Consider the following 72089-nt stretch of genomic DNA (forward strand, 5'->3'; position numbering starts at 1 on the left):
GTCAGCAGTTGAAGGTGTACCATGTAGACAGTAACTGAAACAAGACCCCTTTAATTAGATCAGAGAAGTAATGCAGACATGGTCATGCATCATAATCGCAGGTTGGTCTTTAAAACACCCAAATAGTTTCATCCTGTTTAGAATTCAAGACTTTCTAGGTAACAGATGCACTCACCCTGTGCTGAAGAGTGTACACAAAGGGCAACATCCAGATTGTCACACACTGGAATCTCCCTAGAGAAAGCTGGAAGAGGCTTGTACGTAACTCAGAGCATCATTGTTAAGAAAGAACACCAGCAAGAGGCTTCAGTTGTGCGCTGCTAGGAATTACTAAGCAGAGGAAAAAAAGGTTCCACTGAAGAAACTCTGTTCAAAGTAATGCAAATACTTTGGGACCCCCTTGCAATAATGGCGCACGACAGGAGTTAACTGGGATTCAAGAGTATGCGTGGGGGCAGACTGCTGCCCCATAAATAATTTTAAACAGTCCCTAGAAAACTTTGGATATCTGGGTCAGGAACATACAGAAAAAAGGATAAAGGGCATTTCAACGATGAGAGAAAAAGTTAATTAATTTAAAGTGTTGAGTAAAGCACCAGGTATCTTTTCCTTTCACTTTAGAGAATATACAGTGGCCTTGTTTTCACAAAATGCTACATACTCCTTGCTGGAAAGCAGAGGAAACCGATTTCTATGTACACAGTAAGAACTCTACAGAGATGGCCCGCGAGTTCTGTGGAGAAAGGGGTGTTACAGTCAAGGCTTCAGGTATTCCACAGCAGGCGGTGTCTACGTTTGTGTAGCGAGATCCTGGATTTCACAGTACGCAGGGCTGGCAAACTGGAAATTCTCTGGCAGCTTCATGTAGTTTTAAAAAATAAGTGCAGTAGGCCTCCATTTTATTAACTGTGATAAAAAGCATATATGCAAAAATATTTTTATATTGATAGCACATTACTGCATTATAAAAGCTGCCCAAGTGAAGCTGAAGATTCTGGCAGCTGGTGCTTTTGGCACTTGGGAGATGTGGAAAGCAGCATAGAGATCTGTGAAATACAACAGTGACTGATGTTTCTGCTACAGTGATCGGCATTAATATAGTTAGCAGTGTTCATATTTAAACTTCTCTATGAAGTTTCTGAGTCAATATCCCACTAAGAGGAGATATTCAGATCTCTTAAAGCTACTAGATTAGGCTGCGTGCAGACTCAGGAAGACTTCCCTATTAGTTTACACTTTTCGCATGTTTCAAAGTCCTCTTTCAATCACAAAGGCTGGAAACTCTTTTTTCCTCCTCTTTTAAAGAGCCTGGATTTAGAAACGCAATTCTGTCACAGGAGTTGGAAACTGTAATCACAAATCTGCAGAATATGCTGGGCCCTGCTTATACTAGAAATCTCCTCCAAGTCCCAGATTGAAACAGGATATTAACTGTTTTGAGATGGCCAAACGGTTTCATTTAAGTTACAAGACATGCATTAGCAATGGGAGGAGAGTCCTTTGGACATTTCCACTTGGGAATCCTGTTTTCAGTAAAATTCTGTGATGCACAAACACAAAAGCTCAGCTGCCTACATCCACAATTATTAAAATGACACGAGTTGAGCGAACCGTCGCCCTGAAGCGTAAGTGATGGGTTTGCTTATGCAGCCTGCATAAAACTGCAAGTGCCATATAGTTATATCTAGAGATATAGGTGCGGGTATATCTATAGATATTTATCTCTTGTGCAGAACGTCCTCCTTCCGTGCTGGAAATTCAATGCCAGCACGTGCCTCCATATTTGAGCTTGCACCTGTTGACAGCAATGTACCATAAAGGGAGTACAGTACCTGGACAATGGAAGGCAAGAAAAGGAAGACAAGTTGCTGCCAACGGTTGCGAGGGTCAGCAGCAGGCAGTATTCTAGCAGGTGCCTGGGAAACCCATGAAGACCACTTAGCATGCATTGTTATATCCATAAATACTTCTTGCAGGCACTGTGTGTGAAGGCACAGCCAAAAAAGACAACGGCAAAGACAAGCTGAAATACAAAGGCATGAATTCAACTGCACCTTAGATGAAAATTGTGACTATGCCTCAAAAAAGCAGAAAAGTGATACAACCTGACGTTAAAGGCCGAGATGCAAGGTTTTCTTTCAAGCCCACGAAGGCTAAAAACACAGTGGTGCGAGTCTGCTCTGCTTAAGCGGTTCTCGGATTTTAAAGAGCACCACAGTCAGGCTATGTCTCTAGACTTGCTTGTCACAGGCTATTAAATAGAAGCAGATGAAGACAGCAGGTTGCAATCAGCATGTTTCAGGGCAAGCAAATGCTTTCCACTACAGTTCAGGCTGTTACAAGAAAGAAGCCCGTGCATTCCCTGTTAGGATGCTTGTCCGCTATGAAAAGCTGCCATGAGCGTATACATTCCCAGCCCCACAGAATTCTCAGATGGGTCCGTTTCAAGTGAAGCCACCTTACAACCACAGGCATTAGAGGACAAATGTCGCCTGCCTTCACAGTGGCCATGGAGACTGTCTAGTCCAAGCTCCATAGGAGCACCGAGCATAACGTTTTGGCACCTGAAAAAGATGGATCCCACCATGGCCAAGTCATAGAAGCTCCAGAAGCCAAAGAAGGGGGCCTTGGCTTCTACTCTGTACATGGCAAGGTACCTAAGGGCTCTGAAGACAAGGCTAAACATTATGCCTGAAGTCCAATTAAACTACCGTTTCAGATATCAGAATTAATCTGAATAAAAAGCTATGGTTTATAAGCAGCACAGCACATCTAAGGCACATGTATGCATGCAAGCCACCATCACTGTATTAAGACATTGCCGATTTGTCCTTAAGAAGCAATGGCTGCTAGTACAGAACAAACATATAGGCTTTTTTCAGCACTACTCCTCCTCCCCAATACTGAAAATACTATATACTGCTGACAGCATAATGTGCAACATATATAGCTTGATTGGAAAGCATGGGGCAGAACTTTAAAAAATGTACAGGATTCCGTTTAGAACTCCAAAGTTCAACAAATGCCCTATTTTAGGGTGAAAACAATTATAAATCTGATAATGATGCACAGCATCCATGAGTGATTTTTCCTTAATTTTGAAATAGTGTCATTAACTACGACATATATTGTAGGTTTACATTTCTAAAGAGAAATAACAGAATTGAATAGTTTTTTTTCCTATCACAAGTGATAACCAGTGTTTGATATCTTCTATTTTTCTTCCAAGAAATATCAGTCTATCAACAGTTTTAAAATAAAATGTTTTCTGTAACAATAGAACTTTAAATAAAAATATGATTTTGATTCAGATACTTTTGAGAAGACATGGATGCTTTTCCAAGATCTTCTGACAAAGTAATTATTAAAACAGAGACCAGATGAGGCCTTAAAAAGACAATATACTATATTTCAGACAAGATTGCACCTCAGTTTTTCAAATAATATCATAATTGCAACATTACTTCATCATTTCTTCTTTTAACATGCTGACAATTTCCAGCTAGCCCACGTGTGAAGTTTTTTTTTTTGTATTCTATCTTAAAGAAATAAAAGTCAGTAATTTATTCAGCACATACTGTATATGTCTTTTTACCTCCAATTGACTAGATCATTAATAAGTTAAAAAAAAAAATCCTCTCTGACCATAATCATTATCCTCATGAGGGATAAGTGATTCTTCAGAGCTTAAGTGTTGCTAGTTCTGTTAAAAAATATACCATGGTATGATTTCTTAATGTGTTGCTACTTTCGCAATTGGACCCTATGCAGTTATGCCTTCAAACTCTTCCGTCTGTTCCACAAGGTGGTTCTGTGAGCTTTAGGACCTCTGACTGAAGACAAACTGATATAAAACCCCCAAACGGAGTTGTCTTCTGTTTAATCCGCCTCCCCCATTGTATGTCAGGGGTCTGGTAGATCCGATGTATCCACTATGACTTTAATAAAAATAGTATCATCTTTAATATACGTTCCATTCTCTAGAACAGTTTGAGCCACAAAGACCGGGCAGCCAGACGCAATGTTCATTTCTCCAGTTGGCTTCTTGAAACTGCTGCTGTTTGGATCTGGCTTGAAAGCATCTCCTAAGTGGCGCCGAGACGGTCCCTGATCCATTAACATGAGAGTCACTTTCTGTTTAAACGGCCAAGGAAGCAACGCATCGTATTCTCCACGCATTATGACAAAAAACAGCGACAAGTGCGTCCCCTTTCCCATGCCATCTCCATTGAGGTAAACTCTGGCACACATCTTGTAGCCAAAGTATCCAGTATAAAAGGGTTGGCTGTACAAGGACAGAGTCTTCCCCATGACTGCCTCTTGCTTCCGACGTTTATAATCTCGAATTTTCCAAATTAATACTCCGTTGTAACTGGCAGTTTCTAAAACTTGGAATCGGAGGTCCATGTCAGCCAGCCGAATATCGTGAACGCTCAGCATCTGATCATGTCTGCTCAGCTGTGTCTCTAGCAGGCCTGTTAGAATACGGAAAGGACGAGGGTGAAAAAAGTATGTTTTTCTAAAGACTGTAAAAATCAATTACCAACGCTACTATTGTATATGAAAACATTTTCCTCCCCAAGAACCAAAGGGCATTCAGTCACCGATGAAGCAATTTCCACAGACAACAGCCAGCTCGTATCTAAATTAACTGGGATTTTTACAAACATGGGTGTTAATCACACATGCACTAAAAGTCAAATATTCAAATCATCTGACATAAATTTTTTCTGGTCACTAAGCAATGTAACTACGGAGGCTTCCATTTTTTGAGAGGAGACTTGGTAGCATTACCTGTAGATTGCTATTAGCAGTGAAGACCTTGGAAGTGGTCAGACAATCCCTCTGAAATTCAGAAGCACCGCTCATCACTCAAAATACTCTTCTCAGACACTACTTGTCTCAGAAGTGTAGTGCTGTTACCTTGTCTCAGGTTCATCATAAAAGAACACAAAATGCAAGCTTAGCTCTGCATTATATGGTCACTTACTTAGTTTGGAGGGAGGGCTCGTTTTAACGTCCCCTTTCCCTCACATGAAAACATTACTCTCTGTCTTTGCACACTGGCAAAATTGGCCAACATACAATACTGAGAAGCAGATGAATTTGTAGGACAGATTTGTTTTATACAGATCTATTTAACCATTAAGTTCTTTGTCCCAATCATTTAAACACTTACATATGATCTACACTACCTTGCTAAACTCCAGTTTTCACTTTATTCAGCAAGCACAACAATAATCTTATTCTTAAGGGGATCTCACGGTTTTCTTTGGATCAAATATACCTCTGCAACAGATATCAGGACAGGTGGTGTTAGGGGGAAAAGCATACTGTTGATCCATTCATGGGGGAGAAAACTAATAAAAGAAAACTTGTCAATGCACTGAGACTGTACTTAAAGAAGCTGGTGAATGCTATTAACCATCAAAGATCAGTTGAGAAACTATTTATAATGACCTAACATTGTAATCAAGACACGGGTCAAGAAAACAAAGTAAGAGACAAAAATCAAGCCTAAGAAACAGCATGGAAGCAATGCCACATCATCAACAAGGGGATTATGCAGTTTCCTATTCAAAAATCAGGAGAAACAGCACTATTGATGCTTCCACATAAAAATCACAATGGGAGTGCCATTCAAAGGACATAATTTTTCTGTCCAAGTACTTCATTCCATTGTGCTTACACTTACTTGTATTTCGAGCTCCTTGCCCTGCAGTTTTATCAACACTTTCCAGCTCAGTCACTCTGTTCTGGAGGGATTCTACACTGCTCTTCATGCTGTCAGCCTCCTCCCAGTTCTGGCGGAAGGGACGGATTTCTTTGTCCAGTTCTTTCAGCTTCTCTGCTTGACTGTCTATCACTCGCTTTATAAAACAGTAAGTCACGAGTTAAAATAACAAGACGACATTAATTTGTGCAAATTAAACAAGGCTTATATATCGATAATAAGATGCTTTTCCCAATATAAACAAGTTTCACTTATGTCAAATATTTTAGTAACACAAATCTTGAAAATTTAGATGAATAGCCCAAGTATTTATAAAGCACTTACAAAAAAATCTTTAGTGCTGCATAGGTACTAATATTAGAGCACTATCAGAATTATCAACTCTATGTTTTTTAAAAAAAGGAACTGTTAGTATGCTCTGGTCTAAATTTTTTTTAGAAAAAAACTTTCAATGCAAGAACAATCATCTGAATGTCTCTATATTGATATTATGGGCTGGTATTTGTTGGGTTTTGTGTCAGAGTACTTAAGCAATAAAGTACGGGCACAAGAACTTACCCTGGCAGAACCAAGTGGCTGCTCATGTGCGTGCGTTTATCACTGAGTAACAGCAAAATAACTTACCCCTCCATAAAAACATCAGTGCTCTTGCACACATGGAGCAGGAGTACATATATGTGCAGATACAGCAGCATGAGCAAGCTCCAAGTTCATATAAATCAGTTATCAAAGCCTAATTTATTATGTGCCCATAACCATAGCAGAAGCCCTCAAGAATGTAAGCAAAACTACCACTTCTAACCCCATAAGCACTTTTAAAATTCCCACCCTTACTTCCTAAATTGAATAACCCTCCTGAAGGTGCTTGCTGGCTGTCTCTTTAGGAAAAAATTTTAAAAAAACCAGCTGATTTTGGAAAGGCATGAAATATAATGCTCAAGAAAAAAAAAAACCATAGGAAGGCTGGTATTCTCCGAAAACGTGACATTGCAAGCACCTCAGTATATTACAAATATAAAGGAGAACATAGTTCCCAGTCTACCTCAAATCTGATGCAAGAAATACATAGCACTTTATGTTATAACAGCTAATTTGGACTAGCAGGAATTTTAGCCAGAACCCCATAATCAGTTGTGAAGTTCAAATGATAACACAAGTATTTGAGACAAGAAACTACTTTTGCTACCACCTACAGTCAATTCCAAATCTAACTTTATAGTTCATTATCATACAGTGCCAACATGTGTAAAAATAATTTTTCACTTCTTAAAAAAAGTAGCAGTTGAGTACAAAACAAGAAAATAAAGTTATTTTGCATTTGCCTTCTGGTTAGCCAAGTGGATTCAATGTTCCCCACAGATGGGGAAAACCCTTCTGCCTCATGCAACCTTCATTTCCCCTTTTAGGCATTTGCTTTTAATCATGTGGTTTCAGTTATACCGAAAGTCTGTAACAATTAATTGAAGGCTGTCAATTTGATAAGTCAGTTAGCAAAATCACGTTCTAGGAGTGTTTTATTTTGTTGTTAGATTACTCAGTGGTTTTGAGAAACATTTTTCAAGATTAACTATTTCTATATTGGAGTTTTAAAACCAGCTTACGTATCTCACTTGCAAAATTGCAACTTTGTGAAGGAAAGCTGTGTACTGAATCATAAATGCAGGGACATCATCCCACTAACTAGATTAAGCAACTTCAGCTACCAACCCAGTCACACCCTCTCACTGGGACTGACAATAATCAGAAAATAAAATAGGGAAGGGCTGTTCGCTATACATATAAAAAGGAAACACATCATGGAATGGCCTGAATGAATCTTGTAAGAGCAGAGCCACAAGCTTTGGCCATTAGTTCACAGTTAACATGCAAAAGTAAACTTGAGGTGTGCCCGAGTCTGATCTTTTTTCCTCTGCTCCCAGAGAACATGAACTCTCCAAGGCAAGAACAGTAACATGGTCATGAGTTTGCACAGTCCCTCACACAGAGATGCTCTGATTTCCAATTGGGACCCCTTGGCACTTACACAGTATCAAACAAAATGAATAAATGCATTTTAAAATGAATTGGGAAAGTGGTAAACACGCAGAACAATTCTAAGTTATTCTTCTTTTGGGGGAAGTTTACTAAAAGTTGTTATGAGGAAACAACTCCTCTCCATCAGCCTGTGTCCAACATTCTACCTTTGTACATGCACAACCAATCCTGTGTTTTAGTTGCTTCTACTACACACTGGCAAATGTGTAGTATTTTATCTCCTGTACCTCTTTATGAGAATTCAAGAGATACAGAATAATCAGAAACAGACTCGTATTCTGTTTTTAAAAAGCACTGGGATCTCTATATTTTTACCCTACAGGGAGTCAACTTCCCTCACTGCTGGGAGATACTGATGTACTAAATCTGAATTTAATACAGCACTGGAGAATTTCACCGTCTCTAATTATTCCATTAGAAAGCACACAGATGTCTCACACTGTACTCATAAATTTTCAAGTACATATCAATTTTCTGCATGCACTTTTCATTCCAGCAACTGACCTCTCCAGATCATTAATCCAGAGTTATACGTCTGGCAAATCATTGAGGGCTCTCCTTGATGTTGATTTTCATCTAGGTTTTGTTTGGCATTTCTAATAAACAACTTCCAGAATTTTAGCACTATTATTACTAAAAGAATTTAGAAAATGTCATGAGGAACTGAAGAAAATTATAATCACAGTTTTCTCTCTTTCAGATGCTCCTAATGGACCTTTCCATTGCAACTGATGGAGCAAAACTGAAAAGCTAAAGAATGTACTAGAAGAGGAACGAAAGGTACTACTTACTGGGAAAACAAAAACCACATCCTCCTCCTTTGAAGGAGTGTATTACCAATCAAATAATTTTATATTCATAAGGTCATTGTCTCTTTTGTCTTTAAGCACCTCATGTCCACACTCAGCTTAAGACTTGGATTACTTATGGTATAGGGGAGAACTTTGTAGAGTAGGGTAGACGGTTGGACTCGATGATCCCAAGGGTCTCTTCCAACCTAGACGATTCTATGATTCTACTAATATGCTTCCATATACTCTTAACAGATACTGGATGTGGAAGTCCCTTTCCACAAGACAGCAGTCGAAAAAGTCTCACGTACTCTCTCGGTAAAAACACTTACCCTAGAGACCAGAATATAGAAAATTAAATCTCAAACATCTCAAGGTTGAGGTCCCTGCCAGTGCTCAGACATCTTTGATGCATTTGCACGAGCTGTGTTAAATGCCTCGTGGCCAGATCTGAATTGGTGAGTTCTACGCTGGAAGTATCTGTGGCTCTTGTATCGCCACGGCTGCCCAATGCAACCCAGAAAAAGATGGGTTCACAACAGGTTCCTACTAGGAGTTCCTTCAACTCCTAGTAGGCAATAGAAGGAGGCTAATCATATTGTCCAGGGAAAACCAAAATGAGGTATGTTTCCAGGATGCCCTTAACAACCTGACCGAACCAGGAAGTTCCAGTAAGTGGAAGGAATCAGGTTGAAATAGCTGTAAAACACAATTTGGCTTAAAATAACTAAACTAAAATAGCTGGTGAGAAGTAATGAGGAGAAAGGAAAAAAAAAAAAAAAAGAGAGAGAGAAAGAAAGAAAGAAAAACAAAAAAAAAAAAGAAAAACACATCCTCTCCAGTACTTATTATCACCAAAAAGCCACCTGTTGCAATCTGCTCACCACATTGTTTGGTGATTATTTTTTTTTCTAAACATAAACCATTTGAAATTTCATTTTGCTAACACTTACAGCTTGAGGAAATCACAGATATTGCAACCTGTCATCTAGACAATCATGAAAAACTCTGTTCTATGTTTTTTTCCATTTCCCCTCTCATCACTGGTTATTGAGACAGCACGTGTAAAAACCCCAGGCTCACAAATTAACTTACCTCCTGGTAGATTCAATCAGCCATATCAATACATACAAGGATTAGCTTCCCAGTGTCAGAATGCAATATTGTAAGCATGCAGCCATATCCCAAACTATCATCAAACCAAGCAACAGTGACTAAGGCAGGCTAAACTCGTTACAACACGGGCTGAACGTGGAAAGAAATAAGTGCTATAAGGAGAAACGTTGCCAAACTTAAAGGTTCTCTTATAAATCAACAATGAGGGACTCAAGGCTCTGAGCTCTTGAATGTGCGACCCTTCGAATTTTAGCCGTACTCTAGTTTGGATACTTATATCTTTCTTGAGTATCAGTATTTGCAGTTTAATACATGAAGTGAATAGTAAGTGAAAAAGGTAACCTTATTTACATTCCTTTAAGCCGGATGCTAAAGCAGGTTATCTGATATTCTAGCAGCAGACATACTAAAATAATATGGAAACGATACCTTCACAATAGCTCGCTAAATATCTCCTGAAGTTTCCCTAATTGCTGTTAGTATCATGGCAAGCTAACACAAATTCCTAGCATACACATTCCAAGTCCACTCTGAATGCAAAGCAAAGAATTCCAGCTTGGGCTAAGCATCACGCTAGTGCATCCAGAGGATTTCTAGTTTGACGCTGGCTCGTGGCCAGGCGATTCAGACCACAGAGTAAGAAACTCAGACTTACTGGCAATGCAATAATTAGATACATATTCCTCAGAAGGAGGACAACAGAAACAGGGATTTTTAAAAGTGTATTCAAATGCATTGTACTAAGTTTGGATTAATTCCAATTAATTCCACACTAGACTGATGTCACTCATGATTAATATTTTTTAAAATACCAGCAAGTAGAAAAGAAATATACATTATACATATGACAGTTTCAAGGTGCTAATCTTGTCCTCCACTTTGACAGTAATTCCTCAAGCAGTTATTTTTCATAGAGAACAAAAAAATAATTATGAATATTCTTCAGATAAAATCTGTCATTTTGTTTTCAGTCTTTTCCCTTTTTAAACAGGGGGTTTGTTTTAACATGGGCTAGGCAACTGCAGTGTTTTAGTGAAAGTATCTTACTCCAACAAACACAACAAACCAGCTACTGACCAGAAGAATAAAAAAATAAAAAAAAAAAATCAGAATAAGGTTTATAATAAGGTAAACTCTCTCCCCCGCCCCTTTTAATTAGAACACCTCACTTCACAACTGCAAAGGCACAGAACAGAAGCTACTACCATTTCTGCTTTAATGGGGAGATTCTAAATTTCTTACCTGTAAGTGAAGTATTTTAGATTCATTATTCCGCAGCATTTCCTTCTGTCTTTCAATTTCTATTTCAAAGCTACAAATCTGATTATGTAAAGTTTGAATACTCTTGTTCTTTTCCAAACTCTCATTCTGGAGCAAGGCCACCTGGAAAAAATTCTACAATTACTCCTGCCAAAGTTTATTAAAAAAAAAATAAATCTATAACTTTGTTAGTTTTAAACTATCTTACACACATGAAAGGGATGAGATCCTAGTAAAATCTCTCTCCGTGTCTTTCAAATAAATAAAGAAACCCCAACCTTCTGATTGCTACTTTTGCACTTCCACAGTGTGGTAATGGTACAACTTTGGCTAATGAAAGTGCGGATACACAAACAGCAAAAAAAGCATAATCTAAGCATAATCTTTACTTTATTCCATTTATTTAATAGCTTGGTTTCCTGGTTTCCACTAACTGACTTGGGAGTTGCTTGGAGTTTGGAAGAAACAACCTATTTAACTCTAGACCAGTGTTCAGGACTTGAGCCCTGCACAGAAGGGATACCAGAGAAAAGCTGGTTGGGAAAGGGAAACATTAATCTTCCCCCACCTATTCCAATTTATCCTGATCTATAGCACATTTAAGGAAAAACATCATCTGCATGGCTTGGCTTCACAGAATGTGATGGTGATGAAAACTCCTGAAATGAGTGAATACAAAAGGGATCCATGCATTTGAAGGAAAATCCAATGGTGCCTACTAGTAGAAGAGACTAACGAGCTACAGGTTGCAGATTATATTCTCTCTCTGTATTGACATTTTATGAATTCATTCATTAGTGACTCATTCTGATTTTAAAACATGAGCCTTGTTAGAAGAATATCATATATTCTATCTCCTTGGGGATGAAAGTAATACAGTAAATATTGTCTGTCACACTATTTCGTGCTCTGTTCATTAACGTGGTTTGGGGAAGGCTGTTGCTTTGTGGTGGTGGGTTGCTTTTTTTTTAAAAAAAAAAAAAATTCTCATTTTTCCCCAGGCAAAAACAGAAAACAAACGACACAAAATGACATTTGGACATGCCCTGATTAGTTCCACAGATAAATCTTTATATGGATAAGAAGCAGCACCATTTTTGACCTAGGAAAATCTTGATAAACGTTCCACATTAAGACCAATTATTTGGATGCTTCATGTTCCCCAAAAAAATCTACACCTCCACCCCCAATACAAATGCCAGTTTGAGGTCAAGCCGATTTTACCTTTTGTGGGTACCACTGTAGAATTCCACCACCCTAACTGCCCTCTAATCAGACACAGTCGAATTACTTATGTGTCACTGCATTCCTAGCCTGAAGAAGCTAAACTGTTTAAAAAGGTAAAGAATTCCCATCTCTATGCTAGCCTAAACTGGATAAAGGACTGCCAAAGTCTGTAAGGCAGGTTCATCAGACAGGGGCCCAAAAATGTAGGAATACCGTAATATATGTGCATATCTACTTTTCAATATAGGATAGCATGTATGCATATACACACAAACATTAGTTCCGCGTTTTAAATATGGAAAAGCTGGCAGAAAAGGCTCAAGAGAAATGAGACTAAGCTAATTTTGCCAGTGCAGAGAGAGAAACAATCTCGAGGCTGAAGTAATGCATGCCTAGGTACTAGAGAAAATTTGCAAGAACAAATTTAAATTTAAACTAGTACCCCCGCCTCCTACATATTTCAGATCTGCTGGGTAGCTACTTTAATTTTTTGCATACTCCTTTTCCTTAATGAATCAGAGTTCTTTAGTTAACTGTGATCTTTACATTCCCCTTTTCTCATTGTTTCCTCCTCAGGCCTCCCAATCATAAGGCAGTTGCACTCTGTGTCACTACCATTACATTTCCATTTTTGTACAAGTTACAAAACGTGGGCTTGTCTCGTACTGAGATTTTCCACGCACTTCTACAGAACACAAGAAAAACAATTATGTCCAGCAGCCCTTAATCATACAGAACTGTCATTGCTAAGTCAGTAATTGTAGTTTGGTGGTAATTTGTGAATAAGAAATCTTTAACACTAAATATAGTTTCCTAACTGCATTTGGCATAAGTCTTTAGAACTTGAGTTAAAAAGCAGGGTAAAGGAAACACAGCAGTCTTTCAAGTTAAGCTATTGCTTATTACTGATTAGTAAAAAAGAATGGAAGAAACCCTCTTACGCCACAAAGAGCTGGATTAAAACAGACAGGTTGCATACTTAAGTCGCATTTTAAAAAAGAAAAATGATTTTATACCAGATTTCTTTAAGAATGTGACGAAGCCACAAAATTATGTTCAAGTCATGATTTCCAACATCACAAAACCTGTGGGAGTTCAGTCTGCAAAGTCTATCCCATCACAGAGTGAACAAAACACCAAATTTTAAATTCGCCCCACAAAGTTTTGATTCAAGATTTTACATCTGACCTCCTCTTACTACTCTTTGCCAACAGCACTGTTTAAATACCAAACTCATAACTTAGCACAGGCCTTGCAGCTCTGAAGACTTTCAGTTTGCATACTCCACAAGCACTGTTAAAGAACATGGTGACCAGGAGAAGGCAACTTCTCTTCTCCCCTCCATACCTATCACAGTGAGTGCCCCAAACGAAATCTCGACCCTACAGAAACCAACAAAATTCCCACTGACTTCAGGGGAGCCAAGATTTCTCTGACATTTATCAGCTAAGTTAACTTTGCACCGTTATTCTTCACTGCATCAAGTAATTAATTTTTTTTTTTCTCAGAGAAGAGAACATCAATGAAGTTACAAATCATTTTGTTACCCTTCTCTAGAATAAAGTCACTGACATATGATATGTGGTTAGCTATTCTGGTAACTTAGCATGGTCTTGGGATTTCCAGTGATTCAACTCTTTATTATGAATAGGAAGAAGTCTACAAAGCAGGAAGTGAAAAGGAAAAAAAAAAAATGGACAAACAATGATAAGCAGTTATGTCCTAAATGAAGTTAAAACAAAAATTGAACATAAAATAGAAGTAAAGTGTGTATTTTCTTAGATCTATAAGAGACAAACACAGAACTGCTTGGCATTTTTTAAATGACAAAGCACCTCTCAGGACACTGACAAAAGGCAGAACATGGTCTACTCTGGAAGTCACAGAGAACATGTTTTCTTCCTATGATGTAAAATAAATCGTATAGTTTTAATCTTAATGAAAATCTTAATCTTAATCTTTTAATCTTAATGAAAAAAAAACTAAGGATATGAATTTGTATCTGTTAAAACCAAAAAACGTACAGTTCGTACATTAACAAAGAGATTGAAGTGCAAAAGCAAACTGAAGTATTGTTATTGATCATCAAACTAGGACTTATTAATGTAATAAAAATTCTGTGTAAAAAAACTACACTAGACCTCTCTCAGGTTCAATGGTTTCCTCACAGAGCTTCAAGTCCAGGGACAAAACTGTATTTTGCTGTTCCTGTTAATTTCTGCTTTAAAACTATGCTCCCTGTGGCTGCAGGACCTTGCTGGAAACCCACGCATGAGAGATCACTGTAGGCCAAGAAGGGAACACGCTTTCTAGACAGGGTTTGCTAAACTTGAGCTAGCACTCTGCTGTGCCATGACAGAAGTCAGAAGCCACACATACCATAACTGCCATTGAGCTCACGCTGGCATTTTATTTAACTCATTCTAGAAAAATCTGAATGGGCTCCTGACTCTTCTGGCTGCATTTGTAGAATGCCTTAGTAATTCTGGGATTATTTCTTTTCCCCTCAAAAAAAGCAGAAGTATTATTTAATGGCTACGTAAAACTTCTTCAAAAAGGTTAAAGAAAACAGTTTGTTCTGAAGTTTCGCATTTTTTAATCAAAACCTTAAATTTTATTTGCAGAACAGATGGTTAAGTCATTCAAATGATTCACAGGATTGTAGCTGACACTGATATGATTTCCAGCATCTCCCAAATCCCAAACATTCTAAACCAGGAGTCCCAAGGAAGCACTGCAACATGAACTTCATTCTGGTCTAGCACTAAAGCAGAAATCACCATGCTCATGAGTTACAATATGTCTAATTTAATTAACCTTTGCAGGCCATTAAGCTTGGAAAACAAGAACAAAAATAAATAAAATAAATAACCAGTTTATTACATGGTATTTCTAATAATGTTATCTCTGGAAAAATACTGAGGTGGCAAAAATACAGCTCACAGCGCTGCCATAGCTTTCTGAACCCTCCCTTTCGTATGCAGGCAGCTTAGAGAGGAAATTTAATACTGGACTGTTTATCTATGTGAAGAAAGTGTTTAATTAAGTTACCAATGAGGAAAATTATATATGGAGTTGCGAAGCCAAGTTTCTCACAGCATTTCATTATAACAAAGGTACCAGATATGCTAAATGGCTTGATTACTTTTGGAGCCTATTAGTGCTTTAGCTGTACTGTTGAACAGCTGTTAAACAGAAAAAAGCGCTTCTTCCAGTAGTTTTATATGAATTAAAGAAATCAATGAAAATTAGAAGTGAGTAGAAGATATACCTTATTTTCTAGAGCATTGCTCCACTCTTTCAATAAGTTAACATGCTGCACTGCTGAGCTGGCTTCATGTGCTTTAATTTGTTGGTTTGTTCCCTGTGACAACAAAGAATTTATACATTTTAGCCAATTCCACTTCTTTTAAACCTACAAAGAAAGAGTATATCAAGACATCGAACCAACACTACATATTTTGGTTCACGGATGCATGTTGCAGAACTGTAGAGAGAAGGGAGGTCTACTTGGGAATTTACAAAAGTCAGGAATACATTTAATATAGCAAGTGTTTTATACAACTGCCATATATCTCCATCCAGTGTGTTTGATACGTCAGAGACAATAAAGATGAACAAGATTTACAAAATGAATTATATTTTAGAGTCTTCTGTGTAGCTTTACACTAAATAAAGCACAATAAAACTCTTGAGTCATACAAAACCTAAAACGTCCAATTCCCCAAACCGCAATTTAAAACTTCTGTTGTATTTCATGTACAGCTTCATAAGCACTAAATTTTCCCTCAGATGAATATTAAAGACAAATATTTAAGATAAATTTATCATCGCTGTAAACTGCCAGCTTTATAAACTACTTTGAGAGATATCACAATGCCTAGTTTGTCATCCTAAGATGTTACCATGATTGCTCTACGATATTCAGATAGGCTGCCTCTGCACAACCTATAAATGCTGTTACAAATAACCACTATATAAAAAGTTTACAGAACACACATAGATCGTATACAGAGTACATAAAATGCAGACCATATTACTTTCTTTGTTTGTATTGTGTTCCGTTACACCTACCTCAGTAAGTGTTTTGCAATGCAGAGTATATTAGCTTTGATGGTAGATACGCTGCAAAGCAACTGAAAGGGTTTCAATGATCCTCAAGGTATGTACTCTATATAAAATACTAAAAATATATATGTGGATATATGTACATATATGCACACATATACATACATAAAATGAATGGCAATACATACGACATAACAGTGGGCAGGGTTACAGCATTGATCAGTTCTACCACTAAGAGCATTACTGTTAACACTTAAAATGACAAATGCTCATTATCAAAGAACCTGGAAATACCTGCAGGAAGTAGTTTATTGAGAAGCGTTGCTGTTTACAGTTCTTGTCTCTTTAAGTTATTATGGGCTAGCAAGTGAATCACACTATCTGATAAACTCCTTTTTTTTTTCCTGTCAGCGGTTTCTTAAATTTCCTGACTGATCTCTTCATTATATAAGCATCCAAATTCCTCAAGTTACATGGTAAAGGAAGCAGAATATTGGAAGAGATTGGAATAACAGACTCTGAGGTTTGGCCTTTTTTTATTTTTAAAAATATTGCAGGGATTACCAGGATTAAATTCTAACACTTTTTTTTTTTTTAATAAATTTCATGCTATGCTTTGATTATACACTTATGTGCACACAGACATATGAATGCACATAAAAATACATGTTTTAAGTGCTCTAACCTATATTTAACCTTAATAAAAATATTGACACACAAATGAGAGAAAATATAAACATACTTAGCTCAAGAAAATAAATAATTTCATAGAAACAACTGAAGTTACTAGTCTATTTTCTGAAGAACAAAAGTGACTTTCCTCTTATTCTAAGTTAAAAATTTCTTCAAATGTATCATCTTCCCATTTCAACAAGATGTACCCCATAACTGAACTCCCAAACCACTGCAGGAATGTGTGGGTTTTTTACACTGTTTATTTTTTAAATGCAAAACCAAACATCTGCTGCGTAATCACTTGGTGCACCTTGATGACTTTTTCTTAACCAAGACTAGAGAAGTCCAGAACTTTCATGTCAAAGAGTTAGGTTCTATTTGCAGACTTTCATCAATTGGGAAGGATAATTGTTATATACTGACCTGAAAAGTGCAGCCATAACGCTTAAAACTACAGGTACTTGGGGCATTAATACATTCTGACAAATGTGCATTCAACTGCAATAGGAAAAAAATGTGAGTTTTGGCAAAAGACGTTTGCATGATAATGCTCAAAACATAAAGGGCACAGGTTATTGAGTTTGTATCGTGTGCCATTTGCAGAACATACAATAAACGTGTGTATATTTTCTCCAGTCTGACCTAAAGTGCAAATACTATATATACACATATGTAAACCACACGCACATGCCAATACAGTATACAGTGTGATACATTTAATATACAGTGAAACTTCTACTAAAGACTATTTCAATAGGCAACCCAATTTAAAAAAAAAAAAAAAAAGGCAAACAAAAACAATACACTGCAATTATTTAGGTGATTTCATTTGACTTTAGTGAATGACTAATCTTTTCTCAACAAGTAATTTTTTACTGGTGTTCTGAGCAAGTCTTAAGATCAGTTTCACTGTAGTAAAGTACATTTTTTCTAATCCTAATTTCATGAAGAACCAATTTTTTGAAACATAACATGCAATTCTCTGTGCCTAAATTTGAACGGTTAAATTACACAAAAAAAAAAAAAAGACTAAACAAGTACTGCAGGAAACAGACAGAGTTTTAGAATAGATACAGTTAAGTAACTTTAAAAAATGCAGTACACAGGACTAAAACTGATTAGTAAAATGCCTGCATTTTTCACAGGTTGAGATTTATTCCAATATCTCGGATTATTATGAGCACAGACCACTTTTCATTTAAAAATAAACCAATTCACAGAAGCATCAACATATATACAGACAGCAGCCATTGCAGCACAGAGGGCAGCAGCTGGATGCAAACTGCCTAAAAGTTGGAGCAAAGGGCCATTTTTGGTAAGAATGGTGCAACAAACTCTCTCCGCAAGTTTGTATTTCCCACAAAGCAGAAATGAGCTAGAGTCTAGCTCCTCAGATGGCATCACTCTTTTGGCTTTCAAAAATCACATTTGAAATTCCCACACCATAAGCCCCGCATGACTCAGCTCATCCACCTCCACGGAAAGAAGTGGGGAACCAAATCTGCTTTGAACGTGTCGCTCTGGAACAGACAGGACAGTCTTTAAAATCTGATACTGAGATGCAAGCCATCACTCATCTCTGATATACACCTATTACGTTCTAAAACGCTATCCGCAGAAATTCATGGTATAGTTTCAAAAGACACGTGGTTCAGAAAAAAAATAAGACCAAATAAGAGAGAGACATGTGGTATAACAGGCTTTACAAGAATGCCACATTTTCAACTTCTCAAAACTAGAAGTCTGCCAAAGAGTTATGAATTAAACATGAAAAATTGCCTTTTATTCTGCAATAGGATATTCACTTGTTGTACACTTCAGAATTTTCTCAAACTGTTAGGCAGGCATTTTCCCATTTTCTGCGTTAGAGTTGTTGTTGTCCCTAACCATGCAGCTACGCAATATATACATTTTCACAGTTATCAGAAAAAAATTAAGCAACACACAGCAACAGATGATGCAGGGCAAGATGACTGTTTAAAGTGCTTTTTCCTACCAATGGTTTCAGAACCCAATTCTGACTATATGTGTAACAACCCAGTCTTTAGTGGGTCAATTCTTAATAGCACTCAGATATACCTCTTCTCAAAGTAACTGCTGACATCAAGATTGAAGAATATGCCCAAGTGGTCCAGAACCAGGATCTAAGCTCAGAAGTAAGCACTGATAGAACTGGCTCAGTATACATATCTTCTCTTTTCTTAGCAGCTCAGATTCTCTTAAAAGGTACAATAACTATCATATATTTTATATTTCATTATCCTGGGGGAAAAGACTGCCCCTGTGTTTGGCAGGTGCCTTGTGCACTACAACATGATTAATAATTTACAAGTGTAACTGAAAAATAGTACAAATCCAACTCAGGATGTAAGTATCACTGAAAAGAGAAAAGCTTATCCTCAGATCAGAAACTTAACTTTCCTTAAGTGAGGCTTACAGGGTGCTGAAGACTTAAATAAGCTCTTCCCCATCCTTGGTGAGTAAATTCTATTTTAAGGAAAAAATAACACACATCGACTTTGACATATGCTACTTATATCTTTTAACGTACAAGAACGTCGATCTGTTCAAACAAGACGGGTTTTAATATTTTTTTTAATCTGGTCTATATATTATTGCAAGCTTCTATAGATTAAGAGGAATTTTTATGCATTGTTGCATCTGGCTGTTGGAATGTTATACTCATATTACCCTGTATCTTACACTAATTCTTTGTCAGTTATTATTTTCCCCAAATTTAACAGATTTAATCATAATCCAAGTTTTTCCACTGAATGATTCTACACATTTATATGATTTTTCTAGTCTTTACTAACTCTTGTCAACGTGCACTAAATTTTAATTCTCTATTTTTATTTTAATATAAGCTAACTACCCTAAGATGCTGCTCTTACTGTGCTCTCAACAAATGCTTCAAATGGGGGAAGGGCAAGGGAAGAGCTAGTAAAAATGAAAGCAGGAAAGACATGCGCTGATCTTGGGCAAGTCAAGTGTAATAATGACACAAAACTAAGAAATTATTTCTTTTTAAATCGTTTTTCAAGAAATCATTAAAATATTTGAGTGTTATCACACTGTGTGGTAGAAAAAGCTTTTCTTTAGATCTCACATTTTAATAAGGAAATGGCTTCTGGCAAAATTCTTGCGAGATCTTACTTAAAAAAAATTATTTAATTTTTCAGCACAACACTGGGCATGACTTCTTACCTCGCTCCTCATGAGTGTTTTAACACTACATTTATGAGGACATGAAACCATGACACACGGGCAGTCTGTATCTTCATGTTTCTACAGAGGAAAAAGCAAACAAACCACAAATCAACTCTTACTCCGAAATTAAAAAGAGGACTTACCTGCCTTACCACAATAATTAAAAAAACACACAAGATTTTTTTCAATGTTTATCCCAATTGTACAGAGTAACTGAACTGCAATTGCTCAAACATCAGTTTATGCTTGCGATAAACATGTTGATATTTTAAAGCAAAAATAAGGGGTTTCTTGTGTTTTTCCCACACAGAATAAATCTATTTGCTTCCCATTTTATTGTTTTTACTTAGAACAATGAAACTGTAATAAAGGTCAAGTCTTCTTCCCCAGCAATTACTCACAAAATTGAGTAAATTAAAATATTTAAGAGCAAGCAGAACCACTGGAGATGTCCCTTTTACTGAGGGTATACAGTGCGTGAAAAAGCTCTTCAGAAATGTACACTGCCCCCTCTCTGAGAAAGAGTCTCTCTTTCCTATGTACAGATAGTCCCCTTCCAATTCTTTTCCAATTTTGATTCCCAAACATCTGATACCAAGTCTCACTGTTATGCACCAAAGTTCAGAGATGTTGAAATTTTATCATGAGGCTGGGCAGGCATTTTGATCTGAACCTAAATGATGACAGATACTTCAGGACAGATGTCAAACCATATCACCATAGGGAGGGAAGAAAATCAGGCCCAAGCTAATTTCAATTACATTTACACTGCTTCTCAGTTTCTCTCAATAAAATGAAAAAAATGGAAAAAAAAATTCATTTCATGTCAAGTGACATTAACGATTCTAGGATTCTGAGTTGGAAGGGACCTTAAAGATCATATAGATCTAGTTCCAACCCCCCTGCTATGGGCAGAGACACCTCCCACTAGACCAGGTTGCTCAAAGCCCCATCCAGCCTGGCCTTGAACACTTCCAGGGATGGGGCATCCACAACTTCTGTGGCAACTTGAAACAAACTGTTTCATTGCTGGTACTTCAGAAAAGCAAAGGAAACAAAGGTCTAGATTTATAAGGCTGTTAGAAAAGGAAGAAGAAATAGCATGCCCTTGTTCCCCAGTAACGATGTCTACTTTTTGAAAGAAAACCAAGACGTAAAGGAGACCCAAAGCCCTTAGGCGTGAAAGGCCTTGGTTCAGAACTGCCATAAATCTGCAAATATTTGAAAATGTATACCTCCTCACTTTTAAAAACAGATCATCAGGTATGCTATTCTGAAACTAGTCTATCTTGTTGTCCTTCTTATTCACACTTGTTCACTCTCTGTAGCACACACAGTCACAGCAACAGAAGGAAGGAAGCCTAGGTTGCTCCTTAGCCCGAGAGCTGGGACAGCCTCCCAAAATGTGGGGGTGAGGAACTAACCTCAGTCCCTCCTCACCAGGACATGGATACCCAGCCAGGAGCAACGCTAACAGACTGACAACACCTCTCCCCAAGGTAACCTCTGTCAGCGTGACTGGTATTCTCCTGATAAGCCCGTAGGACCATTTCTGCTCAGACTCCAGGAGTGGACCCAGGCCACCTCATTCTGTCATCGGGTTGAAGAGAGCCATCACATGCTACTCTGCAGCTCTAGGGAGCCTACTGCTCTACAAACGTCTTTGATGGTTTAACTACAAAGCTAGAAAAATACTCTCTTCTAACATTCATTCCCTAATTTTAACTCACTCTCTTCTTGAACCTGCCTAAACTATCCGGCAAAGGCTATGACATTGACTCTCGGTTCACGATAAAAGGCAACATGCACGTCTTCTCCTCAGACCTCTCTTCTCCAGTCCTCCTCTTCATTCCATATCCCAGGGCCTGCCCACTGAAACCAAGGGGAGCCCTTTCCAAACACTTCAGGATATACCAGACTAATCCCATCCCAGTGGTAGAATCCTCTTCCTACCGACCAGCTAAATTCAGACAGCCGAGCACGCAAAGCCAAAATGCAGCATGTAACAGGGGTAACACCACACGCAGAGATGGGGGCAAGGCAGGATATTAACATGGCCCCCCAGAGAAGCCAGTGCCACGCTGGGAACAGGTCTGGTTCCAGAGCAGTGACAAGGGAGCGAGGTGACAATGTCTCACGCCTTCCTCAGCAGCTGTCCCCGTCAGCTCAGTGGCATTTCGGCCCACTGAGCAGAGTCCACATTGCCTTGGCAGGGTCTGCCCGGGACAGCCTTTCCGTGGCCAGGGTGGCAGCGAAGAGCCTAGGCCTAGTAATGTTGCCCTCCCACATCTGTGTCGTACCACTGCTACCCAAGCACCCATTTCACAGGAGAAGCACTTCCAAGTAGTTTTGTGGATTATTCACAGAAAAATATAATAATTCAGAAGCATTTCAGGCTACTGATTTCTGTTTTAAAAATGCACCACCTTTGTCTGCCAGGAGTTACAGGATGGAAAAGGTAGCTTTGTGACAAAAAAACCCCAGCTTTTTCAGATGGTTTAAACAAAAGAAAAGAAATTAAGAAGCTAACTTGCCTAGAGGCAGTGCAGGCAAGACAAATGCAATCTAAAAAACCGTGTACTAACACTGTTAACTAAAGAGTCTGCCTCCAACAACGGGGATTTCCTACCCCACGGGTCATGGGATTCTATGAAGACATGAACCATACATACTCCGGTAAAATTATTTTTGTTTCCATTTGCATACCTTTTTTCTCGGTACGCTCCCTCTATCTCCATTTTCAGTTCAAGTCACTGAGTCCTGCTTCAGTCATTATTACATTAGCGAAAATTTTAGGCTACAGAAGCTAGAGATGAACTCAAGCTCTGGGTGACAAAACTCAAATGAGAAGTCAAAAGGAGCCTTTCATTCAAACATACAGTCTCATTAATCTCCTGATTCTCATTACCAAAGTAAAACGAGGTACCATTTTATCAGGCCACAACAAATAAAACCATCTGCATTTCTACAATCACTGAACTTTTAGAAATTTAGGGAAAAAAATAAAATTAGAAGTAGCAGCCAATTGCTAATCTTCTAATTGCGGAGCTTTTTGCACCCTTAAAGCAGTATGGAAGCAAAATTGTCTTCTTTTCTATGTACTGAAACATATAAGCCAATGTTAACATGAGAACATGTAACACTCCTTGGAAGTGTTCTGACTTAAAAATGCAGATTTGTTTAGAACTTTTAAGGACAGGTGAAAAGTAGTACCAACTTCAGTACAATCCAAATAGTGACATCTCATCATAAAGCTACATTTTAACCTCTCTGGCTCCCTGGATAAGCCAATTCTATTACTTCTTAAAGCAACTTAGAATTCTACCACTTAAGATTTTGGAGAACAATTCTTTTACAAACACTCCTTTCTGTATTTCAGAGTAATATGCCATTCTTGCTTCCAGTGTGCATGTCTAAAACAGGTTTCACTGTGAATTAAAAATCTGATAGAATAAAACTCATCTCAGCTTCTGAATATCTTGAAAGCTACTGCTAATTCAAAGATTTCCTACCTGTCAAATCCATCATCATCTGATAGAAGGGAGAGCTCTCAAACTAAAACAGAGTTCTATATTGCTCAAAACCTAAGGATGATTTGAGAGTCTCAAAAATATTAACTACATTGCTCCTATAAAAAGAAACTGCCTACAAGGAACCTGTGAGCATGTTGCTTAGATATGGAAATCCAGCTTGTACAACGAGCCATATTTAATATTCCCTAGTTTTGTCTTTTAAGACACTATGCATTTTTTAATGTCACTCTTTGCCTCACATCAACTCCCAGCCTAAAGAAAATTCTGCAAGAACAGCATCCACATAACTAAATACAGTTTCACCTCTCTATCAGAATGTGCAAGAATAAACATAGTGTAAACTTAATTTTCTCTGTGTATTTTCACATCTCAGACACCTTATGCTGGTAATGCACAACTATTAAAGTACCGGCCCTTGCAAGTACACACTCAAATAATGGGAAGCCAGATCTAAATCAGAACTTGGTGAGATTCCACCTACGCCTTTTTGTAATGGCATCTCTGAGCAAATAATGTTTCTTATCACTGTGAGACTCCACCTAACAAACAATACACAAGAACACAAGTGAAAATGAAATTCTCGTCACTCTTACTATGCTAAGAAGGTCTGAAATCCAGACTGTCAAACTATGGAATATATGTAAACAGAATTTTAAAGAAAAAAAAAAAGTTAAAATCACAGCAAGAGAGATTTGGCATAATAAAGTTAAATGCAAAACAATGCAAATGCAATCAAGTTACAATTCTACGTGTAAAGCAAGACTTTCTCGACCTCTACTCTATACTTCAAACTCACAACATGCTGCTTTATCAGACAACCTATTACATGCCAAGAACAGCAGTAACTTGTCACGTACCATTGCTGGTTATGCCAAGCCACAATTTGTTTTTACAGTCTTTCCTCCTTTCCTCTCGTAAGAGATCACACAGTACCCAAGAAGGGTTATATAGAAAGATGCTACTTCTCCAGTCAATTGCTACGCTTATGCTTTTCCTGCACAACATTTGATTGTTATCATGGTAGTTGCATTTATTATATCAATTTAAGCAAAATTAAAAAGCACAGCAAAAATTACTTTACTATCAGTGTTCTGCAGTGGGTCCGATTTTTTTTAAAATGCAGTATCTGAACACCAGAAAAAAGAAAATGTTTCCCAGTCACTGCAGTAGCTGGGGGTTTTGCAGAAAAAAAACAAAAACAAAAAAAAGCATTTTGAAAGGCACCCTATTTTCTTTTTTGACTTACTAATTCTTGCTAAGGCTCTACTGGCAGCTACATAGAAGCACAAGAAGAGTTGTTATTCCACATTAATGAATGGAATCTTGTTTTATATACACAAGAAAATACTGCACCTGCAACATAATCATTGGGACTTGGCTTTTACAGTATTTACAGGTTGTCTCCCGGTATTTACAGGTCTTCTCTACATGGTCTGGCAAATCTTTTCTCAGTATTTTTTCTTTGCAATCAGCACGAGGACATGAGAGTTCTTCAAACTGACAATCAGTTTTCAAATGCATCTGAAAGATAAAAAAAAATAGTCAAGTCAACAAAGTTTTGTGGATGTCTTCTATCCTTTGAGACATCACACATCAAGTAACTTCAGAACCAAAATAAGCAAAGTCATTTTGTGCACTATATTGTGCAAGAGCAAACACTAACAAATCTACTCAGGAAATTACCTAGACAGCAAATTTCACTGTGTTACAGATTCACACGAGCAATACTTTTATACTAAAAGCATACTATGACAGTCCAAAATTCCACACAGGCTGTTTAAACAAAAGGTAAGCATTCTTTTCCAAGGTATATTATTCCACATAAACATAGATGCTGCCCTTAAGCTGTTTAAGTACCTGAGCTTGCTCATTCAAAGCAAATTTAAGTACCTACACATCTGACTGCAGACTGCTGTTTTGCCGTCCCTTCCAACTGCTAAAATTACTGGGTTACCATTATGTTATACCTTCATGAACCAAAGCTACAAGTTATTTTGTACAAGTCTGGAGAAGCCCAAGCTTTAACTCCACGCATAAACCACCACTTACATGAGAGGATTAAGACTGGTAAACAAAAATAAGAACACACCAAAAAGGAATTCAGATTTCTCACATTTGTAAAGGACAAATTAAGATTTTTTTCCCAATTTTAGTTTTCCCTCCAATTTACTTCATGCATTTACATTTCTGAGCTTTAGCATCAGAGTCACATGATTTTTGACTACAATTCCTTATAGCTTATCTAAAAGCTGAGTTTCAAAACAGTTTAACTCTACTCTGACATTTATAAATCAGATTAACCACTAGTGAGAGCAAGTCAAGAAATGGACTGGGGTTTTAATTTGCAAGATTTCTTCCCACTCTTTAACTCAAAAGGAAGCTTATGACTATATTACATTACTTACCAGTAATTGACCCAAAGATAGTTGTTCTTTACAGCCCTTGTTTTCATTTCTGCAGTATATTTGAAGGGCAAGTAGTTCTCTCCTGCAACAATTATCTTTAAATACCTGAAAAATAATTAAAAAAAAGTGTCATTTTAGAAATTTAAACCACTCAAGAATATGCAACTTCAAATAAAGTAGAAGCCATGCAATTTGGCTATGGCAGTGTCATTTAATTCTAGCTTTATGTGCCAGAAATAAAATCCTACCATTCAATTCGTCTTGAGTGTGCACATCACAGATTCCTCCACTATGAAGCAGCCCAGTGAAAGAGAATATTTGGACAGATGCTCTACTACTGTTTCCCTTTTACTACAAATACAATAAAGGGAAAGGTACTAAATTTTTTGCTATTTGCTTGCCAATAATTGGCCTGCATAAGCTAGAACTCTCCACACTGGGAAACTGGTGTATTAGGCACAATACCATAAGGCAGAAAAGAGCCAAAGCACAGTGGGTCAGAGAGGAAGGATTTCGTGGAAGGCAGTCCCACAATGACTGGTTAGTTGTAACACCTCCTTGCACTTCTGTGGTAACACATAATTAAAGACATTTTCCAAGGTCTTACACTGGCCGAAGCTTATTATTTCACAGATAAGCAGGCTTTAACTCTCTCTCCATTTTAATATTTATAAGCCTTCCAGCATATTTTTGTCTGTAATAGAACTGCAAGAAGCTAGAAATAGAGAGCTTGGGGTTTGGATTTTTCACCTCTTACGGGTAATATCCCATAAAAGATAAAAGAGACAGCACAACTGCACTCTCAAGAAGCCCCATCGCTAAGGGCAAGAACTGGAGATAAGGACTGAAGACCATTAATACTATTTTGAAGCCTAAAACAAAGGGATAAAAACTTCTAGTTATTTTGCAATTGCTTTCACAACCATTAAGAACGAAGCCCAACCTGTGACTACTACTCTGACAGAGTTCTGTGATGCTGCAGGGTTACTGTAATTACAGAACAGTTCTGAACGCTAACATTTAATAATAACAACAACAAGAAGGAATTACAATCAGATCTGTCCACAGTGACTATGAATCTATCACTAGTATCAATGAAGAAGGAAACACTGCAACTGTTCTCACCCAATCTCATCTGCCACAGGTCACTGATTTCTGTTTACTTTTCAGATGCATATGTGAAGTTTAATCAATCAACAAATCTCATCTGAATAATCCATTTCCAGAACCGTAGTATTTTTTCCATAGTAACTCACATTGTTACTAGGTGCAAGTTTTGCCCACTGAAGTTAACATAAAAAGATAGTTTTTAAACAGTTTGGCCAAGACTGTCGAAAAACTCTTCGGTGACTTTGAACATCAGCATTCTATGGGAAGAGAGAGGCTTCCAGTTTCGTGAAAATCACGGACTTGCACAGTCAGTCTTATATGTGTATTTAATACACACTGCCCTTCATGTCCTCCACCTATTTTAGAGATATTTGAAATTTCACAACAAATGTACATGTTTACATATATTGGGAGCTAAAAAGTCAGAGTTTACACAAATGAAATAGGCATCATGATTATTGGTCTGAGCTCCTGGAGAACCCATCCATGTCAAAACTGGAATATGCTGAGCACTTTTCAGACAACTATTTTGTGTTAAGACAAGGAGAAATTAATGTACTCATGAACCTTTTCTTGAGAACGGTAATTATTAGAAGTATTTATTTAGGCATTATTATTATATTATACTATTATATTATTATACATTATACATATTATGTTAATACTATTATTATAAAGACTACTAACACAAAGAATTTACTAAACAAAAATCTCATGTAAAACCTGCATAAACCATGTACTAAGACAAAAACAATTTTCGCTACTCTCAGCCTTTCAAAGGCAACACAGAGTTTTGCTGTGAAAAAAAAAACCAAAAAACACACAACCAACCATTAAAGAGGGTATCAGTGAAATAGCTTATCCATATAATATGACTCTATTACAGTTGTTATATAACTCCACACTGTTCTGGTTCCAGCATGGTTCACAGAGCAACACAGTGTAGAAACAGATTAGTGAAACAGCAGACACTGGTCTGAAGCCACATCAGAAGTAAGGTTTGCCTATACCTGTGAGTTCTCTGCATCTACAGGAGATGTAGTACTTATCATCCTCCCAAGTTGATAGGAAGACAACTGCAACGTGTTGCTGCAGCTCCCAACTATGAAAACAAGCTATGACATCCAGCTGGATCATTAGGAGTAGGGCTGACATCATTTTATACTGTGTGGTTAACAATAAAAATGAGCTGTCTTCCTATATAAAATAGATGGTTTAGGTTTTATAACAAAACTATCTTCCTCCAGTAGCTAATTAGGCTTATGAAATAATTACCACAAAGCAATAACACATCTTATCCATGCCACACAATTCAATACTCTTGAGTAAGAAACAATTTTAACAATACCTTATCTTTTACTATGCTTTCTTGACACGCTGTACATTTTGGACTAGAAGAACTGCAGAGAAAAGAAAACAGAAAAACTATTTTAACTCATCTGAATTTTTGTAGTACAAAGATTTACGTTGATGAGTCAGTTAATTATAATTATTCAATATATTTTAAAATCATTAGAAGTGGATACAGTTCATTGTAATGAGATGACATGCTGTTATTTCCAAAAATTGGAACAGTGAGTTTTCTGTGGACAGCATATGGCATTCCCAAGGAAATAAGACCACCACAAAGCCTCCAGCCAACTGTGCAGTGGTTTTCTTCAAGGTGGCAAAATTCATTCCCTATCTTACAGAATGCATGTGATCCACGATTTTTGTCACTTCTCAATCTATCCGTGCAAACAGGCAAAATACTGTCTCTTCAATTACCCAGTCCTTTTTTAAACACCACCTAATTAAGCTTCACTTTCTCTGACAATCAATTAAACATCATTTTAGGGTCAAAAAGTATTTATGTCCATCTCCTTCAAGTCTGTTCTGGTTTTAGCAACTGTTACAGATCATTCCTCCCTCCTTTATCTGAACTATTGCCTTGTAGGTGCTTTGGCAATCTAATTACCAAACTTGGCGATCTCTTAGACATCAGGTAGGTTGAGGAGCAGAGCACTCTGTGGACAGAAACTGAACTGGAGTGTTCCTACATCTGCTTCTGACTATGACCTGCTAGGTGTCATAGCGTAAATCCCTTCATTCCTTTTTAGCTCCTTTTCCCTATGTAAAATGGGGATAGTCGCACTGGTCTCCCTTGCAAAGCACTAAGATCTATGAATGAAAAGCACTAGGTAAAAGTGAGGTAAATTCTTTCGTAAAGCAAATCATTGACAGGCTACGTAAGTTGTGGCTCCCGCAGCACTGCAAATCAATGTGAAAGGCTGAATAAGTTTGATCATGTTATATTATCAGTACCGTTATTTCAAACCATCTCACTGGCTTCTGCTCCTTGAACTGACCATTCTGCGTCTCTCATTTCTGAGCATCTTAACTACCTTGCAGCTTCGATATCTGTAATAGTTTTCTTAAGTAAAAAAAAAAAAAAAAAAAAAAAAAAAAGAGGGGAAACTAATCTACTTGAGGGCATATAGTGTTTAATACAATGTCACACTTTCCTCGCTTTTACTGAATTCACTCAAGCATCCCAATTGCTCTTCTAAACTACTACTGCATACTGAGCAGGCACCTTTGCTGCGTTATCTACACTGACTCCCAATTCCTTGTCCTCAAATAACCCTGGAACAGAACCTGCGAGCATGTAATCACCGTGCGCGCGCAGCAGCGTATCAACACTGAATGAAAAGGTTCTGTGCCAAATACAGAAATACTGTAAACTTATTTTGCTTCCAGTTTTACGGCACACTTTTTATTTCTCACAAAAAAGGAGCTGTAAATTTAATTTTAATAAAAGGAATTATTTGCAACAAACATTTAAATATAGTGAAATAACTCGAATGAAAGAGCAGTGTGGTAGATGGTCTTAGCCATGTGTCCTTTTCAATAACAGACTGTTTGGAAAGTCAGAAAGGTAAAATTACACATATTCGAGCTGCACTGTAATAAGCACATGTGCACCACTCACAGCAGGGAAGGAAAATTGTCCAGATTCCAGCAATGCCAGAATTGTTACTGTTTAAGATTGTTAAGGATCTGCTCGGTCCATCTGCACACATCCAAGCATGGCAGGTATTTGGTTTTCTGCAGTCACTGTTATTAACCATGTAAGAGTCTTCCAAAAACATATATTCAGAAAGAAATAACTGCATTTCTTAAATAAAGACTACACCTCACCTGAAAATGTGTATTGAAAGAAAAGTTGGTGGGGTTTTTTTTTGTTGTTGTTGTTTTAAATTTAACATGCTGTAGCACAAAACCTACAGGAGTGGATCAATGAGCTATGGACCCTTTGTATTTGCTCAGTACAGAGGTTACTCTTTATCATGAGACAGAGTCACGTAATATCCTCCAACCTGTTTTCTCATGCTGCACGTAGTCTTGATTTATATCTACCTGAGATTACAGTATTTCCAAGTGAAATATAAACTAATACCTAGAGTCAGGATGGTGACAAAAAGTAAACAGGAGATCACCAAGACCTTCCAAAGCCAAATCCCCTCTCTGTTAGCAGTCCAGAGTGCAACATCCAGTGAGCTCAATCTCTTCTGTACCTCTGCTTTCCCAGTAGCAAACGGAAGTATTGACTGCTTATTTACCCCAGGAGATTAAAGCTTGCAGAATGGTCTCCAAACATTAGACCACGTTTTAAAAATCACACTGCTGAATACAATCAGTAGCAAACGCATCAAAGTTGAGAGGCAAAGAAATACACTTCTACTGATGCACAGATAGTTCTTAAAAGCTATATACTCCTTGAATGATTGCACTTTCATTCTTACCTGGGCTGGGAAAGATTGCATCTCTCAGCGTTCATTTTATGTCTATAACTTTCACTCGCACACTTTGCACTCCGGCCCAAACATCTCAGTAATAGAGAAGCCAGCCTCCCTGACCCCACTGGAACCCACAAAACAAAGCCGCAGGACATGCGGCTAGAAGGGTTACAGGGAAAGGAAGCTCCACAAGCAATTATATTTACCCCAAGGGTCCCACCACTCAACTGTAAGGCTGGGTCCACAGCTAGGTTAGGAGCTATCACTCTAAGGAGCCTCGGCAGGCTCACTTCCTCGCACAGCCGTGATTTACCGAGTGTATTTTACACCAAAATAGCCGTGTTAGCAGTCACATGAAATAGCTACTCAGTCTAGGCTCCACAGGCAATGAAATTCCTACCTAACACATCACTACGTGGGATGAAACCACTTTAACAACTGTTTCAACCATATCGAGGGAAAGCTTAGTTGCCTCATCCTGACCCAGAGCAGAACACAAATGGTCCCAGAGCAGAATGCAAATGTTTGCACCAGCATATGGATAACACATAATCAAGCAACAAGCAGAAGGCTGCTTTGAGCCAGGGCATTAGCTTAACGTATTCCTAAAACTACAGTGGTGTTTACGCTGTTTTCAGTGGTTCACAAGATTTAAAGGTATCAACCTGTTCTATCACAACCAAAAACATACCTTAGCAAGGCATTCATGCAGGTCTCGCAGAATCTGTGTCCACATTCAGTCTGTTTAGGATTGCATAAGATGAGGTGACATTTTTCACATTTATACTTATCTTCCACGGCATTTACAAATTTCTCTTTGTAGCCACCTTGCTCTGGAACATAAATCGATGCTGAAGGACTGCGATCAGGATTGGCTCTTTGTTGTACCATTTCTACAGATAAAGGGGGTTCTGTCTTCTTACTGGTGTCCATGCTCTAAGATAGCTTCTGTGAAGCAAAAATGAGAAAACTTCTGAGAAATGAAGACCTCTTTTTCCATTTAAATAAAAGAAATACAGCATCTCCGAGAGACTACGTAAAAACAGAAAGCACTAAGAACAGATGTGTGTCCATGCACCATGTGAACATAATACATACATAACCGCCTAAGTACATTAAACACAGCAAATCTGTAAAATAGTCTGCATTTTTCAAAGACTCTAGAAGGTCAAGAATTAAAACCTATTCCTTAAAGCAAAGTGTTAAGTTAGTTATGGGCATCGCTCTAGGAACAAATAAGAATGGAGTTCGTATTCTTCCATCTCTCTCTCTCTGAAAAATGTCCTCAATATTGAAGTTATACCATTAGAGGAACCAGCAAGGGGTGTAGTGGAGAAGGTGCACTGGTACGGTAACACACATGCTACTGTAAAAAACACCCTGTAGAGGACACTGGTGGTTGTGTATCTGGAATCTACACAGCTCCACTACCAACTTCGCCTGTCTATCCCAGACAGTAGCAAACTGTAAGACACACTGCTTCAGGTTTGTTTTAGAATAAAACAACAGGTTTTTACTTATTAAACACTTTCCAACCTTTTCATCACACATCCCCACATGAACAGTGATACAAGTCTAACTGACAGGGGAGAAAGGCCTACATAACATGGCCCCTTGATTAGTACACCAGGACTAAGCACAACTGACAGGCAGCTGAGAAAATAATTAATACAGTTGAAGACTAAATTATAGTACCTATTATCTCGGACTGTGTTTCTTCTAGATCAGCATGCAAAGCATTAGCAGAGCAACAGAGGAAAAATACCTCAGGTTAAACCTGATTTCAATAATTCCCTTGCTTATCTTATAGCCAAACAAGTGTACGTGGTCTTAAAAAACCTCCACACATGAAGGAGAAAGCACAGTTGGAGGATAAACCACCTATTTACGTAAGAGAAATGCCTGGCTATTTAGAAGAGAAAGGCATCCTTCGGTTCTCCCTCCATATTAACTGACACTTGAAATATAAACCTATTCCACTGCTCTACAGTTGCCTCAACCACTACAGTTATAATTCAACTTTAAGAACTAGAATGAAGAAATGAGACCCAGTTCATTTCTCAATTTTAGAAGTATGTCCATCAATACCACAAAGGGCATCAAATGCTTCACATCCCAAATACGCAAACCTTCTCATACACCATTTTTGTGATGTCTTATCTTCCTTCGCTAAGTCCAAAACAAGTACTTGTAATTAAATGTATTTTCTTGTAGATCATTTCTGCATCTATACTTTTGGTATAGAACTCTCCACGGAGGTTAAACAGACAAGGAAATTCCTTTAATTTCTGATGCCAACTGTTATTTCTAAAAACAAAAGACAAATCATTGCAACTCATTGCTGCTACCATTTCATGCCTTTCCATCATGCCTTCCACCTGAGCAAGGGTAGAGGTGCTGAATGACGAATCCACACTTCAATGCCCCCTTTCCTTAGAGGAAAGACTCTCTGTACCTTCATCAAACACAGGGAGAGCCCGAGGAAACCATCCTCGTAACTCAGTACATAGATCTGATGATTGGGTCTTATTCAAAACCACCAAAAAAACAAAGAACAAAAAACCCCAAATAAACCAGTTTCTACAGTAACTGAAAGGGAAATACAAAGTCTGGTCCATAATCTGAATTAATGTCTGCCTTTTCCTTGTCTATTCTTCAAAGACTTGGCGGAAGATTCAGAGACTGTAACCAGCAAGCAAGAACTGAGACGTGATGCTGAGAACAAGAGTGTGAGAGACAAGGAGGTTAAGAGAAGTTCCATGTGTGAGAAAGGACTGCAGTTGACGAAAGCAGGTCTAGCTTTCACGATTGCCCAAGACATGACTGCCATTGCTGAACATCTGTGGCTGGACAGAGAGGAACCCAGTCATGAGCTTAGGACTTGTCACTTTGCTGCAGTTGTAAAAGAAAAGGAGATTACCAAGAGAGAGAAAAAAGTGCAACTCCATAAGCATCCGGACTGGTGAAATTCAGCTATTTATGGATTTGCTTCTTGTGAGTGACTGTGGGGAAAGCTTCATTTAGAGCTTGTAGTTTAGAAATCTGTAAAGGTTTTCAGTTCTCTGATTTATAATTTGTAGATAGGTATTAATGCCTCTTTTCCCTTTGCAACTGTATGCGTTTTCTTATCATATTCAAGACCTCTACCATTCTGTCAACTCTTGAAGTCAAAAAGCCAACTTCAAGCATGCTGACTGGTAAGAACAACGCAGGGAACGTGATTTTCCTTAAAATGCCAGAATAAAACAAGGCATGGCCTGATTGTGACCCTCAGAAAAAATTCAGAAAAAGAGGAACTAAAAGAGGTGCTGACAGGAGAAGTGGCAAGTCAAGAGAGAATAAAATTCCTGAACTTCTAAGTCATACAACACAACTACTGAATGTCTGTTTCCCTGTTTAGTTTCGTACAAAGAAAAAGAAGCTAAAGATGATTAAAGATGTGAGGTCTTCCAATAGGATGATTTCTTCATGGAAACTGAATAATTAGTCACAAGGAGGCAGGCAAGAGGAGACAGGAAAGGTAAGAAAGAGTATTCAAGATTTAACTGAGAAAGAGGACTGAATATCAAACGAGTAGCAGGTGAGAGTTTCATAGAGATATGAAACCACTCAGGGGCCGGACCGTGAGCTGGCAAGAGAGATTTCATACCAAAATAAACTACACAGGGCTCCACAGGACTCCACTTTGGGAACTGACGGATTGGGTATCTTGTCACAGAAAACAACCAGAAAGCACATTGATAAATAAAATTTACTATGCAATATGCCTAACAGTCAGATTTGTGTGCCTCAGCTTTTATATTTCTGTTTTATGAATAAGTACGTCAGGCCAGAAAAGCTAAACAAGCCCAGCACCAGAATAGCCAGCTTGGTGAGGAATTCTCTTCCACAATACTCTGAACAGCAAGAATTTTCTTATGTAGCAAAACCAGGAAGCGATTCATGAAGTACTGCAATAAAACACGACAGAAAACTGAACTTAAAAGAACACCAAAACCTCTTTTCTTAGCACAAAAGAGCTGTATTTAACAAGGGGGTGGGGAGACGTGATGTCTATCAAACTACCATATGCACAGAGCGATGCCCTCACACGAGTTACACGCTCATACACCTGGATCTGGTATCAGTGGTGAACCCAAGTGCAGGTAAAACAAACATTTCAGCTGCCACCTTTTTGCAAACAGCTTTCCGTTATGGTTTACGTACCACTACAGGGTGTCATCTGCAATGTCATCTTTTCCTTTTCAGGAATCTTTAACAGCAGGACTCAGATTATACCCCCATAATCAGGTTTCAAACTGCCAACAAGAAGCAATTTTCCAGTCACACCTCAGTAAGACACTGTGCACTTACAGCAGTGAAGATAACGCGCTTCCAGAGAGCCAGGAGAGGAGCCTGGCTAGAACATTCAAGATAGGCCAGTTCTGGTGGGGGCCTCCAACTCCTAATGGCATGGCAAGCTGCCACCAAGACAAAGACTCTGGTTCTTGTTCATGAAGCTAAAATCTTAACTCCTAATTCACCACTAGCTATTTCTGAAGCTCCAGTTTCTTATCCCTGGGAAAAAGCATCACAAGAATATGACTTATAGATGTCTTTTAAAACTGTTAAATCTTGGACAACCACCTTTCAGGACAGATAAGCACATAAAAAGCGGCTCAGTCACCAAGGTCAGTTCTGTCCACTGTTGATTACATTCCTTTCAGCCACCTCTCCTGCAGCTAGCATATGGCTGTACTCACACTTCAGACCAAGACTGACTTGGTCCTCAGATGGGTGACACTGCTTGCTTCTGTGTGTCACATCTCACTGAGCTCTGTTTTTGTCACTGCGCTTGTTCAACACAAGCGGTTCTCAAGTACCTGAGGCTGAACCTCAGTTAATATTTCAAGCTGTATAAACTGCAGTAAAGGTTAGAACACTTTGTTGTTATTTAACTGATATTAACACCAGTACAGAGGGATAGAAACTGGAAGCAAAAGTGCTTTTACCGACAAAGATGTTCCAAGAATTAGAAAGCCTGGGAGTTCCCATACAAAAAGCGTTGTGCTCTTTCCTTGTTTAATCATGGATGCTGTTCTCACCACAGAGGTCAAACATCCTAGAAAACTGCACTGGTGTATGTGCATGTGTGGTGTTATACCACATATTTTTTTTATTTGCTCTTTGGGAATAAAACAAATTTGCAACATAGAAATACAATAAAGCATCTATAAAACCTCAAAATGAATTTGCATTAAAAAAAAAAAACACCAAAAAACAGGAAAACCACCTCCACCAACTTTTATGCAATCTAAAACACCCCCCAAAATTGATTGCAAAAGGGACCACAGGATTTGGCACCTCACAAGTTCTGCATGAAGACAGTTTCAATGTATTGATAATACAAAGCAAATAAGCTCTTGCCAAAGTTTTAAAATTTAAGAAGGGAAAGAAGATATTTGAAATAAATCTTTTTGTTACACTAGCAGAGAAGAGAATAACAGAAGACGCAATCTACTTTGGTTATTACTTAGGACAGAAAAGCTTTTCAATCAAATTACAATTTGCACTGAGAACAGAAGTTGCTCAAACAGAACACCAGTGCATGCACAATATCTAAATTAAGCTCTGAAAAAGAAACCTCAAGTTAGACAGGGAGCTAAAGATCAGAGCAGAAAAGTGACCAGTGAGACGATTCAACCTTCCCTCTTCAAAAAACAGCTTGTATATTTTTTAGATAAAAAGCGTAAAACCACACAAACTTCACCGCCTCATCCAAACTAGGTCATTTCTTTGGTAGGATGGGGTATGTCTTTTCAGTCTAGCTTTTAATGAGATACAGCTTGCGATTGTCCTGTCTCTCCTCCTACTCTCTCAAAAACACTTGGGCCTCAACTGGACTGATTGGTTTCATGAAAATGAGCTGCTATATGGGGAAATGAAAGAGAAACTTAATGCAGTGTCCCAGCGAGCAAGAGGCTGTAAAAGTGCAACCTCAATCATCACCACCTTCGTGTGGTCCATCAGTTGGCCAGTCAGTCCACAACTACACCCAAACCAGCCAAGATGACCCGCTCCCTCTTGTCCAGGCAAACTACAAGGTCTTAAGTCTTCTCCAATATTATAATGGCAGGGGGTGGCCTGAAGGTCTTTTTTTATGTATGTATTTTTTTTATTGAGGAAGGGGGAGTAGGGGTTAAAAAAGGGACTGATAGGAAACCACACTTCATCGGTTTCACTCTTCACACACTTTTCTATTCTTTACAGAATAGCCTCAGAGAGCCAGATAATCAGCATGGTATTTCCAGCTCTTCAGTCTTCCCAGCCCATGTGCTTTCCATCACCAAGAATTATTGCTTCAGGTTATCACACAGAAATCTTTATCTTACAATTAAATTATTAAAACAATCTGAACTTTGCCTTATATTTCAGCATTTTACAGCTTCTAATAAATTCCTCGCACATACTTACTGAAAAGAACGTACATCTTTCTTTCACCATCTTTTAGACAAGTCTGCTGACTTGGTTCTGCTTCTACTTCTGTGTGCGATTATAATATGCAACATACACTGACATACCTTGATGACCGCTTAAAACAATAATGCAAGCTGAAAGCAGTATATTGGTGACAACGTATTACCAATTTACTCAGTGCACGCATGTCAAAAAAAATTAAAGATGAGCAGGGAGGCTGCCATGGGAATCTCGACTCTAGAGCTCTGAAGCATGAAGGTGTCTCACTGCAGAAGGCCGGTCTCACAGCGCCCAGCCACCCCTCAGCCTGGCATTCTGGTAGAAAGCCCCACCGCTGAGTCCGCACAGGGGCACAGAAGAACAACTGATAAATAAAATGCAAATAGCTTGAGTCACTCCACAAAAATACCTAGGCAGTGACTGAAGCAGCACTGGAGTGGCAGGTTTGAAAGCAGAGGACCATGCATCGACTTTGCCTTGTGCGAGGTCAGAAGTCTTGGCACTTTCACTCCTCCTCTTCGTAAAATAAACTACTGATTTATTTATTTTTTCCTCCATGCACTTGTCATGCTTGAAGCACTATTCACTGTTTCTATACAGCATATATAGGATCAACCAACCAGCACTCAAGTATTGCCAGCATATGCTTTAAGAGAAAATTCTGAGGGGAGGATGGGGAAGGATTGCTGATCACCAATGCCAGATCTAACTTTACACCATGAAAAAGATGAGACCATTCCTTATCTTCTTTTATGCAAAACATTCAAATACTAAGTCTAATTCCTGTATAAAAATCAAAGCAGCATTGATATTTAAAACTTATTTTTCCTTGTGTTAAAATAGACTGGTTATTTAACTACTTTAAATTTCACCCGATAGTTCAGTAAGCACCCACCTCCCTTGCATAAACTAACGCAAAACAACTGTGAAGACAGAAACACATAACAGAAAAGATGAAGATCAATAGGAAATATCAACAATTCATTGCTTGGATACAAGCAAGTGGAACAGAAGCACTTGCAGACACAGAAGACACTGAGTATTCTCTGCACAAGAAGCTTCTGCCATTTGCATGCTCTTCACAGTCACTTATTAGCACAGCATCCCAGAGACGCCGAGGTTGGATGGGATCTCTGGAGGTTATCTAGCCCAACCTCCTGTTCAGAGCATCGACAACTTCAACGTTAGATCAGATTGTCCAAGGCTGAGTTTTCACAAACTGTAAGGATGAAGACACAGCAGCCTCCCCAGGCAACATATTCTACTCCTCTGCAAAGAGTTTTTATTATAGTAATAATGGTGTGATATTCTTATCTAGAAAAAAGGCCTGTTCTGATACATGTTCTCAGGCAACTAAACCAGATTTCATCATAATCTTTAAGGGTCTATTCTGTAAAAACTGTTGAACAAATAGCAAAACTATTTTTGTCTTGGATGGTACAGGCTATTCCTTCTTTTCCTATCTGAACTAGAAAATGAGAAGTATAACCAAAAATGTTACCTTCATATTCTTGCAAAAGAACAACCAGGCATGTCACTTGAAATGCAAACATTTGTTTATTTCTCATCTTTAGCTTGCAAGATGACCGAATAGCAGAAAATGAATGGTAAGCTAAGTTTTACACATTTTCATTCTTTTAATTTTTTATTACTTTCTTTGGCTCTATTTCTTTCAACAATGAGTCTACACGTTCCCGTGAAGTGTCTTACAGGATTAAGCAAACCAGCATCCCAATAAAGGGAACCCAATTTAGCAAGCCTGCTAGACTATGCTTTCATGAAAACAGTTCTAATATATACTCCCTCCTGAATGTAACAGATTTGTGGAATCTAAACAGAAAAGCAGGCATTGGATAGATGTGCAAAGTAATTACACCAGTATTAAGAGATGAGAATGGGAATATTTCCAAATAATAATATAGTATTAATTTCTTTTGGAGTATCCAAAAGCTCAGGGACTGACACTTTTAATAACTACCTAATAATGTGTTGAATAGCATTAGCTTTCAGTCTAACATATATTGCACTGATAAGAAGAAAAACGTTAAAAGGGATTCAATTTTAACTATTAAAAAAAGACAACGGAAAAATAATTCAGTGCCATTTAGGAAAGCTGATTTTTACGTGACACTCTGTTCATCTGTTACTTTTTTGAAAGTTAATGTTATTCTTTTAAATCATGACATACGGGCTGGCAAAACGGCTTTATGATTCAGCCTGAGGCAGTAGTAAAAACAAAGTGTTTGTATTTTGACTTCCACTTGCTAGCTACAGCTCTCAATAATTACTTCATAATCTCAGTGGGCTACCAAAACACAGTATAAAGTCATTTGAAGTGCAAGAAATCAAAAGCCTCTTTTAGAAATCAAAAGACCTCTTAAGCTTTGAAAGCCTGGGTCAGAAGACAACAGATAAGGGACGTGCTGTCCAAGCTCGCCCTGTGTACTTTCTTCTACATTTCGAACTCCAATTTGGTTCTTGTCTATGGGTGCAGGAGAAGAACGACAAAATATACAAGTTTATTGCATTTCACCTACGAAATTAACCCCCAGGTTGAGGTCCATACCTCTATATGAAGTTTTTAGTAGAAGCACTTAAGAACAAGAAAGATCAAAAGATGATCAGATGAACATAGGACAAAGAGTACTTTAATCTCTTCCTCTGCTGTTCAGGGGGAAGTCCATGACTGAGATACGTATGCCAGTCCCATGTGGAGGAAGTGGATCAACACTGTATTTTTTTGTCATTTCTGGCTCTGTTTACAAAGGAAAAGTTCTATCCACCCCGGAAGAAAAATATTCAGATCAAATATTCTGGGAAACGCCACAATAATCATAAAACTTCAACTTAAAGGTAGTTTCCTTTTATAATACTTTTATTTATGCTTTGAAGAGAAAACTAGCAAAACCAGTTCATATTTGCTTTCTGAATACTCTGTTTTTATGGAAGGCTATTTCTATCAGTCCAGATTTCCTCCACTTTCCATTTTACAGCAAGCTTAACATTCCCTTTACTTCTGTTGCACAGCATAGAAGTCATTGGTTCACAGGTTACAAGTAGTAATGTCAAATCATATACAGCCAAAAGAGAAGTCCATTGTGTTTCCCACTTACGCCTGCTACAATCAGGAGACAATAAATGTGAACAACCTATGACAAATCCTAACAAGGATCAATGAGGGTTAAGGCAGATGATATGTCCGAATCATTTTGGCCAAAGCATACAGTCCTAGAAAAAGATGTCTCATCCCTCAGTGACCTAAAAAGGGTCCCCTTTTCTCCCAAGGTGTGCCTTCAAGAAAACCCTGCTTCATGATTTACCAACAACAACTTAAATTATATCAACTTAAGACATCAGTCTCTTTCATCTCTGAAATCACCAAGCAGGAATCAAAAAATCTTGCTGTCTTTTAAAGCTACTGTCAGTCTTTTTTTTTTCCTCTTTTCCTTTTTCTTTTTTTTTTTAAACCAAGACCTATCGATGGATGCTATTCTTTTATTCTTTTCCACTCTGTTAATCAAAGAGATCCTCAGTTTCAAATCTAATGAAATTTCAAAGGTCTAGCAGAATAGCAACAGATATTCTTCAAATCACAGTCTCTCTATCTACTCTGCTGACTGGCAAGCGCATGAAGATTACTTTCTGCATTGCCAATTTCTGGCAGAGTGCATCTGTGCTGACTCTTAATGAATCCAGCCTTGAAACCTAAGCAGAGGTACCACCTCTTCTAAAATTCTTTACCTCATCTTCTGCAATTATTAGAAGAAAGTATCTGAAGGCAAAGGTGTCAGGGACCAGCAAATAAAAAAAAACCCCAAAACACTTCAAAAGGCTTATTATAAATAATTACAGGAAAACTGTCTTCTCAAGAATCCCAAAAATATTAAGTTAATCTAATTTTAAAAAGCAGATCACCTATAACAAAATAATCCTCCCTGGAAATTCTGAACACAGCAGAGTATAGAGGAAGCTGGTAAATGAAGTAGAATGCAACTTCAAGTGTGGCTCTGCACTTTTTGAATTCAACGTTGAAATGAAGAACTGTGGAACTAGAAACATCCATCCCAGAAAACTTGAGATCGTAGCATCTCACTTCCACAAGAAATTCTTTCCACTCCAACCAAATTAAGTTTTCTAAGCCTACATCGTAAGTTCAAAAAAAAATCTATCCTGTCTCCTATGGAAACCAACTCACCCACATAAAACATCCCTGCTCTTCCATTTCATCCAGTTGACCACTGCATATTATAAACACAGGTAAGAAAGAATTACTTTTTCACGCTGCCCTAAATACTAATCAAATTCTAGAGACTGACAACAGCAAGCAACATCATCAGAATATTGCATATAACATTAAACTGCCAGGAAGACATGCATTCACACACAGACCTCAACCTCTCACTAATCTTAAGTGGATTTTTCCACCATTCTAGACAACATCTTCAACTTTGTCTAAAATCATTGATTTTTTTTCAGGAAGAAAAAGGAAAAAAGGGCATAAGGGCAACTCTCTCATCATTTTCCTGTATTTTATGATTTATCAGAATGCGAGGGACAAACACATTGTCCACTTGTTTAATGAAGTGATAGGGCAGTTTAACTTCAGTGATTTCAGTGTTCATACTGTATTCTTCATTGTTTATATTGTATTTTCTATGACCAACATCTTGAAGTTTGGAAAAAGTAGAGGGAGGAGAAGGGCTGTTGTTAAGATTTTTCTATTAGATGAAAAAACTAAATGGAAGCACATTTACAAATGGAATCTGGAAGAAAAAAAAAAAAAGAGGCAGAAAAAATATCAAGAAAAAACCCCACCAAAACACTAGTATTTCTAGTTACACTAAGTGCATTCCAGTTTTTACATCTCTAGTAAACATGTATTACTGAAGTTGAGTTTTCAGGAGGAAAAAACAAGGTTTGGAAATTGTCATAGAGTCTTAATTCAAACTTGTCAGAATATTTAGAATCAGAATTTCACGTTCACTGCTATCCAAAGCATTTTTTTACCTTTATCAGGGTGTTCATGGAAAAAGCTGAGGGTTTTGCAACTGAAGATTTAGATTCACAAAACACGTTTCCCAGCAATGTAGGAAAGGAAGGAACTCATTGCTTCCTCTTACAGTAAACGTAGGCTTTGGGAACGTGCTATTGAAGGCCAAGTCTATGTAAGACACAAATTCCTTCTGGTCTATGACAGTACTCGTTCTTCCAGCTGCAAAGTCTCATTGAAAGATTCTTTTACCTGGAATCTGCAGGCAATTTCCTAGTTTCTCTCTCAGATTGTGATTACCTTCCCATATATAAAACTATTTTCTTACTTTACCTTGCCAACCTTAAGTCTTGTATTCACTGTCCATAGGTTTATATCAACTGTTATTCTGGAGGCTTCAGATCAACTGATACTTGTTAACATTTTGAGAACAAACCACCTCTACAGCACCAGTTCAGACAGGATACTACTAAGTACAAGAAAACCCACCCAGAAACAGGTCCCTTTGAACGTTTCTCTCTTGGACCAGATTTTGAGAATTAACAAAAATTGATGAGGATGTTGTTCTTCTACAATACACTTGGTGTGAATGTGGTAAGACTAATTCAAGTTTTTCTGACTAAATTTCACATTACTACCCAAAAGCAAGCATTTATCACCGTTATACAGCCAAGAAAAAAGCTTAACACAAGAGACAGCAGCCTTTCAAAGAAACTTCTGGTAGAACTGTACAGTACTGATGCTGCTTAAGAGATGGATTAAAAACTGCTGCTTTCCACGCTGTGCACAAGGCCTTAGAAATATTTCTGTCTTCAGATTGGGAATATGAAGTTGCCAGTTTTAGTTGAAATTTCTTTTTGCATGCTTAAAGCCAGAGGGCTCCTCTAGTCAATATTAATGAAATCATGTTCACCTCTACCAAATAAATACTGAGTAGAGCAATCTTGTTTAATGTATTAATGGCAATTCGACATTTAAACGTGCATTTTTATTTTTGAAAATTCAAACCTGAAAGCCTCCAGGTGTTGCACTAAAAGCTAAATGAGAATACTTGGAGATTCCTTGGAGAATTTATGCTGATAAAGACTATCTGCTTGCATTAAAGATCCATGTAGGCACAGTCAAGATATGCAGAATGCAAAGAGTAACTTCCAATTAGAGCAAATGTCAGATTTAAAAGTATGTAGAGGACACTCACTGTTAGAGCAAGGGGCTTAAGTCCTAAGATTAGAGTTTAAAGGATGCTGCAACCACTAATGACTATTCAGAGGACGGTGCTGATTCTCCACTTTCTGCAAAAAACTTGTCAGGCAACAAAGTTTCCAATATTACAGCAGTGGGTTGGATCTTTTTTTTCCCACCAATTGTACTGAACGGCTACATGATTTTAAGACTTTACCACTTTGTTTCCCCCTGAACTGTAAAACAAGCATAATATTGCTTACCTTTTATAGCATCCCTGGCCTGAAGTGTTTTACATCAGTAGGAAGTATTATTTTTAGACTCTTCTTCTAGTGAGATTTGTCACCAGTCTAAATCCTCCTAGAAGTCTGGATGAGAAGAAATGACCTGCCCGTCCTTCTTAGTCTTGCAAGAGATTTTTCATTTCATAATACTTTCCAACTAAACTGCAGCCCAATGCTTTATGATCTATATGAAGCCATTTCATGATCTGAAAACACTAGGTATAATATTACCGACAAACAGCTAGAGAGGTCAAGGTACTCTCGTCCCTCAATATAAGAAGAACTACTACCTCAACATCATAAATGCTCTGTGAAATGCTCTTTTCTTCCAACTGCTTCACATTGTTCTGGAAGCTCTTATGCCACTGCCTTTAGAAGATCCCCAAAAAGCATCAAATTGAATCCAATTAAGAATATATATAAATGCACTTCCTACAATATAGCACAAAGTCCCAAAATACATCAAAAATGCAGTAATATATGTCCATGAAGCCAGACACAATCCAATTCCTGGTATTCTTGTCCATCATTAAAGAGCCTCTACAACACACTGGTGATGGGCTCATAGCCTACAACACAGACAGACATCCTGTCATCATTTCACTCAAGCCTAGGAGTATTTGCCTTCAGTAGACACAGTTGAAAGTTTTCTAGCAACATACAACAGTTGGAGGAAAAAGAAAAAGAGAGAGAAAAAAAGTAGCTCCAAAGCATCTGTTAAGCATGACTCCTCTTTCTCCCATACCTCTGCTAACCCTAGAAGCAATTATTTTGAGGCCAAGAGCAGAAAATTCCTAGTCATATCTCAGATCAGTGAGTTCTGTAGGTTAATCATACAGCGTAAAAAACTCGTTTCTCCTTTTTTTTTTTGTTTTTTAATCTTCCACTTTTCAAGACAGTTATTCGGGGAAAAAAAAAAAAAAAAGAATTATTACACTACATATACGTAAACTCATACTGTATTTTTTCTTTATAAAGTTTTCATAATTTATTCTCCTGGGTATTGGCTGCACCAGAGTTTTACTTATCACAGCTATCACCAGCACAGCTGTCAGCAAATAAGTATAAGTGAAGGTTATCCCATTTTGAAACAAGGATACATTTTCTTATCAATCCAAACAGCTTCTGTGTCTCACTGAAGTAAGGGATTTCATTAGCACGCTTACAGAGGATAGAAGGACAACAACAGCTGTAATTAAGGCAAATCCACCGTATCTTAAGTTCAGCTGAATGAGGACAATCCCAATTTTTTCTCTCTTCCCACATGAAAATTTTAAATCTTTAATGATATGTCATCACCCAATTTTTTTTAAAATCATCTCCAGATACTTTTTTTTTTAAAGCAGCCTAAGCTGAATAAAATATGCAAGAGCTTATCTCTATTAATACAAACTTTTTGTACTCATATGCTATCCTTTATATAGCTCCTCTTTTTCCTCTCAACTGCTTAGTTTTGACCAGCACTTTAAATCAAGCCTTCCACTACCACATTCAAGTTTTACCTTGAGGCACAATATAAAAATCAGCACCACAGATTTTTGCAATATATGTTTCTGGCATCTACCTTCCATCATAGGAGCAGCGCAATGGAAACCAAGCATTGCACATGGAAATCCAGACCAAAAAAAATAAATGCTCATCCTCACAAAAATTTGTATTATATTTTTGATGTAAGGAGAAAACGTTATGTGTACAACTAGATGCGGAATTAAAAACAAAGCAAAAAGGACATTTCGAGTAAAGTTTGAGATGGCAGGTAAGAAGAGAAATATTCCATGTGCGTCATAACAGCCTACTTCAATGCAGTAAAAAGACTGCTCTGGTGGAGTGTTCCCCTCTATACAAATACTCATGCTTTAGTAGGGGAAAAAAAAAAAAATAAATTACAAACTCCTTAATAAATATAGTAGCAAATTATGCTTTATCCTAGCGATTAACTAGCAAGCTGATGAAGTCTGGATTGAGTACAGCCCAGTTCAGCAATGCACTCAAACAAAAGGCCAAGGAAACCTACGAGATAGATTTGTTTGAAATTATAGATTGATGTAGTTTTTCTCCTTCCAAGTTTATCCAACGCTATCAGAATTTTCAGGCTCATCAAATGAGATTTTTCCCAGCAGCCAAAAAAAAGATACATTCAAAACAAAAGCATCAAGAATCTTACCATATCACAGCCATAAAGAATTTGACACAGATGTAAGTAAAGTTTCAAGCAATCCACAAGTCAAGTCACAAGCGTTAGAAGATTAAAGGTCAGTCTCCAAACTGCAGTAACATGACTCCATAAAATATATGTATTTTCTTAGAATCTACTCTTTAGAACAGGTTCACCTTAAGAACAGGTTACAAGACCTTTTTCCATTAAAATACCTCATCAGTATCCCAGCTGCTGTCAGAATGGCATAACAGCCAAAAACCTTGATAGTTCTTGTCTTCTTCCCAGCCCAGCCTTTGTTCTTACTCACTGTCTCTTCTAACCCCTTCACCGGCTATCTGCTACCAGGTAAACTCTGTATCAGTCTGGAAATTATATACTCCTTCTCACATAACAATTCTCCTTGACAGACAACTGAAGATACTACAATATTAAAAGGGGAACTGTTAAGCTTAAAAAAAGCTCTTAATTTCCGAAGTTCATGCAACAGTTTTCTTGATCAAATCTGTACACTTGTCTTCACACACTAACACCCCTCCCTTCCCCCAAATTTGGAAGGCTCTTTGATTGCTTACATTTCCTTCGTTTTATCTGAATCTCATGTGATCAGCAGCTTGAAGAGAAAGGAGAATAGGTTTTCTCAATGCTCTATTACGGTTCTCTTTACTCTTGCCAATAGAGGAAGCTTTGCTATAGTCTGCCCGGTTTCTTTCTTTGCCCTAAACAAAGAAAAGTTTAAATTATCTTACCTTCAAAAAACAGGCTTCTCAGCATCTGTAAAGATAGTTTAATGAAACTGAGAAAGTATCAAACTAGCTTTCAATGATAAGTTTTTAAAATAACATAAACAACATTATAGGTAACATACCAACATATGATTTTTAAACCATTGTTTTCCTCTCGTCCACTATTGTTCACAAAGGACTCTCAACAAAACGTTATAGAAGGTCATGCACAAAGTAAAAATCACAGCTAATTTATCCTGCCCTCACGCACACACAAACTTCTCCACCAGACACATTACGTGTCATTACAGACTGTACAAAACCTTCAGAGCAGTACCATTTTCTTAGTAACAGTCTGTTAAATTCCATTTGGAAACATCAGCTAAATTCCGGGAAAGTAACGAATTGTTCTGTAGAGTGGTTCTTAAAAAAAAAAAAAAAAAAAAACACCCAAACAACCAAACCCCACACACCCTGTGACAATATTCAAACAGATCATTAGAAGAAAGCAACCTGGTTTGGGGAAGCCTGTTTGATCCTGGAATTTTTACAGGCACAAAGAAAAAGAAGAAAAGAGCCTGAATGCATAATTAATACAAATCTCTATCTACATGCATTCCTAAATGTTGACAGTAAAGTTTAGATGCAACAAATGCTACAGCAACGCCCAGGCCACCAGTACACTAAATGTGAAGTCCCCACTGTCTCTCTCATGGACAAGGACTTGAAGGACAACATTTTGTGACCACATTGCAGTAACCTCACCTGACCATTTAAAAAACAGACAGCCAAACCACATTTTTGCAAGGATTTTACTTTCTCAACTCTTGTCGACGAAGTTTACATCCACCTACCACAGAGCACAACAGCGCCTGTGAACTCTGACAAATCTGAGCAGCTATTCCGTAGCGCTGGAGCAGCGGTGTTCCCAGATGACGCTAAGCAGAACTGCACCAAGGGCCCACCTCGGCAGCGTGTTCCCAGCTGTCATCCTGCAGAGGATGCTGCAAAGATGGATCGGCCTCAGCTGGTTATGGAAGTTCAAAGAGGCACAGAACTGCATACCTGCCACTAAATGCGCTGGGATCTCATTCCTCTTATCATCTCTAAAGGAAGCCACTTTGTAACGCGAGACCAACAAAACGTTTAGTCAGGAGAAATGCCACAAACTTCCACAGCAATAAACAGGGGATTTTTGCGGCTTTCTGATTTTTTTTTTAATCTTTGTCACCTGCTACAATTCACCTTTGGACCTCAGGGGAAAGGAAAGTCTCCTGCTACAAACAAAGTAGCAGCCATGCTACTTTGGACCAGAAGCTTACTAAGTTGCAGGCTAAAGAGTGGTTGCAGACTCGGGAAAAGAAACAGACTGGCCAAGGAAAACCCAATCTGGCCCATTCTAGAAAGACAGTAGCTGGAAAAATAGCCCAGCACTGAGATTTATAGAAAACTACAGGAATAAACTCTTAGTCATATGAAAAGGAGATCTGCAACTGTACACCACTTTCCCCACCAAAATAGCATACACATTGCAAATCGGCCCATAATTCTTATAGATGCCATGAATGAAGTATGAATTTCTGTATTAAACATTTATATAGTAACTCAGAAAGAAATTTAAGTTCTAAAGCTCTTTTACGCTCCCATCCTCAGTTTGGACACCAATTATGATTGCCCTGGTCACCGTCCACTCATATTCTTAGCTATAAAGCTGAATTTAGTGCAGGGATTTTTGTGCCTCTCCTTTCTCTCCCGACCCACCAACCAACCCCTTCTGATTCACAGAGAATTCAGGCACCTCCAAAGTTTCATTCTTACTAACAAGTACACTCCACAGCTAAACAGCAGCATTATAATTGTGCTATACCTCTAAAATTCTGGCATTAAAAAAACCAAAGACATGAATAAGACATAGAAAATGATTGGGGTTTTAGCTCTTAAGATTAACATAAAAAGAGGAACATTCCCACACATTGTTCTTGAAAACAATTCCTTATTATATTGGATAACTAAAGTGAAAACTGACTCCAAAAAAAATATTTTAATACATAGGAAGTACAAGTAACTGTTTGTCAACTTTAACATACTTGAGGATTCAGGGAATTTATTACAATAAATTTCAATGAGATACAAGCAATAAAAAAGTAATCGAAACTTTCGCTTTCCAACAGCACATAGTTACTGTTGCATGCTACAACATGCAGAAATTACTTCTATTATCCTTTATATGCTAGGCAACAAAAAGTACCTTACCTTATTCTCCACTGTCTGAGCACAGAGGATTAAAAACAAAATATTAGGCAGAAACTGCAAGCGTTTCATATCAAAGACCAACAGCTTCATCAATAAACTCACAGGCTGTCTGGCACACCATGCACATGCCAGGGACACTTAATGAAAACTTATCCACGGCTTTTTTTTTTTTTTTTTTTTTTTTTTTTGCAGGCACTCCGATCAGCCAGTTCAGAACCTGGAGGCAGCCGTTTGTCACCTCCTGTTCCAAAATGCAGATCTCAGCCACACAACACTGCAAGAGGGGCCACCGTAGCTTGATTTTCCCTCCCAGCAATTCCCTCCTTCCCAGTTACTGCACTGCAGTCTTTCTGAAGGCTACGCAAAACGCAGAGGGCTGGGGGAGGGCTGAAAGAGCCCGGGAAAGAAAAACAGTTGCAGTAAAGTTTGTTCAAATCATCTCATGTCTTAATCAGATGTGGCCTTAAAGGAAGAAACAACAGAGTTTGGTGGGATCTCTAGGATTCTCTCTCCTGTTCCTCTTCTCTTCCTGCACTTCTTTTCCTTCGTTTTTCATATGCTAAGTTTTGGGTTTTCCTTTATGGAAAAAATACAGGGACCTGGAGGGGAGGGAAAGGGGAACCAACTATTTTTTACATTTTTAAGTTGTTCCTTATGTTTAGTGATTTCATATAAATTATATTAAAGCTACTTTTTATTGTCATTTTTATTGAAGAGGTTAAAACACTAAAGCAAAAAAAAAAGTCTTTTAAGCTCTGGGGTGGTTTGGGGTTTTGGGGGGAGTTTTGGGTGGGTGGTGCTGGCAGGGTTTTTTTTGCTTTTTCTGCTTAAATCGGGGAGTTTAGTCAATTAACTATTTTAACACTTGGATGCTTTCCCTACACAATTAAAACTGCCATGATTACACAGCAGCAGCATTTGTGAAACAAATGCCCAGCAGGGGCACTTGTAATTATTTCCCAAGTGTTCCACAACAGCAGCTAAAGAATACATCCAAATATTAACAAAGCTTTCACAGAACAGTTGAGGTCAGAAGGGACATCTGGAGATCATCTAGTCCAACCCCCCCTGCTCAAGCAGGGTCAGCTAGAGACAGCTACCCAGAATGGTGTCCCATCACATTTTCAGTAACTCCAACAAAGACCAACTCTACAACCACCCTGAACCTGTTGCAGTGTTCAAGCACCCTTGCAGGAAAAAGATTTTCCTGCATTCAGATGGAATTTTATGGATTTTTAATTTATGACTATTGCCTCTTTGGACACCAGAAATCTGATAACCTAATTTATACTTTTTTTTCCTCCCTCTTCTCCTTCCCCCCCCACTTCTTCATTCTCCACAGCTGCATTTAAGAGCAAAGGGAGCAACAACGGGCTCTCAGTGTCAATCAGCCAGTTGTTGGCTCATTTGCCACAATAGGCTCATCACTGCTTTCCATCCCTCCCTTCCCTCTGCATCCTGCAGAGCAAGGCTCAAGGCCAGCTCTTGTAGTCCACAGCAGCCCAGCTGCCTACCATCAGCAACCTATTATTCCTTAGGATCCATGCTCTCCCTGGGGGAGGATCCTGCCCAGTCTTCCCTGGTTTGGCCTCGCTGGAGCATCAGGCAGGGCTGAACACATGCTGACAATGACATGGAAAGCTCAGAAACCTCCAGCAGCTCCTCAGCACCTCCATACCTTCTGCCGCAGCCCCCCAGGAGAAAGGGCAGGAGCCAGGATTCACAGCATGTTCCAGGGGGATAAGCAGAAAGGAAATGAGAGAGTTTGGAGCTAGATGTATCCTTTTCAGTTTGGGCTCACAGAAATGAAAGGGCTGGTTGCTTTTAGTGGTGTATTTCAATGAGGTTTATGTTGGCCTTTTAAAGGGAAGGTAACGGGCAATGTAAGTACAGACTCACAGGTACAATGCACATCTCTGCTACCCACTCCCCTACCCACAGACAGGAGAAAGAATAATCTCACAAGTCCTTTCCTTACTCTTCACAGGGCCTCCTGAGTTTCCATGCACTAAAACAGCAGTATTACTTTTTTTTTTTTTTCTTTTCTAATATGGCTTAGTTAAAATTTAAATTCCTGTAATGGAAAACATATACTCAGTTTAGGCTCCCAAGCAAAGTTTTAGTTAGTTTTATTTTAAGCTTGTTTCTACTAAAGTTAATTTATTTAACGCTAGAGATCATCCTCAATTTCAAATCTTTTCCCCGGTTTGTAGACCAAACATCACACACCACATTTAAAAAATATGATAATGGATTTGAAAAGGTGAAAGGCCTGTTAGCTTTGAAACAGGAAAAAAAAAAAAAAAAATCAGAAGAGCTATCGGAGACTTTCTGCGTGACTTCGAGCACTTCTGTACACTTCTGTTCTCCTTTGCTGAGCAACAAATATAATGCCTCCTTTCTCTGATCTTACCTGACACCTACCTAGTTCCCATCTCTTCACATACTTGTATACGTATTACCTTGTATAACAGGACTTCAGTCTTAAGCTGGGAACTGCCAAACGTGAAAAAATAACTAGAAATAAGGAACACAAACACATAATTATATCTTGGTGAAGTTGGGGGCAAGGAGGAGCAAAAATATCCCTTTCCCCTAAAAAGAGAACATAAATGGTAAAATAAGATCTTCAAATATTTTTCAGTTTCTGCAGTTAGTCTAAAAGTAGCACCTTAATGATACTTTCAACCTGTTCTGCTTCAGGACACTTAGAATGACTTGAGGACAGCCATATGCAACCTAATTGCTTCCTGGCTGGGATTCACACGCTATGAAGGATGCGCAGAGCATTTATTAGGAAAAAAAACCACCTATCACTAAGTTAGAACACAATCTTACAGAAAGATAGCAATTCTGCTTCATGAATTGTTCAAGGTCCCTTGTATTCTTGATGGGAAGGTAAGAGTGACAAAATGCCAAGACAGTATCCAAGCATTCCAGCAAACTATTCCCTCCTGCACCCTCCAGGTGCTACATCTAGGTCACAACCTAGAAAGGACTTGTTATACTGCCACGGGAACCTACCAAAAAAATCTTTGTGACAAGAACATGAACTTCTGTGTATAAACAGCACCATTAAGTCACATAATTTATTACTTATAAGATGTCCTTAGACATAATGCCTAATGTATTGTCTAGTGTTATTGTAGCAAAAAGCTTATTTTTAACCCCCTTTCCACACAAAATTTTGAAAGAGCCTCTCCACCTTCCAGCTTTATAGATCTGCACCTGCTGTGAGGGACTGGCCACAGAGTAGTCCCAGAGCATCATCTGCTGCTGCTCTCCAAAGGCACAACCCTTATTGCTCACCTGAAGGATCGAGGAATTTTCTATGTTCATGTCAAGAAGCTGAGGGGCATGTTTTTATTCATTCCTAATTTACAGCTTAAACTGAAGTCAAAACAGGACTACCAACTTTTTTGTAGAAGCATCATTTCTTTTCAAACTCCAGAAAAAGTAGAGTGGACCAAGGAAGGAAAGCACAACCTCAAACACATTTAATGTACTGTTCCAAAAGATTCAGGATGTTTTCTCCTCTTGCAACTAAGGTATAATGTAGTTTCCCAAATTAGGCTGTGGCTGACTAAGGAAGCTGGCTGCCAGCTATGAGTTCTAAACATACTTTTAAGCTATTCAAAATAAAAAAAATCAAAAAATCTTTCTCTCAGATGTTTAGTGAAATGGAGGTAATAATTTGCTTGCCTTCCTTGCAAATACAACAGAACTGATAAAAACAAACCAAAACTTTATAAATAAACAAGCCTCCATATACTATCAGGCAACTTAATTCCATCAGGCTAAACAGCGCATTCCAACTTGTTAAATAGTCTATTCTGATTGTGTGGAAGAAACAGAACAAGATAGATCAAGGCTATAAGAGGGTTTACTTACAGAAATAAGAATGAAACTTGTTTGACTTCTGAGGTATCACTCTCATTCATAACTAAAGCAAGTCCAAGCACTGAAGATGACTTGTAAAATTAATACCATCAACTTAAAGATGTGAAAACACAGAGGGTACAAGGTACTTCACAGTTTCATGCAATGATACAAATACTACTTCTACCAAAAAAAAAATAATAATAACCAAAACCACCCAACAAAAAACCCCAACTCACATCACCGTCATGGTTTCTAAATGTACATATTACAAAAATATATACCGCAAAAGAATTGTTGCTACCTACCTGTTTACATGAAAAAAATTCACAACACAAACCACAGTGATACACAAGACTGCAGTCTGTGCTTCCAATGGATTAATACATTGTCTCCCACTGCTGAGAGCTGGTCTTGATTCAGTTAAAGCCTAAGCACTCAGGCTCTCCTGCTGGGAAACAAACAAGTAAAGTCGGTTTCAAGTATCTCCTATTAATATACAGAAACAATTCTCACAAGCCTGAAGGCAGAAAAGAGAAATAGTAGGTTAAGGTTGCACAAAACCATACCAAACTACAGCAAATCAAAAAGCCGCACTGAGACTTACTAGTTCACTAGAAAAATTCATTGCAAAAGTCTGTTTACTTCATGGAGGAAGTCACCACTGCCACCACTTAGTGAGTCAAGCTAATCTGCAAGAATGTTTTACATAATGGGAAAATTTTTATCGGCCAGAGGTTCACAGTGTTCTTAAATTTCCAGAAACTGCAGATGTAAAGATACTTCTGTTAACCTAAACCAAAACCAAGAAAAGAAACTATCCGAGATGCACGCTCCATTTCACAACACGTATCTAATTTTACTAGCTACTGTACTTCGACCTGTTCAGTATAGGAAAGATTTACACTCCGATAATAAAAGGAAGGAAACACGAACACTGAACGCACAGGTAGATTTAATATTACCACCAAATAGTATTAAAACACATTGGCTAGCACATCATCGCCGTTTCTGAAGTGCGATACTGAGAATTCAAGTAGTTTAAGCTACCAGTTTTATTCTTGTAAAAAAATTAGTACTAGTGAAACAGTTGGAATGGATTTACAAGAAAGCATGATACCATCTTAATTCTTCCATTTTCACTTTACTGTGAAATAAAAGCTAACAAAAGAGCCAAGAATACCTACAGAGAGTCAGTAACAAACTGAAAGGTGTTCTTTCCGTTTTTAATCAATGAAAATATGCTGCAACACAGCTATAGCATAAAACCCAGTTTACTCAAACAAATTAGAGTAGCTTGAATGAAAAAACCTTCCCTCAGTTTTCAGAGGGCTGATAACAGCTTAAGGATTATATTTACAATCAGGCAGCTCAAAAAATAAAGTCAAAGACTAAATTCAAAACATTTCACAGGTCAAATATTATTCCCATTATCCTGCTAAAACTTATGCTCAAATTAAAAACACAGATTGTTCAGTTTATAACTTATATTTCAGTTGCTGCTTTCAAAATATTTTTAGAAATAGTAGGTCCATTTTTTTAATTACATAACTTTGGAAAGTTGGAAATGGAATAAATATTTTGAATTACTGTTGTGGATCATCAATGCAAAAGTATTCAAGCTCTAAAACAGACTTCAAATTACAAAAGTGATCATAAACTAAACCCTACTATGTAAAGTCTCAAAAGCGTAAAGACAGTATTTGTTTTAATACTGAAAAAATACAACTCTGTTACCATGACAGTGTAATACAACTTTCCTAACAGGCCACAAAGCATTCAGGGGAAAAAAGAAAAAAGAATGTTCAGAAGCCCAGATTCAGAGGTAAATTCATCACCTTTTGCCAACTTCTGGTCATAGGGCTCCGTAACACAATATATGAACAACTGTTCCTGTGGTCCTTACTTTCTTATTTTACTTTTGGCGATGCAAATCCTCTATAAAGGTTTCTGTCCTACCAAAATGTTCTTCTTTCCACCCTGCTGTACATTAAAAAAATCGCATCTCATCTTTCCTGTCACAGATTACTTACTTTACTTGTGTATTTGCCAGCAAAAGCCACTTTTCTGATTATGCGAATTTTATCTGAGTTGATGACAGAAGAATGAATGAAAAAGGTCTTCTGACTCCAATAACTGCACGCTCCTTTTTATACTGAAACCTAGTTAAGGGGGCTGTCTCTACTGCATAACAGAACCAGCTTGTAATTATGGAAAAAAGAAGAAAAAAAAAAGCATGCAAAACAAAACAAAAAGCATGCTTCTTTCTGTTATCTGGTGATCCACTCATTCATTTGAAGGCCTAAATTCTACCCCTAGAGCATACTGACCAAGACCAGTGATACAGCTGCATTGCCCAAATAAAAAGCAATGTCGTAATGACCAAACCAACCTCTGGGAACCATCCTGAGGACCCAAAGGGGTCCACCAGTTTGCACAGAGAGCGGACAGTATCACGGCTTTTTAAGTTCCCCAGGACAGCTAAACGCTCCTCCTCACCTGCAACTAGACTTTGCTTGTCAGTCTTGGCAGTGCTGTACTTACATGGACCTCGTCATCTTTATCCACACAGCGAACACCAGTCCTCACCCTCCATCAACTGGCAGGCTGCTCTCCCTCTATGCCTTATCAAAAAACCACAACCAGAACAATATTGGTTTTGTGGTCTGCTTTAGGTTTTCCACCTAAGGCAACTGCTGCACTTCAAATCACAAGGGTAAGTACAGCTCCTCCTAGAGTGTTAGACGTCTGGAAATCACGATGGAGCAAGCTTGGTCTGCTGTTCTGCAAGTTGGCCCGACCGAGATCTGAACCCTTGGAGCTACTGTTGGAAGCTAGGGTCATGCCACGAAAACCATTTCCTCGATTCAGATAGGAATAAAATGCTATAGAGGTTTCAGCTCTTCTTGCCTAACAATGTATCTCCATATGGTTCAGGGAAGGACCTCAGTACAGTAATCCAAAACACAAAACGCGCAATGCAAGTTAAAAAAAAAAAAAAAAAAACACACAACAAAACAAACACACGCCTAGACCAGGGGTAAAGGATGGATTAAAAAAAATAAATCCTTGCAGCAGCAACAAACAGCTGTGTTCTAGCCTATAGGCCAGCCCCTGATCTAGTCTGAGTATGGACTGAAGACAACCATGAAGCCACCTGTGCTGGGACAACCACCAGAAACAGCTACATTTGGGCAGACTGCAGGCAGTGGTATTCCTGATTTAAAATGTGTAACATCCCAAGATTCCCCAGTGCATTTCTGCCTCATTCAGTATTGGTAGTAGGTCCATTTTATCAGTTAACATCATCCTGAAAAGTCACCAGCCTGGTATCAATTCTCATCCCACCTACTTTTCCAAAGTTAGTTAATTTAGACTAACCAATTTTGCCACCATCATGGCAAAGCTGCAATACTGTCAAAGACGACTGACCACTTTTGAGTATCTACAGAAAGAATGACCCAGTCACCACACTGGAGAAAAGAAGGCTGAGGGGAGACCTTATTGCTCTCTACAACTACCTGAAAGGAGGTTGTAGCGAGGTGGGGTCAGTCTCTTCTCCCAAGTCACAGGCGACAGGACAAAAGGAAATGGCCTCAAGTTATGCCAGGGGAGGTTTACATTGGATATTAGGAAAAATTTCTTCACTGAACGGATTGTCAAGCATTGGAACAGGCTGCCCAGGGAAGTGGTTGAGTCACCATCTCTGGAGGTATTTAGAAGACGTGTAGATGTGGCACTTAGGGACACGGTTTAGTAGTAGACTTGGCAGTATCAGGCTTACGGTTGGACTTGATGATTTTAAAGACCTTTTCCAACCTAAATCATTTTATGTTTCCATGATCATGTTGGCTCACGGAGCTCTAACAGGGAATAAGGCCATATAGAAATGTGTCTTATTAAAACACTCTCTGAACGCTCTTGTTCTTATTTAACTTATTGTACATAATACTCAGCAATAGGCTCTGATGCTTGAGCCCTAGTGACTAACTACAGCTGTTAAGATATTGGTACATGTTTAGCCTTCCCACCTCTTCCTTGGAATTTACTATGCCTGTGGTAGCCATGGCTCTTTGGTTTTTACAGTTCACTTCACAACGTCGTACAACATAAAACTCATGTTCACTGGTGGTTTAAACACTAGCCAAGGTACAAAGTGAGTTCCAGCACGCTGCAGCTCTGGGTCTACTTCAACAGTGGGAGAAATACACAATTTTATTTCAGTGTTGGTAACAGCATCAAAACTGACACACTGCATTAATTCCTAACGTCAGATACAGGCATTTCATTTAAGATAACACAGGAGGCTGTAGGCCAAGTACTCTGAAGCTCAAAGACATCTTGAATTGGATTCAGTATTTGAAATCAGGACAACAAGAGAAACTAAAGCTGCATCCTTGGTTGCAAGAAAAATGAGGCCATGTGAAAACTTCAGAGCCATGCGCTACCTGATGCCACTGACCCCACCGAGGCCTGTTCATTTTCAACTGGAGTTCTGCTCTCCAGAATACTTATAGGGAGTCCCAGTTTGGTTATCTATTTGCAAACTTACTAAATTTGTTCTCTATTATTCAGTCCTTGAAGTCACTGTTGGAAAATTTTAACTCTCTCGGGAGCCAAAATAGATGCGCAGGCAATATTACCCAAGATGATGACCTCTACCTGCATCTTCCTGCTCACTTTTCCAATCCATTGCATGCTACCCTTGCAGTCATGTCCTTCAAACCAGACTGTTTGTCCTCAGTCCCCTGGACCCTTAATCAGGACACAGAAATAACTGTGATAAAAGAGTATGGAGAAATTCCTAATGGCCCTTACCATCATTCTGTTATCTTGCAGGTGTTTATAAATAAAACATTTATTCTAATTTTTCTGGAAAATAAGTTTCATTCTCAGTTTCACATCACTCGTGATGTGAAATACAATTATACAAAAACCCTTTTCAATCGCATTTAACCTTGATCAATTATCCCAAACAGATGCAAAAGAGTTAACAGCTAACTGGGTTATGCATTATATCAGATTGCTCTTCTAAAGAAGAGAGAAGAAAGAATTAACTACTTCACTACTGTCAGCACCAACTTTTGTCACTTTTTCCTTCATATTGGCTACTGGAACAATAACCTTTTACTGCTCAAGACCACATGAAACACATTTTCTCATTATCCCTTTAGCTTCCTCATTAGTTTGATATTGTTTTATAGCTCAAACACTCCAATCTTCTCCCTACACACTTATGCCATTCTTTCTTACTCATCTTTAACACCTAATTTCATACAATTTCTTCTCAAATTTCAAATCATTAGCAATGTACTGATTTAGTGGTCTGTTGCTATGTGTCAGTGCAAAAGAAAGTAAAAATTAATAATTCACGCTTGTTCCCTGAAAAGCAGATAACTTTATTGAATTCCTCTCAGTCTCCAACATGCTTCTTATGGCATCTTACCTACAATTTTTCTGAATTCTCACTATTGTCTTTATTTTGCTGTTCTCTGTTTTACTGTTCTTCCTGCTTCACTTCCTAGAAATACTGAATTTTATCAGTCCAAGTTAGTCTTTCACAAGCTGCCTTCTTCCATCTTCTTAACCAGCTCTTGGTCAATATTAAATCAAGACAAGCATTAACATTTATTATCAAGAGCTTGCCTGCACATCAATAAATTCCTAAATAGGAGTGCATGTCCCATACTCTTTTGTTAAAAGATACCTGTGCAAATAAAATCCTTCATTTACACCAAATCTCATGTTTGATTGTTTGTTCATTTGGTATTTTTTTTAAAACGGAAATGTTTCACCCCCCAGTTTTGGTGCGTCTATCACAATACTGTTTTTATCAATCCCCCATTACCTTCTTCACATAAAAATAAACATACACATCCTTAATACACTACAATACGTTGTCAGTTCTTCCCTGACCGTCCTTACCATGCCCTCTCTGGTCAACATTCCTGTGGGATACGCTGTTGATGTCATTTTGGCCGAAGGAACAATAGCTATTCCTTGATCTGGAATCTGAGCACAGCAAAATACAATGACAAATCCTGTTAATTACCCAGTCTTAGCCTGTATACACAAAGGTAGTCTCCTAACCAGTTGGAAAGTCAAGGCAGGAAGGAAGAAGCAAGGCTTGGTTCTGCTAATATTTAATTCTATTAATAGAGCCCAGAATCCTACCATCCTACTGTCTATACACTATCCTATGGCAATAGAATTGAGGCTTTCTATTCAAGATGACCAATCATGACTTTATTCCTGCCCAATTCATTTCGACCTTTGGTTTTGGCCTGACTGGAACAAGCCAATCATGTACCTGAGGAATAGCAAGTCCGTGTTTGATGTGAAGTCATATGGCTGGATGACACCATAATCACTATCTTTTAATTGCCCCTTTAAGAGTTATTATTAGCAAGCTGTAAGTTATTATTAGCAAACTGAAAAACACTAATGGCCAAGTTCTCTCACACAACAGCTTGTCCATTTCTCCAGTTACCGTACAACTGATAACTTTTCCTATTTGAGTTATTCCAAAATGGATGATTAAGACAAAAGAGAAAAATCCCTCCACCTATTACTTCAACCTGCTAGATTCTGGGGAACGAACAGCACCTGGCATTTTAACCCTGGCCAATGTTAAAAAGTCAAAGATTTTTGCAAACTTCTCAATTTCTTTTTTTGAAAACAGGAAATTACACGTGAAGTCCACTGGCTGCTGTACTCCACTTTAACAGCTGTTAAACTCAGGTCAAGTCTGTTAAGCTAGGCTTCCCGCTGCTGGATCCCAAATTATTTAAACTTTCCAATCTCAGGAATTAGTTTTTTTTTTGCTAAGCTACTTCTTGAAGAGAAAATTTTTAAAAATCTCAATTTCTTAAGAAAGATTTTGTCTCTTACATTTCTTGCTCAGTACTGTTTAATGCTACTAAACTTTTTGCTTGATTTTTAAATAAAACCTTGATTCTTTAAATCATGCTAAAAATACTTCTACCTGTAGAAGAGGTAGAAGAAGAAGAGCTGTGGCTTCATGAACACAATCTGACTACTTCTATCTCTCTTGACCAACACCATTTCTAAAAACAAGGTGTTTTTTTCTATTTACAGCCCTGTGCTGTGGGAGAATTCGAAGACCTCAGCAACCTTGCCTTGCTATCTTTGGAGGAGTCCCAACAGCAAGGAGTACCTAACAAATACACTTGCTAATGCATATTTTTTAATTTAATATGTATCTCAACTCTAGCCTTTGCAGAGCGAGTTAAGTGTCCAATCATGGGTGTTTAGTACAATTTTAGATGCCCTAAAACATCTGAGATGTGCAGGACTAGCCAATAAGGGTTTGGCCATTTGGAAGATTGCACACTGTTGGGAGCATCAACTTCAGATCATCTGGGATCACCTACAGCATTTAAAACAATACTCAGTGCCTCTGTGCATAGGCATCATCGTTGCTCCCTTAAGTTTTTTCTAAAATTACTAGTCAGCCAGGGCGCAGGCAAAGGAATACTATCATTATGTGTTTAAGTTAAAACAATGCTGTTTAAGAAGAAATGCTAGCAGACAGGGGTCAACAAGAAGACAGGAACTCAAATACTAGATTCATGATGGCATTATTGCTGTAATGGTCAGTCTAATTAATCTCTGGATTTTTAAATCAAGTATTTCTTGACACTGAATTTCTTTAATACTGCACCTACATGATGGCAGGGCATGAACATAACACAGTCAACACTTAAACAGATGAGAGCTACAGCAGAGGCAGCTGCTAAAAATCTAAATCACCCATGCAAAAAGCATATGATTTATTTCTTCCATACCTCCTTCCCATGGAGACAGCCTGTCTTTTTAGTATCTCATCTATTCATTTCAAACTGGGCAAAAAAAAAAACCCACACAAAAAAACCAAACCAACAACATCTTAGCAAGTATACCTGCCTTTGGAAAGTATTTTAATAAAGAGAAGTCCCTTAAAACAAAAGAAAATACTGCCATGAAAACAGTTCTAGGCAGAAGCCTGCTTCCAGTAAGTATATACATATTTCAATCCCAGCAGCACCATCTAATGGAGAGTTCACCAATCTTTCCCCTTCTTTAACATGACAAACATTTTATTTTAGAGGTGTTAACAACTGATACTTTAACACGTGGCCTATTTAATATTCTATAAAAATTGATTAGCTACAAGAGAAGCCAAATCATTCCTCCATAGACAACAACCAGACAATCCTTTTTTACCCCCACAGACATTACATTCACATACAAATTTATTTAGTACAATAGGATGTTTGTTTAACCAGGAGATAAGATTTTAGTTAGAAATAGTTTTTGAGGTTTTTTAGAAAAAAAACCCACCATAGTAACTGTGAAGCAGTAATGCCAGCTTAAAAGTACAGCTCCCTTCAGCATGTTTAAACTTTCCTTCTGGAAGCAAAACAGAGGTGTCAATACCTCAGAATTGTAAGGAATACTGACAAACCTGGGCCTTAATCACAGCAACAAGAGTCACTACCTATAACTGCTTAAGATCAAGTTAAGCATTCCAAGACATCTCCAGGTTGCACTTCTGCTACAAAACATTCTATGGGAGATGGGTTGCAAATAAGTGTACGCATCAATAAAGCCTGTAACATGATGACATTTGGCAGCTTCCACTATTTATGTCATTAATATTTTCTCACACAAACAAGCATGACAAAAGTTATGTATGAAATGGATCTATAAGTAGTAGTATTTTTTCCTCACTGCATGCTGTCCTCCTTGCTTTTTAAGTAAATCACAACATTGGGAGTAAGGGTTCAACTACTTTGAACTTCTCCAATTAACTCAGCATATGGACACTCTTGTTCTGGAATAACTGCCTTTTTATGTATAGTTCTAAGGACTTTTAAAGTCTGTCTGCCCTATCTCGTGTGAAAACAGTCAACTAACACATTGAGAGTTCATATTTAAAAACAAAAAACAACCAAAACACACCACCAAAAGTCTTAGTAAATAATTCTGCAAAAATACAGCATTATAGTTTGGCTATATGTACTAACAGCTTTGTTTACAGAAACAGGCCAATTCCAAGCTTCTTCATTTATTTTGAGAGAATCTCCTCAGCAAAAAAATATACAGAATGCAGTGGGTACATACTTATTTGCTTGTTGTAAATCTTTCTTGAAAAAAAAAAAAAAAACCACACACACACAAAGCAAACAAAAAAACCCCAACAAAAAACCCCACACAAACAACCAACAGAGTAAATCCCCCAAAACTCCCTCAAAATCTTACTAGCCAAAATACTGAAAGTTGCATGTCTACGTAATCCTTTTCAAAACGAAAGTGCAGTTTTCAGGAATTTGTAAGAAGGAAAGAGGAATAAAGGAAATTTATGGTCCCAGGTACTGCAAGACAGCTGATGAATTACAACACACAAATAACAATAAACTTGTTTTATCTTCCTAGAGATTGCCCAAAGCATTCTTCTGCACATGCTCCAAAAAATTGTCAAAACACCTTGCTTTAACACAGATACAAAAAAACCCCTTGCCAAACCATATGAGCAACACAACAGCAATATCTACCAGCTGGATTACAACATAAAATCCATTGGTGTTTCCATTACATATTGACACCATGGGAGAGAAATAAGACGTATTTGCTAATCTGAAATATAGCAGAAATAATATCTGAAATATAGGTTCTGTAGATAGAAACATGATTCAACTCCTGACAGAAAAGAGACAGAGAAGATACTACTGAGTTCAAGTGATACTACATTTTATTAACTTCAAATAAAGTTAACTCAAATCCTTTCTTTTTTCCCCCCCTCAGATTGCTGAGTTTTAGAAGGCAATGAAAATACTACTGCAAAGGGTTCCCAGATTTCTAGAGATGCACATTTGCAAATTAAGGCAAATATGCCTTCATTTATTTGGGTATCCAACTTCCATCTACTCAAACTCTCAGCCAAATGGTAGCACTTTGAGAACATGTCATTTTACAACCACAAGCACTTTACCTTTGGTACCTATTGGATGTAGAACTGGTGTCCTAATCGGGTTCAACCACAACAATAAAAACATTCCCAGGCAAAAGCACAATGCTCCTCCTTCAAGGATGCTGTGCTGAACAGAAGAGAGGACAGTGAAAAGGATGGAATGAGAGAGCAAGAGTGGATTTAAAGGCATGTACTTCAGACAATAGGAGGGTACACTGTAGACCATCTTTAGTGACCTGGAAGAGAAGAGCCTGTTAATTCACCTGGAGTGGGAGGTGGGGTGGGGAGGGAATCCAAGAAGCAGGTAGCCACAGAGGTCAAAGAAAAGTGGATTTGCAGGTGAAAGATATTAGCCAAAAGTGTGAAAGTAAATACAAGCCTGGAAACAAGTATTTCAAGAGCAAAGTGATGTAAATGGAAGTAGAGGGGAAGATAAGTCACTTTTCTCAAGAGCAAGAATGAAACCACCTTGGAATAAAAGTCATCCCTTAACAACTCTCAAATTACAAGAGCTCTGACTGAAAGCAGTTCAAAATAAGCCACTTTAAGAATCAGAGGAACCAGCTTGAGAAACTAAGAGCATTTATACTGTTTGGCCAAACAACTTAAGACAGAAGAGAAGAACAGCATGGACAAGAGCATCCCATTAGTAGCTGAAAAGCATAAAATGCAGAAAGAAGAGTCACTTGGGATGGTTTAATGGAGATTAAACCAAGAACAAGTTGAATGAAAACTGTAAGGCTATACTTCCTATGCAAAATCAAGACTTACATCTGCAAATCATTAAGTTAGAAGCCACAACACTCAAGGAAACCTACTCTCAGAAGGTTCCTCTCTGTGGAAAGACAGAAAGAGGGCACAGTCAAACTGGTACAGTACACAAGATCTCCATTATAAAAACCTCAAATAATTGTTCTAATTATCCCCCTCTCTCAAGTACATGGATGAGCTTACAAAACGAAATCCATTCAAAATTGCCAAAATTTGGTTTCTGAGCTCGGCTTTGCTCTTAGAAAGTTATTTTAGGCACATTTAATGTGTAAACTGGTCCCACAGAACAAGAAAAAAATGCTACTTTTCTAGAAGACCCAAAGCAGAAAGTTGGGAACAAGTACAAGCACCAGAAGAGCTACCACTGACAAATTCTGTCATGTACTCTCCGCTTCGTACAGCACCGCCTGTTTGCTGTATGCAACAATGGAAGAGTGTGAAGCAAATACTGTTTCCTGTCCCACGATGCTGACGGTGCAGAATGGCACAGCACGGCCGGGGAGACCTAACAGGATGCCTCTGCACAGCACTAGCAATTCGTTTCATCCATCAACAGATGACGCTTGTACTGCCCTGCTGGGTCTCAGCACCTCGTCGGTTTTGAGGTCCTCAGACTGTAGGAAAGCACCACTATTCCCATTTTATAGACCAAGAAATTGGTCTGTGTATGGAACCAGAAGCCAGATACACCTAAGCCACTAGCTGCACCAAAGTTATTCCCAGAACTCCCAGTCAGCTACCACCTAATTCTAGCAGCACCCAAGTATCAGTATTCTTTTCTTCCCCTTCCTTCTACGCCTGTGGAAACGTCTGTCTTGACAAGGCCGATCACCTCAACATCCAAGTATCAGTATTCTTTTCTTCCCCTTCCTTCTACGCCTGTGGAAACATCTGTCTTGACAAGGCCGATCACCTCAACATCCAAGTTGAAATGCACCAGAAAACAAAACAGCAGTAGAAGAAGCATCAGCAGACTCCATGTCTTTCCTTATCCTGGTGATTGTCCTAACCACTTGACTGAGACATCATGCTTCCTCTTGCTTTGTTTCTCAGGCACACCGAGTTTTGATTATTCCTGGTACAGCAGAAGAGTTTTAAGATGAGGAAGTGACACTACTCTTAACTGGCCTGTGGCTTGATGATGAGATTACTCCCCAGGGAAGCAGGAAACTTGGAATGGAATCCCCCTTCTGCCCCTGGGACTCAAGCATGATGTCATATCACTCAGCACTGAAACATCAAAGCCCCTTGTTGGTTTAGCCCTAACGGAATGACTTTCAGTACCTATATCTACAGGAACAAAAAAAAAAACAGCCTTCAGGTCTCCTAGATTTTACACTGGTATCTTCAATGGACCATCTTCCCCTTCCTGATAGATGTCAAGGCTTGCGCGAACGAAGTGGCAGCCAGGAAGGCACTTGTTATCTTACAGTAGCATCTGCAACATGCTTTTCAAGACAGCCAAAATCAAAATAACTCTTTTTTGCCAGACACCCAAGCTGTAAAGACTCATGGCGGGTTGAGCTTGTCTTGAGTAGACATATCTTACTTTATTTACAAAAAGATGTTTTTCTTATTAATGCAGAAACCACAGTCAGACAAAAGTTCAGTATTACTCCAAATGTTAAACTTTTCTAATTATAAGCTTCCATACAGCCATCATTAAAGCTTGTAAAATAGAAGTTTCATGACTTCTTTCACTAATGTTTTTGACTGAAGCATTTGCTATGCATTCTGTATGTGAAAGGATATATTCATTTCACAGCATTTACGCTACGTTAAAGAATTATTAGCAATTTTTAGCACTGTAAATAATCTACAGAATGTTTCCTCTATGCATCAGAGAAATCTATTTCATAAATGATCGTTTTATGACACTACATAAAATAGTACTGGAACTATAAAACGTTCCAACTTAAAGCATTCCTGCTATGCCCATCACAGTTTTAATGCCTGCAGTTGGAAAATTCAATCTTGTTATCAAAGTACACAACACCCCAATGTTTAGTACAAGGAGGGAGCCAGGGATGGAAGCCATCATGCATGCCCAATGCTGAACTTGTGCATCCACAAACATGCTGAGACTTCTCTTCCCATGCTGCCCTTGACTAGATGAACTGCAGAACTTGCAATTCTACTAACAATCACACCATATACATGCAGAGTAACGCAGTAGGGAAGAACAACAGCACGGAAATCAAAGGCTTAACATTTTTTGCAGGGTGGAGAGGATTAGTGACCTACAGTTGTTGTATATAATTTTAGAGACACTCGCCCTGTTAACCTAGTTACAAAGCCAACAGTCAGTAGCAATTGAAGTCACAGTGGCAACAATATTTTGCTGTCAGCGCTCCAGTAGAAAAAATCTCCAGGAAGAAAAAAAACACCCTCAAAGACTATATAAATATATATATCTCACAATTCCCAATACCAAATAATCTTTTGCCTTATTTTCCTCCTAAGTTCTAAGATCTTACTGACCTTCTAGGGTTTGGGTTTTTTTTGGCTTTCTTTCCTCTTCACATCTTTCCATTAGCACAGAAGGGAGCACCTCTTCCCAGTTTGCAGATATCTAATGATCCTTCATTGTAAGTTGCCCCCCTTTCCTCCCAATTCTCTAGTCCCTTCTCTTTCTACCTTAAAAAAAGGCATAGAAAAGCATTTGTAATTTGTCAAAACAAACATACACTGACTTTTAATCTATCCATCTGTGAAGGTATGGGCTTTCCAGCAGGCAGAGATGGGAGACCAGATACATTCTATTTGCCAGCCCTTCACTGCTGTAGTTTCTATGTCACTGCTTCATCATCACAGGTTAAAAAGCATAAAATAAAACTTGGCGGACTTGTGACACAAAAGATACACAACTCTCCCTCCCTTGGCTTCTTTTTCCCCATACCACATCTTGAAGTCTTCAATTTCACTCTCTCCCACCACTTTTGGTGTTCCTGAGCCATACGCCAAAAATGCCAGGAGGTTTCAAATACAAGCATCATATTCAGAAAGTACCCACCCACAGGCGTATTAAAAAAAAATAAATTAAGCCTTGGCAATTCTTTAAAGGAACTGTGCACAAGAGCATAGACATCTGAAACCAATGTGTAATGAGCAGTCTTCAGACATCATAAGATTCAGCACCTTCAATTAAGAAACACGATTATAATAAAAAAACCTAATGAAAACCAGTTATTGCATCATCTAAGATATCAAAGATCAAAACCTGTTATTCTTGCAACATCTATTCATATAAAGCCAGTTTAGGATATTGGAGTAGATTTAAGTCATTCCTATTTTTAAACTGCCTTTTCATCTGCAGAAGAACTATGAACGTCTACTCAGCAATGTATTTATGTTCCAGTGGTTTAACAACAGAAAGTTAAAAATTAAGATTTCTGGCTTTTCTTACTTTCAGCATTGCCATACCTACTAATAGAACAGCTGGACTTCAGTTTTGAAAAAAAAAAAAAAAACCACACATGTTCCTCTTCTCTCAACTTTTCATTATGGACAAGAACAACATGAAAATCTAAAATACAGTAAGATCTTGGAATCATTAGAAGACAAACTGTATTAGCATGGACTGGGAAGACTTCGTAAAGAATTTTTGTCACTGATGCTAACTACTGCCACCTTACACAGTCTTCCAAGGTACCAGCAGTAAACATGCTAACATGATGATCAAATTCTCTGAATCCGTACAAGAACGGCTTCTGCAGTTAAGTTTGATGACACCAGTTTTAAGGAGGACTTCAGGAAAGCTTAAAGACAGAGTCATTTAGCACCCTCTTTTGATTAGAATTAATTTGCTTTGCTACAGAATGCACTTTGCCTTTCTGCATTGTAGATCCAGCTATTATTGGAAGCTTCTCACCGAGTCACATTTCAGTAAAACACCTACCATTTTCAGGTTGGAACAAACTAACTTTTATAACCTCACAGTGCCGTCTGCTTGCAATGCCCAAACTCATGATACATCAATGTTTCCGTTATCAAGCTTTATGACAAGGGATTTCCCACTCCAGCCATAAAAAAAAAACTCTGATTCAGTCCAAACGTTCAAGTATTTCTGCTCTTAAAACAAAACTCCTCTCCCTGCTCACGATAAATAACATTTACATCTACATTGATCCATACACAGTGTATGGATTGCCATTTATAGATACTTTTCACGAAATGGCTCATTTTAAAGGACAACATACAGTACATGTTATGATCTCTTTAGCTGCAACTCTAACAATCGGTGTAGCCTTTAAATCCAGGCTTCCGTGCAAGTCAGTAGCTACTTTAAATAAAGATTTTTACTAACTATTTAAAATTACAGCATTTCATTTATCTAAGCTAAATACCGCTCGCACGCCTTCACATCATACACTAAACTCCTTTCTGGTCTATGAATGCAAGTTCAGATCAGTGCACAGTAACACTACGTGCATTCTACGGGACAAACCTGCAAGGAAAAATACACAGTTCTATTGAAGAAATAAAAAAAACCGCACGAATTGCAACATACAAGGCTCGGCTAGATCTCAACAAGCTAGAGAAGTCACTGACCCAAGGAGACTGCAAATTTCAAATTGTATCATTGGAACTTCCCACATTTTACTACTACAGAAACAGAAAAAGACGAAAAACGTCCTAATGCATGGTAAAGATCCACACAGAGGTGCACATACAGTCTTTCATGTCACACACAAGCTCAGATCAGCAGGACATGAGATTACGCCTCTAAGCGTTAATGCCATTTCTCTTGTTCTTCCGCAGATAATTCAGATCTTAAGACACTTGAAGACACAAATAAATCAAGATGTAGATGCCTTACCTTCCTATTTTACAAGCCACTGCAGTTCTCAGATTATGAGTCAGTCATAGGTTCATCTGCAGAGGAATGACTCAGTATAAACTTTTAAACACTCGTTATTTTTTTTTTTCCTAACCTACAACGCGGTAATTAATTTAACGTTATTAAACCGCGGTGCAGCGAAACAGCGGATAAAATGAATGGCGTGAAAACAAAAACACTTTTCTTTCCGCTCACGCCAGGGCTCGTAGCGCAGAGGCCGCTGGAGGCAGACAGACTTTATAGAAAATATAACTCCTTCCGCACCGATTAGGGCCAGCTCCGTACCGGCGGCAGAGGATTCTCCCCGGCGCCGGCCGAAGTCCCTATGCCGGGGGAAGCGAGGGGCCGCCGGGGCGGAGGCGGAGGCACCGCGGAGCGGCGCGGAGGAGCCGGTGCGGCCGCAGAGGGCGGCCTGGGGAAGGTGGAAAGTTGCGGGGGGCCCGGCGCTCGGCAGCCAGGCGCGGCGGCTGCCGGCAGTGCCCCTTTAAAGGCCGTCGGCCCGCCCCCCCAGCACCGCATATGGAGGGAGCCAGGAGCGGAGCGAGGCTTCTGCATTCAAACGACACATCAAACGCCGCAAGCGCCGCCGCACGGCTCCGCTCCGGCCTGGCCTCGCCTCCCCTCCCCGCACACACCGCGGGGCGGAGGGGGGGGGGGGGGGGGGGAAGCGGGAGGAGGGGAGGGGGGGATGGCGGGAGGGAAGCGGGGAGGCAGAAATAAGTAAGTGAAAAGGGGGGCACCTGCAAAGCCCTGGAGTGCGAGTGCGTCCGGGCAGGCAGAGTCCACGCCGCCCCCGCCGGAGGCTGATCTATCCCCGGCCACCAGCCGCCGCCAAGGTCCCGGCAACAGGCTGCGGGCGAAGCGCGCTCGGCCCCTGCCTGCTAGCAGATGCCTCGGATCAGCGCCGCGCACCCCGAGCAAACCCCCCCCCCACCTCCGGCTCTCACCGCCCGCCCAGCCCCGGTCCCTCTGCCTGGGGAGCCCGAGTGCGGGCGGGCGAGCCCGGCCGGTACCGGCGCCCTGAGCGGGAGCAGCCGCCACCGCCGCCGCCACGGCGGCAGTGAAGGGCTCGCTCCCCCCCCCGCCTCCCCCCTCTCCGCCGCACCGCGCCGAGCCCCGCGGCCGCCCTACCTGCGAGCGTGTGAGGGGAGCGGGGCGGCAGCTGGAACCCTGTGAAGGCGACCGCCAGCCCGACGGAAAGTCCCTGCCGCTTTGCGCCGTCTCCCCCCCCACCCCCCCCCCCGCCCCGCACTTCCTCTCCCGCCCGCTCGGGCTGGAAATCCCCGGCGAAGCCCGCTGCTCTCCCGGCTCCTCCTCACACACATCGAGGGGCGGGCCCGGCCCAGCCGCTCAGCGCGCAGGCGGCAGCCGGGGGCCGGGCCTGCCCTGCCCGCCTGCCCCGGCTGCACCTGATGCCGCCCTTGCACCCGCCCGCCCCGGCTCCGGCTCCGCGGGCAACAACCCGGGGAGAAGGGACCCCGGCAGACGGAGCCCGTCGCCCGCAAGCGGCGAAGAGGGGCGCAGGGTGGGCTGCGAGGAGGCGGCGCGTCCCGCTCGGGGCCGGGGGGAGCCGTGCCGAGGCTCGGCGGGGGCTCGGCCTGAGGGCGGGCGTTGCAGCGGCGGCCCGGCCCGACCGTTGGGGCACCGGGGAGAAGGGCGGGAGCGCTGAGGAGAGGAAAGGCGCGAGGGGATGGCGGCGGGACGCCGGGAGAGGGGGATCGGCTCGGCGGAGAGCGCTCGCTTCCCCTCTGCGCCCCGGGGGAAGTGCGAGCGACCGCGCACAAAAGGGTCGCTTCGAACAGAATAGCCTTTATTTAAAAATAAATAAAAAATAAAAAAATAAAGAAAAAAATGCCACTGGGAAAAAGGGGAGGGAGGGGGAGAAGAGTCTGGAAAAGATCAGAGAAGAGCAGCGAGCCACAGCCATTCGCCCCCCGGAGGGACGATCGCCTCAGGCGGGCCCGGGTCGGCTGCAGGGGGGGAGCCGCCGGCCGTAGACGGCAACCCCGTGTCACCGGGGGTGTGTGTTCCCTTCCCCGGCGTTCCGGCGGTGCGTGAGGCACCCGTCCTTCGCCGGCGGCGGGGGAAGGGGAAGCGGGAAGGGGGGCGACTCTGACACCCGATAGAACCTGTCGCTCCGGGCGGCCAGGTTAAATAAATGCCGGTACCGCGGCACGTCCTCCCGATGCCTGGCCGGTACCGGCGGCATCGCTTTCACGCGGGGCAGCGCTGTGCGGTTTGTCGTCTCCCCGCAGCCTCATCGGGCTGCTGGGAGGGGAGGGGGAGAGGCGGCTCTGGCGCAGAAGTTCGGGGGGGGGGGGGGGCTCAGCCGGAGCCGGGGGAGCTCAGCCGGCTCTGGTGGGGGCTCAGTCAGCTCCGGAGGGGGGGCTCAGCCGGAGCCAGAGGGGCTCAGCCAGCCTGGGGGGGGGGGGGGGCCTCAGCCGGAGCAGGCGGCAGCACGGACCGGGGTCGGTCGGAGGAATTGCCGCACAGGGGGCTTCGGAGCTCCGGGTGCAGCCATGGGGCTGGTCGGTCAGGGAGCCGGGAGAGCCGGAGCTGTGAGGAATGTGCGGAGCTGAACGCGGAGAAATGTGTGGTGTTTGGTTAATTTCAGTGGGATGAGGTCACCATCCTTTTTGGACGTTGTTTGTCGAGGGATCACTAGGGAGGAACAGTTGGATGCGTGATCCTGAACGGACAAGCTTTGCGTCATAGTTGCCGCTTACAGCATCTCCCCGCGTCCCGAAATCCATCCTGACCCTCTCCGGTCCCCATCCCCCGGATCTCTGTAACGCCCACGCCAACCTGCAAAACCAAACATCTCTGGCTCCGGCTGTGTCCTCACCAGCCCCCAAAATACAAAGCTTGGCTCGCACTGCTAATTCCCTCCTTGTGTGTTGTTTTTTTGCCTCATCCCACTTCTCTGCTTTCCTTTCTCCCTCTCCTCCCTCCTCCCTCCCCCCCCTTCCCCCCGCCTTCCCCCTTTTGCTGCTGTCCCCAGTAAAAGGCTGGTTTAGCTGTCAAGACAACTGCACCTTTTGAAATGATGCCGTGAACCTGCGATCAGAAAGACAATCTAAGACCGATGTCTTAAATGTTCCCATCGCTTGTTCAAGAATGCTTAGCTCTGGACCGGCTGATAGGACTGTGCACCCAGCCTGGATTTCTCCAGCGGCAGGGCTGCAAATAAGTTTCTACCAGAGACAAACCTGCAATTTCCTTCTTTGCCACTCTTTTTGCTGTTGTATATGTGTCCTCTTGTTTTGCCCTTAAAAAAAAAAGGAAAAAAACATAATAGGATTCCAGTGCCTGTAGCTCTAGCAGCTGTACTAATGTATTCTTCCCCAAAAAGAGAAAACAAATTCTTATACCATCTGAAAGATGTCAGAAGCTTTTCCACATTTAAAAATGCCTGTAGCCAAAGGGATAAAATGTTGATCTAATGCAATATCTACTCTTTCAAGTGCTTTGGTGTTTTTTTCTTTTTCCATATCATGACTACAAGATTTTCAAGATTTCTAATGCAATTATTACAGCGAGATGTGTCCCCAATGTCTTGTCTTTAACGGGTTTGCAATTTCACGTTATAAGCAATGTTTTCACTGGGGCCTGAAATGCTGTGTCTCGATGCTGCTGCAA

The 72089-nt window shown here is 39.4% G+C and overlaps 1 protein-coding gene across 5 annotated transcripts; it reads right to left on the reverse strand.

Annotated features, from left to right (window-relative positions):
- Positions 1-3530: 3530 nt before the first annotated feature.
- On the reverse strand, positions 3531-31890 carry TRAF3 (TNF receptor associated factor 3). Of its 5 annotated transcripts, XM_074148956.1 has the most exons (10): positions 31634-31890; positions 28512-28563; positions 26054-26158; positions 25002-25169; positions 20113-20193; positions 17329-17403; positions 15434-15526; positions 10918-11058; positions 5696-5870; positions 3531-4475 (listed from the first exon to the last, which is right to left on the reverse strand). In XM_074148956.1, exons 1-10 carry the CDS (start codon positions 31873-31875, stop codon positions 3904-3906), a joined length of 1704 nt encoding a protein of 567 aa, XP_074005057.1. In that variant the 5' UTR covers positions 31876-31890; the 3' UTR covers positions 3531-3903. The 5 variants fall into 5 exon arrangements, with proteins under 5 accessions (XP_074005057.1, XP_074005059.1, XP_074005058.1 ...); XM_074148958.1 differs by lacking the exon at positions 20113-20193 and having other exon boundaries at positions 31634-31875; XM_074148957.1 differs by lacking the exon at positions 17329-17403 and having other exon boundaries at positions 31634-31875.
- Between the last annotated feature and the right edge of the window lie 40199 nt (positions 31891-72089).

Source organism: Numenius arquata, chromosome 6 (genome assembly GCF_964106895.1).
Source record: "Numenius arquata chromosome 6, bNumArq3.hap1.1, whole genome shotgun sequence".
Lineage (NCBI taxonomy): Eukaryota > Metazoa > Chordata > Aves > Charadriiformes > Scolopacidae > Numenius > Numenius arquata.

Excerpts from the sequence above, each read along its gene's own strand:
- TRAF3 (XM_074148956.1), bottom strand. The coding sequence starts at position 31,875 with ATGGACACCAGTAAGAAGACAGAACCCCCTTTATCTGTAGAAATGGTA. Across the intron at positions 25,170-26,053 it reads TATCTTTGGGTCAATTACTG|ATGCATTTGAAAACTGATTG; the intron begins GTAAGTAATGTA and ends TTTATCTTTCAG. Across the intron at positions 17,404-20,112 it reads AAACACTCATGAGGAGCGAG|TTGAATGCACATTTGTCAGA; the intron begins GTAAGAAGTCAT and ends TTCCTATTGCAG.